The sequence below is a fragment of the Macaca mulatta genome, chromosome 18 (genome assembly GCF_049350105.2).
Source record: "Macaca mulatta isolate MMU2019108-1 chromosome 18, T2T-MMU8v2.0, whole genome shotgun sequence".
In the NCBI taxonomy this organism is placed as follows: Eukaryota; Metazoa; Chordata; class Mammalia; order Primates; family Cercopithecidae; genus Macaca; species Macaca mulatta.
This window is the reverse complement of record NC_133423.1, coordinates 20,563,067-20,635,155: the sequence shown is the minus strand read 5'-3', so window position 1 is coordinate 20,635,155 and position 72,089 is coordinate 20,563,067. Positions and strand designations below refer to the sequence as shown.

General features: G+C 37.4%; 1 protein-coding gene across 1 annotated transcript; it reads right to left on the bottom strand.

Annotated features, from left to right (window-relative positions):
- Positions 1-34,250: 34,250 nt before the first annotated feature.
- On the bottom strand, positions 34,251-35,961 carry MC4R (melanocortin 4 receptor). The gene has a single exon (XM_001088600.5). It carries the CDS (start codon positions 35,536-35,538, stop codon positions 34,540-34,542), a length of 999 nt encoding a protein of 332 aa, XP_001088600.1. The 5' UTR covers positions 35,539-35,961; the 3' UTR covers positions 34,251-34,539.
- Between the last annotated feature and the right edge of the window lie 36,128 nt (positions 35,962-72,089).

The window sequence follows — 72,089 nt, the reverse complement described above, 5'->3', positions numbered from 1 at the left end:
AAAAGCTTATCCACCATGATCAAGTGGGCTTCATCCCTGGGATGCAAGGCTGGTTCAACATTCGCAAATCAATAAACATAATCCAGCATATAAACAGAACCAAAGACAAGAACCACATGATTATCTCAATTGATGCAGAAAAGGCTTTTGACAAAATTCAACAGCCCTTCATGCTAAAAACGCTCAATAAATTCGGTATTGATGGAACGTACCTCAAAATAATAAGAGCTATTTATGACAAACCCACAGCCAATATCATACTGAATGGGCAAAAACTGGAAAAATTCCCTTTGAAAACTGGCACAAGACAGGGATGCCCTCTCTCACCACTCCTATTCAACATAGTGTTGGAAGTTCTGGCTAGGGCAATCAGGCAAGAGAAAGAAATCAAGGGTATTCAGTTAGGAAAAGAAGAAGTCAAATTGTCCCTGTTTGCAGATGACATGATTGTATATTTAGAAAACCCCATTGTCTCAGCCCAAAATCTCCTTAAGCTGATAAGCAACTTCAGCAAAGTCTCAGGATACAAAATTAATGTGCAAAAATCACAAGCATTCTTATACACCAGTAACAGACAAACAGAGAGCCAAATCAGGAATGAACTTCCATTCACAATTGCTTCAAAGACAATAAAATACCTAGGAATCCAACTTACAAGGGATGTAAAGGACCTCTTCAAGGAGAACTACAAACCACTGCTCAGTGAAATAAAAGAGGACACAAACAAATGGAAGAGCATACCATGCTCATGGATAGGAAGAATCAATATCGTGAAAATGGCCATACTGCCCAAGGTTATTTATAGATTCAATGCCATCCCCATCAAGCTACCAATGAGTTTCTTCACAGAATTGGAAAAAACTGCTTTAAAGTTCATATGGAACCAAAAAAGAGCCCGCATCTCCAAGACAATCCTAAGTCAAAAGAACAAAGCTGGAGGCATCACGCTACCTGACTTCAAACTATACTACAAGGCTACAGTAACCAAAACAGCATGGTACTGGTACCAAAACAGAGATATAGACCAATGGAACAGAACAGAGTCCTCAGAAATAATACCACACATCTACAGCCATTTGATCTTTGACAAACCTGAGAGAAACAAGAAATGGGGAAAGGATTCCCTATTTAATAAATGGTGCTGGGAAAATTGGCTAGCCATAAGTAGAAAGCTGAAACTGGATCCTTTCCTTACTCCTTATACGAAAATTAATTCAAGATGGATTAGAGACTTAAATGTTAGACCTAATACCATAAAAATCCTAGAGGAAAACCTAGGTAGTACCATTCAGGACATAGGCATGGGGAAAGACTTCATGTCTAAAACACCAAAAGCAACAGCAGCAAAAGCCAAAATTGACAAATGGGATCTCATTAAATTAAAGAGCTTCTGCACAGCAAAAGAAACTACCATCAGAGTGAACAGGCAACCTACAGAATGGGAGAAAATTTTTGCAATCTACTCATCTGACAAAGGGCTAATATCCAGAACCTACAAAGAACTCAAACAAATTTACAAGAAAAAAACAAACAACCCCATCAAAAAGTGGGCAAAGGATATGAACAGACATTTCTCAAAAGAAGACATTCATACAGCCAACAGACACATGAAAAAATGCTCATCATCACTGGCCATCAGAGAAATGCAAATCAAAACCACAATGAGATACCATCTCACACCAGTTAGAATGGCAATCATTAAAAAGTCAGGAAACAACAGGTGCTGGAGAGGATGTGGAGAAATAGGAACACTTTTACACTGTTGGTGGGATTGTAAACTAGTTCAAACATTATGGAAAACAGTATGGCGATTCCTCAAGGATCTAGAACTAGATGTACCATATGACCCAGCCATCCCATTACTGGGTATATACCCAAAGGATTATAAATTATGCTGCTATAAAGACACATGCACACGTATGTTTATTGCAGCACTATTCACAATAGCAAAGACTTGGAATCAACCCAAATGTCCATCAGTGACAGATTGGATTAAGAAAATGTGGCACATATACACCATGGAATACTATGCAGCCATCAAAAAGGATGAGTTTGAGTCCTTTGTAGGGACTTGGATGCAGCTGGAATCCATCATTCTTAGCAAACTATCACAAGAACAGAAAACCAAACACCGCATGTTCTCACTCATAGGTGGGAACTGAACAATGAGATCACTCGGACTCAGGAAGGGGAACATCACACACCGGGGCCTATCATGGGGAGGGGGGAGGGGGGAGGGATTGCATTGGGAGTTATACCTGATGTAAATGACGAGTTGATGGGTGCAGCACAGCAACATGGCACAAGTATACATATGTAACAAACCTGCACGTTATGCACATGTACCCTACAACTTAAAGTATAATAATAATAAATTAAAAAAAAAAAAAAAAAAAAAAAGAATGATGCTAAATAAACTCTGCCTGTGCTCTGTAAATGGAAGAACAAAGCCTGGATGACAGCACATATATCTGTTACATGATTTACTAAATATTTTAAACCCAATCTTGAGACCCACTACTCAGAAAAAAAATATTGCTTTCAAAATATTACTGTTCATTGACTAGGCATCTAGTCACCCAAGAACTTTGATGGAGATGTACAAATATATTAGTGTTGTTTTCATGCTTTCTAATTCAGCATCCGTAGATGAAGGAGTAATTCTGACTTTTAATTTTTATTATTTAAGAAATACGTTTTTTAAGGCTAAAGCTGCCAAATACAGTGATTCCTCTGATAGATCTGGGCAAAGAAAGTTGAAAACCTTCTGGAAAGGATTCACCATTCTAGATGCCATTAAGAACATTTGTTATTCATGGGAAGAAATCAAAATACTAAAAATTAACAAAAGTTTGAAAGAAGTTTATTCCATCTCTGATGGATGACTGTGAGGAGTTCAGGAATTTAGAAGAGAATATAACTGCAAATGTGGTAGAAATAGCAAGAGAACTAGAATTAGAAGTGGAGCTCAAACATGATGCATTATTGTGAGATTGCTGCAATCTCACCATAGAACTTGATTGGATGAGGAGCTACTTTTTATGGGTGAGCAAAGATATTGGTTTCTTGAGAAGGACACTACTCCTGGTGAAGATGCTGTGAACATTGTTGAAATGACAAAATAATTTGAATATTACATAAACTTAGTTGATGAAACAGTGGTAGGGTTTGAGAGGACTGACTTCAATTTGAAAGAAGTTCTACTGTGGGTAAAATGGTACAAATGGCGTGGAATGCTACAGAAAAATTTTTGTGAAAGGAAAAGTCAGTCAATGCAGTGAACTTCTCTAATGTCTTATTTTAAAGAAATTGCCAAAGATCAGATGGCTGTAGATGTGTGGTATTATTTCTGAGGACTCTGTTCTGTTCCATTGGTCTATATCTCTGTTTTGGTACCAGTACCATGCTGTTTTGGTTACTGTAGCCTTGTAGTATAGTTTGAAGTCAGGTAGCGTGATGCCTCCAGCTTTGTTCTTTTGACTTAGGATTGTCTTGGAGATGCGGGCTCTTTTTTGGTTCCATATGAACTTTAAAGCAGTTTTTTCCAATTCTGTGAAGAAACTCATTGGTAGCTTGATGGGGATGGCATTGAATCTATAAATAACCTTGGGCAGTATGGCCATTTTCACGATATTGATTCTTCCTATCCATGAGCATGGTATGCTCTTCCATTTGTTTGTGTCCTCTTTTATTTCACTGAGCAGTGGTTTGTAGTTCTCCTTGAAGAGGTCCTTTACATCCCTTGTAAGTTGGATTCCTAGGTATTTTATTGTCTTTGAAGCAATTGTGAATGGAAGTTCATTCCTGATTTGGCTCTCTGTTTGTCTGTTACTGGTGTATAAGAAGGCTGGAGTGCAGTGGCCGGATCTCAGCTCACTGCAAGCTCCGCCTCCCGGGTTCACGCCATTCTCCTGCCTCAGCCTCCCGAGTAGCTGGGACTACAGGCGCCCACCACCGCGCCCGGCTAATTTTTTGTATTTTTTAGTAGAGACGGGGTTTCACCATGTTAACCAGGATGGTCTCGATCTCCTGACCTCGTGATCCACCCGTCTCGGCCTCCCAAAGTGCTGGGATTACAGGCTTGAGCCACCGCGCCCGGCCACACATTAATTTTGTATCCTGAGACTTTGCTGAAGTTTCTTATCAGCTTAAGGAGATTTTGGGCTGAGACAGTGGGATTTTCTAAATATACAATCATGTCATCTGCAAAGAGGGACAATTTGACTTCTTCTTTTCCTAACTGAATACCTTGATTTCTTTCTCTTGCCTGATTGCCCTAGCCAGAACTTCCAACACTATGTTGAATAGGAGTGGTGAGAGAGGGCATCCCTGTCTTGTGCCAGTTTTCAAAGGGAATTTTTCCAGTTTTTGCCCATTCAGTATGATATTGGCTGTGGGTTTGTCATAAATAGCTCTTACTATTTTGAGGTACGTTCCATAAAAACCCTAGAGGAAAACCTAGGTAGTACCATTCAGGACATAGGCATGGGCAAAGACTTCATGTCTAAAACACCAAAAGCAACGACAACAAAAGCCAAAATTGACAAATGGGATCTCATTAAATTGAAGAGCTTCTGCACAGCAAAAGAAACTACCATCAGAGTGAACAGGCAACCTACAGAATGGGAGAACATTTTTGCAATCTACTCATCTGACAAAGGGCTAATATCCAGAACCTACAAAGAACTTAAACAAATTTACAAGTAAAAAACAAACAGCCCCATCAAAAAGTGGGCCAAGGATATGAACAGACATTTCTCAAAAGAAGACATTCATACAGCCAACAGACACATGAAAAAATGCTCATCATCACTGGCCATCAGAGAAATGCAAATCAAAACCACAATGAGATACCATCTCACACCAGTTAGAATGGCGATCATTAAAAAGTCAGGAAACAACAGGTGCTGGAGAGGATGTGGAGAAATAGGAACACTTTTACACTGTTGGTGGGATTGTAAACTAGTTCAACCATTATGGAAAACAGTATGGCGATTCCTCAAGCATCTAGAACTAGATGTACCATATGACCCAGCCATCCCATTACTGGGTATATACCCAAAGGATTATAAATCATGCTGCTCTAAAGACACATGCACACGTATGTTTATTGCAGCACTATTCACAATAGCAAAGACTTGGAATCAACCCAAATGTCCATCAGTGACAGATTGGATTAAGAAAATGTGGCACGTATATACCATGGAATACTATGCAGCCATCAAAAAGGATGAGTTTGTGTCCTTTGCAGGGACATGGATGCAGCTGGAAACCATCATTCTTAGCAAACTATCACAAGAGCAGAAAACCAAACACCGCATGTTCTCACTCATAGGTGGGAACTGAACAATGAGATCACTTGGACTCGGGAAGGGGAACATCACACACAGGGGCCTATCACGGGGAGGGGGGACGGGGGAGGGATTGCATTGGGAGTTATACCTGATGTAAATGACAAGTTGGTGGGTGCTGACGAGTTGATGGGTGCAGCACAGCAACATGGCACAAGTATACATATGTAACAAACCTGCACGTTATGCACATGTACCCTAGAACTTAAAGTATAATAATAAAAAAAAAAAAAAAAGAAATTGCCACTGCCACCTCAACCTTCAGCAACAACTGCCCTGATCAGTCAGCAGCCATCAACATCGAGGCACGACCCTCCACCAGTAAAAAGATTACAACCCTCTGAAGGCTTGGATCATTGTTAACATTTTTTAGCAATACAGTATTTTTAATTAGGTATGAACAATTTTTTAAACAATGCTATTGCACACTTAACAGACTACAGAGTTCAAACAAGACTTTTATATACACCGAGAAACCAGATATGTATGTGACTGGCTTTATTGCAATATTTGCTTTATTTCCATGCTCTGGAACCAAACCTGCAATATCTCTGAGGTCTGCCTGTATACATTTTGGGGTCTAATAGCTTATTTGGGTCTTCCTTTTCCTTCTGAAGACTCTTGTGTATACAGAAGAAAATTAAATTTGTATGCTTTTCTCCTGTTAATTTGCCTTATATTAGTTTCATTCTTAGGAGCAGCCATAGAACCTGAGAGGGTGGGGAAAAGTTTTCCCTCCTATACATGGTTCTGGTTTGAGAGCACTGGTTTCATGGAGTTGATGCCACTACTAAATACCTGAAAAATGTTTGTTGCTACAATTTAGAGAAAACTCCAAACAAACGTAAATTAAATATCAGTAGTAAGTGTTTGTGAAATGATCTCTTCTTTAACATATTAAAGGCAAAAGAGATATTTTTGAAGGCATAAATGAATCTCTGATAAATATAACAAGTTTCCCTATTTTCTGAAAGCTATCTTGTTGGAAAAATAAATGCAATCAGTCGCAAATTTCCTAAAGCAGATTCTTCCTTCAAATCAAGATTCTTCTTTAGTAGGACTTCGTTTTTATTACTCAATGCATCTTTTTGTTAGAGGATGTTATTGAAACGATATTGTCAATGCCAATATTTGCTTTTACTTAAATTTACAACTCATAAAAGAAACTGACATTTTCTTTAGGTAGGGAGCACTTTTCATGTCTGTTGTCACTATTTTATGTGTCTAGTAATGCCAAGCTTGTTTTTAAAAAATAACATTGCATTATTTACCCATCTATTTCATTTTTCTCTATCTTTAGTTCTCTAACTCTATTCATACAATTTACTATGGCTTTAATTTACATAGCTTTCAAACTCCCTATATAAAAGAAAATGTCTTCCTACTGTTTTCACTTCTATGGGGCCTAAAGAGCACAACTCTGATTTTCAGATAAGATCCTCTGGCTACTATTTTTTTCCCATAGGATCTCATTGTTAGAGAACGCATTGAACCTCAGGACTGCCTTTTGCAAACTCATCCAGTAGAAAATTTGCATATTAATACTTCTTATAAAAGCAAATATGCTAAAAATGAAAAATGTATATAAATTTGAAAGATCTGCTCTGATCATTTGTTCATGGTAGCTGGCAGAATTCTTTGTTTTGTTTTTGTTTTTGTTTTGAGACAAAGTCTCATTCTGTTGCCCAAGCTGGAGTACAGCGGCGCGATCTTAGCTCCCTGCAACCTCTACCTCCCAGGTTCAAATGATTCTCCTGCCTTAGCCTCATGAGTAGCTGGGACTACCGGCACGCACCACCTTGCCTGGCTAATTTTTTTATTTTTAGTAGAGATCGGGTTTCACTATGTTGCCCAGGCTGGTCTTGAACTCCTGACCTCACGATCTGCCTGCTTGGCCTCCCAAAGTGCTAGGATTACAGGCATGAGTCACCATGCCCAGCCAGAATTCTTTATGTTTAAACTGAAGAACATTTAGTTCTTTTCCTTTATAGCTATGGTAAATAAGAATGTGTGGGACTGTCTCATTTACAGTTAAAAACCTAGAAAACATCTTCCCTATTCATCTGGTAATATGGCTATTATTACTTTTTCTGCGTTCTGAGGAAAAAGAAAGAGAAACGTTGAAACGGTCCAAAGGGTTTAGGAGACAAAAAACTAAGGGTATAAAATAGAGGAGAACTTGCCAAGAGGAGGAGGAGGATAGGTAATCTTCTAAGGGGAATGCCAGTTTATCAATTATACATCCTGAAATTAGGTATAATATTCACATTGTAGTGCTTCAGCATTATGCAGATAACATTTTCGTGACTTAAAATTCAGAGACAAAAATAATAGATGCAAGTATGTGAGAGGGGTATGCGTAGAGGGGTATGCGTTTGGCATTTAATATTCTTGTTGGCTTGATTTAAATTGGTATTTGAGCCTTATAGTCAGTTCCTAAGTGTTTATGCCAGTAGAGGGAATCAGTGATAGGGGTAATTTAAAAATCGTTCGTTTTTATTTTTTAATGAGCAGTTTTGTTTAAAGTAAAATGGGTAAGTTACCTTCTTCTGGAATTTGCGATTCTTCAAGCAAAATACTCTATTTACCTCTACTGGCAAAACTCATTTTTGAAAAATTTATCCTCTCAACTTTAATCCTGTTTTTCAGCTCAAATGTGGAAAATGCCAGGGTTGGACAGCATCACATTTCACTTATTTTGATTCTAAGCCATCACTAAGTAATGTTTATCTCCCTTTAAGCTCACTGTCTCTTTAATCCACATTTGTCTGAGTGAGGGTGAGGAAAACTCGCTGCTTTTTGCTGACAGGGTTGTCCTTGTAGTAGTGGCTGTATATAATCTATGCCATGCCTGCCTCTCATGAATTTTTTTTACCTATCTGCTGCTTCTATAATATGATAGCTAAAAACATCATTTTTTCTTATGAAGAACTTAACATATATAATTCTAAGCACAAATAGCCTCAAATAATACTCTTCTCTATGAAGAGTATTTAATGTCTGCAGTTACTATTTCTTTAGCAAATGTGAGTTGAATACCTGTGCCAGGTGCCATTTGACTTATGGGGATGCAGCAGTGGCTAGAACCCAGCCCCAGCTCACCCTGACCCAGCACCTGGTGGGAAAGACAAGCAACACACACTCAAAACGAATAAATGGAACCTAATTAAACTAAAAAGCTTCTGTACAGCAATAAATTAGTAAATATATAAATCATCAGAGTAAACAGACAACCCACAGATTGGGAGAAAAATATTTGCAAACTACGCATTCAACAAAGGACTCATATCCAGGATCTACAAGGAAGTCAAACAAATCTGCAAGAAAAACACAAATCTCATCAATGGGTGGGCAGAAAACATAAAAAGACATTTCTCAAGTTATACATATGGCCAAAAACTATGAAAAAATGATGCTCAACATTACTAATTATCAGGGAAATGCAAATTAAAACCTCAATGAGATACCACTTTACCCCTGCAAAAATTGGCCATTATTGAAAAGTCAAAAAACAATAGACATTGGTATGGATGTAGTGAAAATAAAGTGCTTATACACTCCTGGTAGGAATATAAATTAGTACAAACTCTATGGAAAGCAGTATGGGGATTTCTAAAATAACTAAAAGTAGATCTACCATTTGATCCAGCAATCCCACGACTGGGTATCTACCCAAAGGAAAAGAGTTCATTGTATCCAAAGGGCACCTGCGCATGTTATTTATTGCAGCACAATTCACAATTGCAAAGGTATGGAACCAATCTAGGTGCCCATGGACCAATAAGTGGATAAAGAAAATGTGGCATATACACACTATGGCATACTACTCAGCCATAAAAAAGAATGAAATAATGTTTTTTTGCAGTAACTTGGATAGAGCTGAAGACCATTATTCTAAGTGAAGAAACTCATGAATAGAAAACCAAATACCATATGTTCTCACTTATAAGTGGGAGCTAAGCTATGGGCATGCAAAGGCATGCAGAGTGGTATAATCAAGCTTGGAGAGGCAGAAGGGGGATTGAGGGATAAAAAAGTACATACTACTCAGGTGATGGGAGCACTAAATCTGACTTCACCAATATACAATTCATCCATGTAACCAAGGACCACTTGTACCTCAAAAGCTATTAAAATAAAAACATTAAACATTTTTGACATTTTACTCATCAAAAAATGAATCTTTGATATCGGGGTGAGAAATGATAGAGACAATTAAGCATAGGAAGGCAATGAGTGACTGGATGGGACAATCTTTTAGAAAACATGATGCTTTGGATACTTTGAATGCAATGAGCAATGAAATTCATGGATGTCTGGGCAAGATTATCACCGTAAGAGGAAACAGGGTGTGAAAAGCCTGAGGGGAGAGGAAGATCTTGTATTAGGGAAATGGCACAAAGAAGGTGGGGATGGAGCTCTTCGATTCCAGGAAATGAGACACAGCATGAGCTGGGCCTAATCGTGGAGAATCTGGTAGGCGAGTGGGAGGATCAGGATTTTATTCTAAGAGGGATGAACCATCATTTAGAGTTTTAACGCATTACAGTTTACATTTTAAACTCTACTGGGAGAGTTTAGAAGACTTGTTCAATATCACACAGAAAATACACGACTCAGCTAGGGTTAACTGCTGAATTCATTCAATGAAATGTGGAAGTGAAGTAAGTTTAAAGATAAACATATTCATTGAATTTCAGAACCTCAAGTTTGACTTCAGATTAGTCGTCTGTTACTTGAGGTCATTCTTTTTTTTGTTTGTTTTGTTTTTTTAAGACCAGGTCTTGTTCTGTCATCCAGGTTGCTGGAGTGCAGTGATGCAATAATATCTTACTGTGGCCTCAAACTCCTGAGCTCAAGTGATCCTCCCACGTCAACCTCCCACGTAGCTGGGATGTGAGCCACCATGCGTGGCTTACTTGAGGCCATTCTCTATTATTTCTGCCAACTGCTTTTGTACTCTTTTCCTAAACACAAGATGGGGAGTTTCACATCACCTTAGAGGGAATTCAAAACACTTTTGTCCTGTCCTGAGTGTGAGACGATTCTTTTTCAGGTTGACCTGTATATTGGTTTTCTAGGGTTGCCATGACAAGTGCTGTAACACACTATTAACAGAGATTTATCTTCTCACAGTGTTAGAGCCTAGGAGTGTAAGAAGAATGTGCCATCAACGTTGTTTCTTCTGAGGCCTCCCTCCTTTGCTGGTAGATGGTCATCTTCCCTACTTATGTCTACGGTCTTCCCTGTGTGTGTGTCCATGTCATAATTTCCTTTTATGAGGACATCGGACATATTGGATTAGGACCAACCTTAATTACCTCATTTTATTTTGATTACTTCTTTTAAAGACCCTATCTCCAAACAAAGTTATATTTGGAAGTACTGAGGGATAGGGCTTCAACATATGAATTTTGATGACACATGATTTAGCCCATAACAACCTGTAATTAGTATTTTACTTACCCCATATTTGCTAATCAGGGAGCCACATGGAAAAACATGAATGAGCCACAGCTTCCTCATTTTTCAAAGTAACTTTCTGGCAGTATATGTAGGGAGACGGGGGGTGTCTCATGTCTATTCCCAAGTTCTCCACTTGGATATTTTTTTCTTTGGGGCTCTTTCTCCTGCCAATTCCCCACCCCTCTTTACTTCACTGCTCATTCCTACATAGAACTCCAAGGAGGTGCAACAGAGGTACTAATCTGGGTTCAACCCCACTTTGGTCTGTTCCCCGTGAAACTACCATACAAGGCCATACACAGGTATTACCTTTTGCGGGAGAGGTGAGCATAACCCCAAAGCATCACCATTTAGGAGGTGAGAATGTGAAAGTGGTCACTCTGGATGATATTCCAAGAATTCAGAAGAATGAAAACAGAGGACAGGACAAATTATGCCAGATAGTTGTAATTCTGTAATTGCAATTAGATAGTGCAAAACGGTAGAAGCCAGAGCCTAGAATTCTGTCATCCAGAAGGCTGCAGCTGCTGCTGGGGTCAACAGCCTGAGGGGCAGAAAGAAGTGTGATTCAGCAGGTAAAAAAAACATCTGAATAACAGGGCAAAAATACTTCATTGAGGCTCAGTGCATGGACAGTTGCATAGCAGGTGAAAATAGAAAGCACCTAAGGTAAAGACCTTTCTAATCTTCATCCCTGGCAAGTATGAGAACAGAGATTCTCATGTTGTCAGGCAGTTTTTCAGAGACAGGCAGGAAATGTCTGTCTGGACAGACATTTGTTGGATGGCTAACAATGGATTGTTAGCAGGCAGCAGGCAGTAATGTCAGACATCTGATAGCTGGCTTACAGTCACCCTAAATCCTGGAAGGCTGGGGCATACAGCAGATTAAAAGGTCAGGGAGCAAGGAAACTGGTTTCCGGAAACCCAGTCGCCAGTGCTTAGAGCTGTGATGCAAAGAGAGTGGATAATTAACAAGGGTAATTTGATGGCCTCTTTCAGAACCACTGCATGAGGTCCTGTTGCCTAAGCCTAGACTTGTCTTTAGTCCTGGAATAAAGCTGGCCCTGTGTATGGGCTTCCTAAGTGAATGAAGGAGAACTACAGAAGTCGGGAGCCAGACACAACAGGATAATAGACCCTAAAATAGTAGTAAAGAGAAGCTCAAGGAAATGACAATTTCATATCAATATCTTGATACCCAGTAAGTTATCTGTTCAGATGATGTGAAATGGCCAATATTGAAATAAGTTAAGGTTTCATTACATTACGGGAAAATCGAGCATCAACTCAGGTGCCTGGGTTTGAGTTTTGGAGTCCAGGAAAAAAGTAGGAGTAAGATTGTCATCTCCTTTTCTAAGGGCATTGTGACAGTGTGCCTCATTTGCTTTGTGCATATTTTGGAATTGAAATCTAACCATGTACAAGCTTAATGGTGTGTTTCTTAAGCATTACAGAAGGAAGTAGATAGAAAAAAATCATTTGATGATTAAATTTGTGCAAAAAAGAACAACCACAAAAGCACTGCAGGCTGCCGCTCTCTGCACCTGTTAGCAATTCAAAAAGAGCATCGAGGGGGCAGAGAAGGAAATATCACACTAGAATCACAGCTCAGTAAAACTTAGACAGCTTGAACACTGCAAAAATCATTTAAACCCACCAGCCATGGGGGTTAAAACATACCCTATAAATGCCAAAGCATTGTTACACCATCCACTTACACCAAACTGAATCATCACTTCCTTTTTTCCTGCTGACAATGTATCCTCTGCCTTATGAGTCATTTCTGGCATCACTTTGTTCAGTTGAACTAAAGCAAGCATTCTGAATTATTAATATTTCTATGTATTTCTTTTCTAAACTGCGTACTCACATACACTTGTAGAACAATTTTACTTCAATGCCAGAAATGGCCATTGAATGTTTCATACTTAATTATAATTTAAACATCACACAGATGGGATGGTGGGTTACTTACGATGAATGTTTAACTGCAGACCAGAGAGAATTAATTAATGTATTTATGATGGCTAAAAGAAAGAGATGCCTTGGTGCTCTATGAAAAGATGTAATTATCTCTGTTCTTTCATAAAGGGCGGCAGTGTTGGTGTGAGATTATTTTATGTTGCCCTTCAGAAGGAAATGTAGCACCAATTCTGCTATTTATTTTATTTCTTTGTTCTTTGAAGGCCACACTAAAAAATCACAAATGTTAAATTTGATAGTGGAAATAATTTTGGATTTCTAGAATCATGTTTTGTTGAGGTGAGGTATTTTAGGAAGTTCCATATTGATGGGCTTTAACTACTGTATTAGTCAGCATGGAAGCTAAGTCCCTTGACAGGCCATCTGCAAGCTGGAGACCCTGAAATGCCAGTGTAGCTCAGTCCGGGTCCAAATGCCTCGGAACCAGGGAAGTCAATGATGTAATTTTCAGTCTGAGGTTGAAGGCTTTGGAACTCAGGAAGGTCACTGGTGTGTAAGTCCTGGCGTTCCAAAGCCAGGGAGCCTGGGGTCCTAATGTGCAAGGTCAGGAGAAGAGTGTGTCCCATCTCCAGGAGGAGAGGAAAACTTTTCCTCTGCCTTTCTGCTCTGTGCAGATCCCCAGCCAGTTGTTTGGCGCCCACCCACATGGAGAGCAAATCTTTAGCTCAGTCCATGTGGACTCGAATGCCAGCCTGCTCTGGAAACACCCTCTCAGGCACACCCAAAATAATGCTTTACCATTTCTCTAGCTAGTCCTTAATGCAGTTAAATTGACACCTAAAATTAACCATCACGTGTACCTATTTCTAGCTATGTGTGTCTGGCCGAGTTACTCATTCTCGATATCCCAACATTAACTCTCTGTAAAATTTTAGGAGACGATAATACTTACCTAAAGGATGTTGCCAGCATATACCAACTAACTCACTAAAAGTGCTTAACACTCTTAAAAGAAGTGCTCAGTAGATGTTTGACACTTTGAAAAGCATTAACACAATTTTATTGTTATTGTATATATTTGGAAAATGATAAGAAAATTGTACAGTAGAGAAGCAAGAGTCACTGAAGATCAAGATCCTCTGCAGTTTAGATCTTACCTCTTCAAACTATTACTCTACCTCAGTTAGATTCTGCGTTTAGGCAAAGCCGGTTCATTATTCTCTGAATCTGATGTGCAGATTGTCATATCCACTGTTCTTCTACCCTGTTCTCTCTGCCGGTCTAGGTTACCCTTTCCTTCAACTCCTCAGGCATCCTAGTCCACTCTTGTCTATCATTTTCTGGGGTGTAAAAGTTCTGACTTCATCACTCCTTTGGAACTTTTAGATATAAACAGAAAAACAAATTATTAAAAACGTTTAAAAGGCAACAAACTATCTACAAGTTAGACTGAAAGCTTCATGCAGGCAATTTCCTTGTATCTCTTGGTACATGTGACACCAAACATGATAAACCACATTCTCAATGGATGTTGCCAATGATGATGATGACTCTGCTCCTCTCGGTCTTTTCCTGTAATGACTTTACTTCATTTCCTTCATTTTTGCCAGTTTTCTTGATTTGGAAGTACCAATATCTCACGTTTGAAAACTGTTACTTGACTAGCAATGGAATCAAATATTACACTAATTCAATGCCTGAGGATTATAAATCATAACGTTTAGCATGGAAACATTGAAAACAAATATTAATGCTGTCTTGTCTTACTTCTAAGATATATTTTTATTGACTAGCAAATTTTACATTTCAAAAAGTTAATCTCAAAATATATTGCAAAAACAGATTTTGAGCTTGAAGTACCTATTTAATATAAAATGACTCACTTTTTTTTTTTTTTCTAGCAGATAAATTTTTCCTGGTGTTACCATACCAAAATCTTTCAGGCAGTAAGCAAGTTTAAACCATTGCTTCTATCAGTTGATTGAGTAGTTAATAACCAGAGTGCCTACATGAATAGATGAACACAAAATGGCCCTGGAGCAGTAACAAACATCCTTGAATTCTAGATGTTCCTGGAAAGGTCAAAAGTATAAGATTCAGCATACGGACTCACTCTCAGCTTACTTCATATATCTGGTAGTTGCTGGGGGTGGAGAGTCAATTCTGAAAAGTCTCCAGAAGCTTTTATTGGTAGGATCAGCCCTCCACATACACGACATCATAGTATCTTGGTGAATCTTCATAGCTCTAGATTAGCTCAAGTCTGTAACATCGAGGCCTATCCCCGAGTCTACAGAAGGATTCTAGATTTCTAAATACAATGGTGTCCCTGGTTGCTTCTGGGTTGTTCAGTATAACCAAAGCTGGAGTGAACAACTGTGGACCTTTTTCTAGCTGGGATTTCAGGATAGTTGGTATTATGATACCTTCCTCAAGGGAGCTAAGGGCATCATGTTCTTTTACAAAGCAACACGTTTGAAAAACTAATAAAGCCCCACAATTCTTGTACATGCAAACTAAGGTAAATTTAGCAAGTAATATAAAAACCAGGAATGGTCAAAATCAAATAGAAAAACAATTTAAAGATGGTGAAGTGAATTTTAAATCCTGATCCATAAGGTGATTTGGGCCAGGGCACTCTTAAAAGTGCCCTGTTGATATTAAACATTAAGCTAAGTGTTGCTTTATAGGAATCAGGGATTTCAAGCACTTTTATAAAGTTTTAGCTCATTAATTTTTATTCCCCTTGGGAACTAGCTTTTGGCTGATTTATCTAAGTCAGAACTTTCTGAATATGAAATTCTTTTCACATTCATCTCGTTATGTTTTTTCAAGTTCATCTTAAGCCATTTTTGTTTTTTTGCCATTTTATGTAAATGTTTGGCCCTTGGAGGTGCTTACCAGGAAACAGCAAATTTGAGAGGTTAAGGAGCTTAAAATTTAGTATCCAGAATTTTCACAGAAAAAGTTATCATCACAGATTGTATTCATTTGATGACCACACATAATAGATTTTCCAGTTCCAATTTAAAGACCATATCTTCCGTCTTAAAATCTTCCTCCTTTATTTGCCTCCTTCTCTTTTATTGCTATGCTTCTAAGGCATGATAAAGACACTATTAAAAGAATGTTATTGGTTAACACTGATAATGTTTTCTCCCTTTCAGAAGAATTTTGCTAAATCATAGAATACAATGGATTTTTGGTAAATGCTCATTCAAATGGCAGAGCATTTTGGTTGCCATATTTAGGGTTGATGGAAAGTGAAATTGGTCATGGTTACAAAATTAATCTTTTCTTTGACTTCCTAAAGCCTACATTTCCTGATCGGCCACTACTTGCTTTGAGGCGAAAATCTAATATTATACCCTTGATAAAAAGAAAGTAAATAATCTGTCATTAAGCATCAGTAATTAAAGCTGATAAGTCCTTAAAAATTCTAGCTCAATTGCATCATGTGAATTTGTTTTCTCATTTATAAATGGCTTATCAATAAGTACAATAAAACTAAAAATGAATGAATTACTCCTTAGGAATAAGTATTACTCTTCCTTTGTCTTAATCAAAATAGAATGTGTAGTTTAAAAATGTGATTTCAAATGTGTTGACACCAAATGTTGAAAAAATATAAGAATAGCATTTTATAGCTCATTTATTATTTGTGATAGCTACATCAGAAAAAACAGTATGCAAAAATTGGATATGATTTCCACCAGAGTACATAATTTTGGTGTTTTTAAAAATTATTACTAAGAATTTTTTAAAGAAACGGTAATATGGTTAAACTGTTAAGAAGGATTATAAAAATTAGTATAAAATATAAACTCTGTTCTTGTTTGACTTAGAATCTCATTGAATAAAAAGGGACCTACACAGCTGTAGTGAGTCAGTACTCTCAAAACTCACATCAAGCATATTTGTCTGTGTAGTGTTAATGTCAGTGTTTCTGTATAGAATCTCAATTCCCTTATTTGTCACTTTCGAGTATCCTTTTTTTTTCCCCCCCAGAGATCAGGTCTTTCTCTTTTGCCCAGGCTTGGAGTGCAGTGGTGTGATCACAGCTCACTGCAGTCTTGAACTCTTGAACTCAAGTGATCCTCCCATTTCAGCCTCCTGAGCAGTTAGGACTATAGACATGTGCCACCACACCTAGCTAATCTTTTAAAAACATGTTTAAAGATGGGGCTTCACTATGTTGCCCAAGTTGGTCTCAAACTCCTGGCCTCAAGTGATTCTGCTACTTCAGTCTCCCAAGTACTTGGAATTATAGGTGTGAGCCACTATGCGTGGTTCCAGCATCTTTTATTAGTACCTCTTCTCATTATTTTATCTGTACGTCTCTTTTAACTTTTTTCTTTCTACTCCCTGAGATTTATCAGCCTGAAATTCCCTTGGTAAATTAGGTCTTCTCTTATAATATTCTTATTGGAAACTGCATATTACTTTCTCTCAAAGCACTTTCTTCCTTCCTTTTTCTTCCTTTCCATTCCCTTTCACTTTCCCTTCATTCCCCCTTTTATTTCTTCCCTTCCTTCCTCCCTTCATTTTTCTCCCCATTTCTCCCTGCTTATATTATATCCCAGGCATTATTCTAAGCACTTCATATATATTGACTCTTGTATTCTTGTTAATAACCATTAAGGTAAGTGTATAATTTTTTTCCATTTTATAAATGAGAAAATGGAGACATTTCGTTGTCCAGGCCCCAGGCCTTGTTAGTTCTGTGATGCGGTGATGTCATCAAGGCCCAGGTCCTCTCCACCTCGGGGCTCTGCCTTTCTCCTTGATGAAGGCCTATTTGACATTCAGTCTTTAACCCAACTTTTGTCTTTGAATCTGATCATCTTCGTTTTATCCAAAATAATCACGTGAAAGCAAGGCCCTGCTTTCAAAAGTTTCTAATACATCATGAACAAAATATTTAAATAAAAATGTAATAATATAATGCAGGACAAATTACCTAAGTATTACAATGAATAAATCAAGCAAAAATAAGCATTCTCTATGACTTCAGTGGAAGTGGTCAGTAAGTTGATAAAGGAAGAAAAGCTAAGTTCAGTCAGTGCATATCAGGAATACATGTGGATAGTTGACACCTCTGCTCCCATCCTGGAGAAGAATTTAAATACAAGATCAGTTCAGCCAGAATCTTATCCAAGTACAGCCCTCTATCACACTTGGCCATAACTCTGTGTGTGCGTGTGGTGTCATACTCTTTGCTTGGTCTATTTCATTTTCTGCAATCACACTGGCTATCACTGATGCCTGAGAAGACCCTCCTTACCTTTTTGCTGTGGACAGTAACAGCTGTAGGTGGTCTCAGCATGCCTCTGTGGGGTTCTGAAGTCTAACCCTGGCAGCTGGGGCTCCAGCTTTCTTGTTTGATATGGAGGAAGACCATTTATAAGTGGATGTCTCCCGCTTACTTAGAGAGAAGTATGGCTCACTCCATGCATGCATCCATGAATAATAGAAACTGCTCCAGGTGGGGCGCGGTGGCTCAAGCCTGTAATCCTAGCACTTTGGGAGGCCAAGACAGATGAATCATCTGAGGTCAGGAGTTTAAGATCAGCCTGGCCAACATGGTGAAACCTCATCTCTACTAAAAATACAAAAATTAGCCAAGCACGGTGGTGGGCACCTGTAATCCCAGCTACTCTGGGGGCTGGAGCAGGGGGCAGGAGAATTGCTGGAACCTGAGAGGCAGAGGCTGCAGTGAGCCGAGATCACCCCACTGCACTCCAGCCTGGGTGACAGAGCAAGGCTGTCTCAAAAAAAAAAAAAAAAAAAAAGAAAGAAAGAAACAAAAACCAAAAACCACTGCTCTGGACAGAAAAGGGTGAGTGTGCCTAGGCTTTACTGTCATCTGTTATCTGGGGTGAGGGAGATGTTTGCATTTCAATTTCATCTCCTTTGTTTTGCAAGGTACCGTTCCTAAGAAGAGCTCTTCACAGAACTGCTTGTTGACATAATTAGGACAATATTAACTCAGTTGGAAAGGTAACATTTATGGAAAATCATGGGAAAATGATTCAGCTGTACTATTGAGAATTTTCAGTAAATATTCAGTATTTTCAACCTCTTAGTCTGTATTGGTTCTTTGTCTCTGCATATAATCTTCCTTAAAACTTACCCATTTTGAGGAAATTATCTCTTATTACTGTGTGCTTCATTCTATTCAGTGCAGCTTGTTAGCAGAAGACTCTGTATTCTGTTTCTCGATTCCATCTCCCATTCTACTTCTATGTCCCCAGATGAGGCTCAAACAATCTCATGTTGGCTTCAATATTTTACTGAAAATTGGCTCTTCCTCTCATGTTTCATATTTCTAAAAAGTCATTTCATCAAAATCTCAGTCTTCTTTGCAATTCTATTCTCCAGTAAATACATTAAATTTCTAGTTGTAAAATTTTCTGAACGTCTGTTTTTTCTTTGCTGAAATGATTGACAACTAATTCCTTTAAAACTCACTCCTCCCTGGGCTTGAATCATATTGTCACTCTTTCTAGTTTTACCATTATTTCTATAGTCATTACTTCTTGGCCTGTTCTTTGCTTAGTAGCCCCTTAAACACTGCTATTAACAAACCATCTAACTTTAACTTTTTTCCTTCTATTTTTACATTTTCCTTTCTTTATTCATTCATCCAATATCTGTCCAGCTTTTATGATAGATAAGTTCTAATCTAGGTATTTAGAATTCATCAATGAACAAATTAGAAGTTTCCTGCCTTCACAGAGTTTTGGGTCTAAGTGGAAACAAAGAGACAAAAATATTATAATTTGGTAAACTATGTGATTTGCTTGAAGGCATTGTGAAAAAAAAAATTGATAAGGGGAATGTGGAATGTTGGGCTGGTGTACTGAGTTTGCCTTTTTGAAAAGAATTCTCAAGGCAGGTTTCAAAGAGGCGACATCTGAGCAAAAACTTGAAGGAGATGAGAGAGTTAGCTGTGTGCATATCCAGGGTGTAGCTTTCCAAATGGATGTGAGAGACAATGCAAAGTCCCTAAGGTAGGGCTGCTTGGCCTGTTTGATACAGCCAGATAGACCTCCTTGCTCTTTCTTGGAGTAAGAGAGAAGTTTTGGATAGAAAATCTAGGCATTCAAAATAGACTTGTAAGTCTGAGATTTCTTTGAGAAAGTCAAATAGAGATGTTCAAAAAACCGTTGAGTAAGTAGGTCTGCTATTGAAGAAAGCTATATAAATTGAAGATATAAATTTAGACGTCTTTAGCATAGCCATAGTATGGGTTATATAATGCAATGCATTCCACACTATTTGTGGTAATGCTGGTTTAAGCAAACCCACTGCGTTACCAGTCATATAAAAATATAGCACATGCAATTATGTACAGTACATAGTAATTGATAATGGTAATCAACAATTATGTTACTTATGTATTTACTCTATTTTTAATCCTTACTTTAGAGTGTACTCCTTCTACTTATTAAAAGAAAGTTAACTGTAAAACAGCCTCAGGCAGGTGCTTCAGAAGATATCTAGAAGAAGGCATTGTTACCATAGGAGATGCTGCTCCATGTGAGTTATTGTCTCAAAGAGTTGAATAAGATGTGAAGATGGAAGACAGTCATATTGATGATGCTGACCCTCTGCAGCTCTAGGTCAATATCTTAGTTTTGGTTAAAAACCTAAGAGCCTATGTTTGTGTCTTAGTTTTTAAACAAAATGTTTGAAAAGTAAAAAAAAAAAAAAGATAGTAAAATGATTATAAAATAAGAATATAAAGAAAATATTTTTGTATAGTTGGACAACGTATTTGTGTTTTAAGCTGTGTCATTACAAAAGATTCACAACGATAAATAAAAGGCTTATAAAGTAAAAAGTTATAGCAAGTTAAGGTTAATTTTATTTAAAATGAAAACGTTTTAAATAAATTTAGTGTATCCTAATTGCACAAGTTTTATAAAGTCTATAGTAGTATACAGTAAGTCCTAGGCCTTGACATTCACTTACCACTCATTAACTCACCCAGAGCAACTTCCAGTCCTGCAAGCTCCGCTCATGGTAAGTGCCCTGACAGCTGTACCATTTTTAATCTTTTATGACGTACTTTTATTGTACCTGTTCTATGTTCATCTATGTTTAGATACACTAATACTTAGCATTGTGTTATAATTGCCTATGATATTCAATACAGTAACATGCTGTGCAGGTTTGTAACCTAGGAGCAGCAGGATATACCATATATCCTTGGTGTGTAGTAGGCTACAGCATCTAGGTTTCTGTGAGTACACTCTGTGATGTTCCCACAGTGATGAAACAGCCTAACGGGGCATTTGTCAGAATGCGCGCTCACTGAGAAGCAACACATGACAGTATTTAATGCTTTGAGAGCATTTGAATCATCAAAGGAGAATAGATAGAGAAGAGAATGTCCTGAGCTACGGAGGACCCTGCTGTTAAGTGTTTAGGAAGAAGAGGAGGAATCTAAAAAGGAGATCAAGAAGAAACTTTTGAGGAAAAAAAAAAATCAAGGATTTTGACATTTTGGGAGCCAAATAAGAGAAGACATGAATAACATGTTAAAACACATTGTTGGTCCAAATAAGAACAAAACTGATAACTGTTCTCAGTAATTGGAAGAATATCAGGACATTAACAAGAATGGTTTTAGTACAGTGGAGGAGTTGAAAGTCTCAGTGAAATGAGATTAGGAGACAGTGGGAGAAAGAAATTGTGGGCTGAAAGATCATGCTGAGGATCACTCATCTACAGGTTAGGAATCTCTTTTCCAAAATGCTTGGGACCAGAAGTGTTTTGGAATTTGGATTTTCTTTCTGGACTTTGGAATACTTTCAAATGCATAGTAGGAGATATCTCGGGGATGGGACCCATGTGTAAATATGGAATTCATTTATGTTTCATATATACCTTATAATGTAGTCTGAAGGAAGTTTTATAAAATATTTTAAATTATTTTTTCCATACAGGGTCTAGTCTGTTGCCCAGGCTGGAGTGCAGTGGTGCTATCTCAGCTCACTGTATGCTCCACCTACCAGGCTCAAGCCATCCTCCCACCTCAGCCTCCCAAGTAGCTGAGATTACAAGTGCATGTCACCAGGCCCAACCAATTTTTATATTTTTTGTAGAGATGAGGTTTCACCGTGTTGCCCAGGCTGGTCTCGAACTCCTGAGCTCAATCAGGACCTGTTCTTATTGAACAATAAAACCCATCTCGGCCTCCCAAAGTGCTGGGATTACAAGTATGAGCCATTGTGCCTGGCCTTATTTTAAGTCTTTGTGCATTAAACAAAGTTTGTTCACATATTGGCCTATCAGCAAGCAAAGGTAGCACTACCTCAGCCACACATGTGAACAATCTGTGGTTTGCCAATACTACCATTCTTTACTCTGAATTTACATGCTACTGATAAACAATTGTTTTCTTAGACTTATTCATACATAAGTACTTAACAGTTTAAAAAAAAAAGGCATATTAATGTGGTTTGGCTGTGTCCTCCCCTCAAAATCTCATCTTGAATTGTAATCCCTATAACCCCCACATGTCAAGGGTAGAATCAGGTGGAGGTAATTGAATCATAGGGGCAGTTTCCCCCAGGCTGGTCTCATGATAACGAGTGAGTCTCACGAGATCTGATGGTTTTGTAAGTCTGGCATTTCCCCTGCTAGCACTCACTCCATTCTGCCACCCTGTGAAGATGGTGTCTGCTTCTCCCTTGCCTTCCACTATGATTGTAAGTTTCCTGAGGCTTCCCCAGCAATGTGGAACTGCGAGTCAATTAAACTTCTTTCCTTGATAAATTACCCCATCTCAAGTATTTCCTTATAGCGATGTGAGGATGGACTAATACACATATCATTAGTATTGTGAAAGAGTTACGTGCTCAGGTTAACTAAGCAGCACAGTGGCATCACCAGAATATGGGTATCAGCTGTGAAACAACATCAAAAATAATGGCAGGCTTTCAGTCTCTGCTTACAAAACTGTGTTTGGATTAAAATGTTAATGTACACTGTATTTTATGTGCTTTTTTTTTAACATGAGATTTAAAAAAAACATTAGAATTGAGGAACCAGGAAACGGGCCTTTTAGGGATGAGGAGACTCTCTGCTGGATGACATTTTTTTTTTTTTTTTTTTTTAAGAGAGTCTCGCTCTGTCACCTAGACTGGAGTGCAGTGGTGCCATCTTGGCTCACTGCAACCTCCGCCTCCCAGGTTTATGCGATTCTCCTGCCTCAGCCTCCCTAGTAACTGGGACTGCAGGCATTACGCCACCAAGCTCAGCTAATTTTTGTATTTTTAGTAGAGACAGGGTTTCACCATGTTGGCCAGGATGGTCTCAATCTCCTGACATTGTGATCCACCCACCTTGGCCTCACAAAGTGCTGGGATTACAGGTGTGAGCCACCATGCCCGGCCCTGGATAACTTTTAAAAGTGTTTCTTCCAGACTCATCTGGCTCATTAACCATTTTTTTTCTTTATGTCTTACAAGTCTCTCTTTGATTTTATAAAGTGACATCATTTTTTGTTCTGTTATGAATGCATGCTGTTTTAGCCCTTCAATAAGCCCATCATTTATTTTCACCGTGTTGTCTATAGACACTCTTTCTGCATTGTAAACATCCTCGTCATCACTATTGTCACAATCACCTTGCTTCAGAGCTAGGCTACTTAACCCTAGCTGACCATCAGTCAATGAATGAACAAGAGAAACCCCATTATTGATGTTATAAACTTCTTTAATGTCCACTTCCAGATTTCTGACAAACTCTGAAGGTATATTTTTTGCACATGTAAGGAGGATAGACATCATTTTTCTTACTTGACATACTCAATTCTTCAAAGTCATCTTCGTGTTCATCATCATCACTGAACTGAGCATAGTCACAAGCCAAAGTTTGTGCCAGGCAAGCACACTGTGTCTTTAATCACTGTGTTCCAAGCATTGATATTGGCATATATAGCATCTTTCATGCTAAACTTTTTAATAAAAGGCCTTCCACATTCACAACTCACCTCTTCACTGCAGCTAGCATGCTGCAGTGATGCTGAGGTTTGGGGTATGAATGATCCTGTCACCAAGGTGATAAGCTGAGTGCCAATAGGTAGTTTTTCAGCCCTTGCCTTCCTCCCCCTCTACCTTCCTCTGGTAGTCCCCAGTGCCTATTGTTCTCATCATTTTGTCCATATGTACCCAATGTTTAGCTCCCACTTATAAGTGAGAACACATGTATTTGGTTTTCTATTCCTGCATTAATTAACTTAGGATTATGGCCTCTGCTGCAGCCATGTTGCTGCAAAGGACATGATTGAATTCTTTTTTAACAGCTGCATAGTATTCCATGGTGTATATATACCATGTTTTCTGTATATGATCCACTTCATGGGCATCTAGGTTGATTCCATGTCTTTGCTGTTGTGAGTAACACCATGAGTCTGCATTTTGGCTGCAGCATGTCACATAAGATCAGGTGTAGAATTTTCCACTTGTGCCATCATATTGGTGTTCAAAAGATTTTTGGAGCATTTTGGATGTAGGATTTTTACAATAAGGTTTGTCTACCTGTACTTATCTCCTACTGTCTCTGTATAACTCAACTACCAAATTTATATGTATATTCCAGACTTCTCTGTACCTGATTTTTAAGCAGGATTCTTTAAAAAAAAAAAAAAAAAGGCTACCAAACCATATCAATAGTGTCCTGTCCATGTCCTTGTCTGTTTTTTCCCAAGAAGATTTATGAATTTGTAGGAACCAGTTTTCTTCCTTTGCTTCTCCATTGTAAACCCAAAGTCACAGATATTGTATCAGACTCCATGCACTTGACCTTCATTCAAAATCTCTCTAATTTAATGTTGGAGTGAAAGTACAGTGACTGGAGTTTAAGTTTCTGTTTCAAGGAGAATTATGGAATGATGAAAACATAAAGTAAAAAGCAGGGGTCAAATTTTGTGTCAAGGAACACTTCAGTTTTAGACACGTTGAGTTTAAGGTGAAAGTAAGACCTTGATGCAGAAAACGTAGACATGTGACATGGTATCTTAAGAAAGTTAGAGGTAAGCCAAAGGTGAAAACGTACAGATTTTTCTTCTAATATTGATAGTAAATAGCTTTATAACTAATAGATAAAAATGATATCCAGAGCACAATATTTAACATGATATCAATGATCCCATGTACACAAAATTACAAAAAAGAAATACCCAAAGCTTTCTAGCTTTCTTCGTAAATAAAAGAATTCAATAAAAATATGAATACTATGTGTGATTTTAATGAAATTTCCAGAATGTTGTGAAACGTATATAGGATATGAATGTGTTATTTTCAATGGGGCCATTTTAAAACCTCAGTAATACAAATGAAACAGACTTAAATTGGGGAATTAAACTTACTGCAAAAAAAGTTTAGCATAGTTATTTTTCCCCCTTGAGGAGGAATAGTGATCAAAGTTATTGTTATATTTTTACTTTTAAATTTTATTTAGTGATGATTCACATTTAACAGCGAATTTCTCACACTGTTTAAAATCTTAGAAGTTAAACCCTGATTATTCATTTGCAGATGAGTCCTATACAAAAACTTATTGAATTGTTTACTGATTGAGATGCTAAGAATTTTCCATTTGGCTTTATATTTATGGGGTCACCAGGTGTCTCTTGTCAGGGAAAGCACTGTTAATAATTGTAAACTGTGATTACTAATTTTATTAACCCAAGGACAAATCAACATTCTGTCATAGATCAAAGCTCTTTTTTTTTTTTTTTCTCCAAGTGTCAGGTGTGCTGGGGATCCTTTATTTCTTAAGAGCAAATGTAGCTTTGTAGGTTCCTGCTCAACACAGATATTACAAAATAAACATATCCATTTAAGTTTCATGTAATACTAAATACATACAAAAGAATATGTCATGTGTCTCCAAGCTGTGAAGCACAATATTGTACATTGAACCCATCATTTAACGTAAGAATTCCAACATTAGTGAAGCCATTGAAATAAACTATGTCTTTCTACACACCTCCACCCACCACTTTGCCTGAATATTTTTGGAATGTTCAAATTATCTTTATATTTAAAAGAAGAAAAACAGGAGTTTGTTTTTATTTGCTCCACTTGTCGGAAATAAAATATCAAAAACAGATTTGAATGAATTGCTGTGTCTCCATATTAGAGAAATGAGGATATCCAAGTCCCTATCACCATTTAACCTCTTCTAGGATCTAAGCTCTGATAATCTTCTGTGTGTAATTTGATAGATAACAAATATTATCTTCCTTTCATGGATTAGACTTTATGTGCTTAGGAAATTCAAGTAACTTGGCCAACGTTCAACAGTTGGTAAATAGTAGATCTGGGATTTGAATTCAATACTCATTTAGTTCAAATCTTATGTTCTTTCTACTCTCATGCACACAGCTTTAGTGTGTATGTGGTGGACTAATACAATAGCCGAACATAAAGATGTGATCATAAATTTATTATTTATGGTTCCTTTTCAAGGGTTTACGTCTAATATCGGCAATCTCAACTTAGATAATGATTTTTTTATGTTAACATTTAAATTCATGGGATAAAATATAGTAAGTATCAATCCATTTCTGAATAAAGGAGCTAATTGGTTATTTCGTATTTGGCATATTATCTTCAAATTAGCCTTTTCCAATATTAAATGTGACACTGCAAATTTAGAACAATTAACATTTTTGGTGATAAATTATCCTTTGGAGTACAGATATGCCTATGTATTTATTATGTTCAAATATATTTATTTATATAAAAATGTAGTCAAACCCAAGGAAATTTCAAAGTATAACTTAAGAAAAGATAAAAATTAAGCTTAAGGCCTAGCTGTGTTTATTGATAACTCTGAATGGCTGAAAAAGATAGAAAACTAGTAAGTCTGCATTTATTCATTTATTTTATATTTTTTAAAACAATAATTACCATTTTTGAGTGCTTGTATGTATTGGGAACACTTTTGTGGAGCATAACACCCTTGATCTTATTTAATTGCCTTTATCCTTTAAAGATTCCCGTTAGGCAAGTATTTTATTATGATGATTTAATTATGAGAGAATTAACTTCCACAAAATCTCACAGCTTCAAGGGAGTATAACCAGAATTCAATCCTAGGTCTCTGTGACTGGGAAAGCCACATTTACCAACAGAACAAGGTTCTTGAAATTTGGTACAAGGGAAACCTAGATAGGGAGTCAGAAACAGGGTCTCAGGCTTTACTGCTGCCACTGACTGCACATGTGCCATCAGACATGCCCTCTGAGTCTACTTAAAAGGGTGGAAAGGTGATATAGTCACCCAGATCTGATCTCATTCAAACATAACTTCTCCACAAATCAGCAATTTGGCAATTGCATTTCCAGCAACCGTCTTTCCGTTGTAATGTTTATTCTTTTAAAAAATATTAAAACATTAAAATGTGCTTATTGTAGTAAATGTACATAATAGAAACACTCTCAATAAAGAAACATGCCCCTCAATATTATCACTCAGGAATAATGACTACCAATAGCTCGTGACTTATGAAAGGTAATATGCAGGAGGTATATAAGTAAGATAGTGGTACTTTTCTCTAGATAATTGGTATCATGCTAAGTATTTTGTTCTGTATGTTCCTTGTAACATAAAACCAATATCACTACTGCTTCAAAAACTGTTTTTAGTAATATAAAAACATTTAAGATGGGCAACAGAGACCTTCTTGAGGTGGGTGGGGACTCATGGAACTATATACGGAGCTTTGGACATAGAGTCTAAGTGCTAAGCAAGCTGCTAAGTGGGTGGAAATCTTGTACCTTCTTCATGCAAGTTGTGGCAATAGCTATGCAGTTTTTAAGTCGACAAATTTCAAAAAACAGCCATTTCACAAGTGAAAAAATTATTTCTATTATACCCTACACATATTAATTGAACCTCTGTGGAATTTTTTTTTTTTTTTTTTTTTTTTTTTTTTTTTTTTTTTTAGATGGAGTCTCATTCTGTCAGCTGGCCTGGAGGGCAGTGGCCTGCTCTTGGCTCACTTCAGCCTCCACCTCCCGGGTTCAAGCAATTCTGCCTCAGCCTCCCGAGTAGCTGGGATTACAGGCACCCACCACCACGCCCAACTAATTTGTGTATTTTTAGTAGAGACAGGGTTTTACCATGTTGGCCAGGCTGGTCACAAACTCTTGACATCAGGTGATCTGCCTGCCTCAGTCTCCCAAAGTGCTGGAATTACAAGCATGAGCCACCACTCCTGGGCATCTGTGAAAATTTTAGTAGAAGTATGTGATGATGCTTACCAACTATGTCTGAAGTGTATGCTTCTGACCAGCATCATTCAAATATTAACTAACCATCCTTTAGAGAGTAAAGGATAGACACAAACATCATCATATTCATACTGGAGTTTTTTTGTTTTGTTGTGTTTTTTAATATTATTTTTTAAACGTTTAACTTCAGGAATACATGTGCAGGTTTGTTAGATTGGTAAACTTGTGTCATGGGGGTGTGTTGTACAGATTATTTCATTACCCAGGTATTAAGCCTAGTACCCGTTATTTTTCCTGGTCCTCTCCCTTCTGCCACCATCCGCCCTTGGAAAGGCCCCAGTGTATGTTGTTTCCCACTATGTGTTCATGCGTTCTCATCATTTAACTCACGCTTATGAGAACACACGCCTTTGAGTTTTTCTGTTCCTGAGTTAGTTTGCTAAGGATAATGGCCTGCAGCTCCATCCGTGTCCCTGCAGAGGGCGTGATCTCTTTCCTTTTTATGGCTGCGTCGTATTCTATGGTGTATATGTACCATGTTTTCTTAATCCAGTCTACTACTGTTGATGGGCATTTCATGTCTTTGCTATTGTGAAAAGTTCTGCAATGAACATATGCATGCATGTATGTATCTTTATAACAGAATGATTTATATTCCTTTGGGTATATACCCAGTAATGGGATTGCTGGGTCAAATAGTATTTCTATCTTTAGGTCTTAGAGAAATCACCACACAGTATTCCACAAGGGCTGAACTAATTTACACTCCCACCAACAGTGTATATATTCCCTTTTCTCCATAACCTCACCAACATCTGTTACTTTATGACTTTTTAATGATAGCCATTCTGACTGGTGTGAGATGATATCTCATTGTGGTTTTGATTTGCATTTCTCTGATGATCAGTGATGTTGAGCTTTTTTTCATGTGATTGCCATACTGGAGTTTTTAAAAGTTTATTACTGTTCTTTGGTATTTAACCAAAGGAGTTGAAAACTTATGTCCACACAGCGTTATTTAATTGCCAAAATATGGAAGCAACCAAGATGTTCTTCAGCTGGGGAGTGGATGAACTGTGGTATATACCTATAGTGGAATTTTATCCAATACTAAAAGGAAATGAGCTATTATGCCATAAAAATACATGCAGAAAACTTAGAAGCATATTTAAATTTAAAAAGCCAGAGAAGCCAATCTGAAGAGGCTGCCTACTGTATGATCCCAAGTGTATGACAGTCTGGGAAAGACAAAGCTAGAGATAGTAAAAAGACCAATGGTTATCAGTGGTTGGGGAGAGGAAGAGATAAATAGGTAGAGAATAGAATATTTTTATGATTGTTAGAAACTACTCTGTATGATACTATCATGTTGGATACAGATAATTATATATTAGTCCAAACCTATAGAAAGTACAACACCAAGAGTGAACCGTAATGTAAACTATGGACTTGGGTAATTATGATATGTCAAGGTAGGTTCATCTATTGTAACAATTGTACCATTCTGGTGGTGAATGTTTATAATAAGAGAGGCTTTTCATGTGTGAGAAAGGGGTACATGAGAAATCTCTGTACTTTCTGGTTAATCTTGCTGTGAACTGCAAATAAACACTCTTTCTTCAACAGGTTAAATATAAAACACAATAGAAGGTGTCTGATATTAAAAAGTTTTATCAGAAAGTTCATTGTCATCTACCAATATTTTCACAACAGAATAATGCTGTAACATTTTATCACTAATAAACTATGGAATTTTTGAGGGTAGGTACACCAGATGTCACATCAAAGATCCTCAGACAGTTACACTTACGAGGTGATGTGAACCTTCCATTAGGGGTGGCTTCCTAACCTAACAATCATACTTCTAAAATTAATCATAATGAAATAATAAGGAATGGGTGTTTTTAAGATTTGGGATACACATTGCATAATGTCCTCTAATGCATTGTATCAATTTGTATTTCAACATAAAAGGATATAAAAGCACCTACTTTACTACCTTCTCTACAATTATGAAAATTAATTTGCTTTTAAAAATGTAAATTTGATACCATAAAATTTATAGCCATTTGTCAAAGGCTGCTCCAATGCTATAATTATATTCTTTTTTGCAGGCAACATTTATTTCCATTCTTTAAGAATATTCCAAGAGAACATCTGTTTGTACTTCAAGTTGACTAATGTAGGCTATCTAGTTTCCTTTATGCCTTTGGTTAAGCCATAATATGGATATGTGATACAAATGCATTTCTGGAGCCTTGATCACTATGCTGCAGTGTCCTTGCAGTAACTGTAGAGTTCTACTCTCTATTTATTTCCACTAAAAGTGCTTTCTTTGCAGTAGGATTTTGTGAAGCAAAGCAGCTTAGGCCAAATGCAAATGCAATGTGTTCACATTTTTATTCATTTAAAGCATTGGTCCATTGAACCAAATTAATATGAACATTTGGATTTTTCCCCCTTTTTCTTTCTCCTTGCGTTAGTGTATCACAACAGTACAAAGCAATTTAAGAAAAATTGAGTGAAAAAAACACAAAAGAAATATAAAACAAGAAGTCAGGTAAGAAGCATTCATTGAAAACGTATCATGTATAACACTATTGGCTTCTAGATAAGCAATAGAAATAGTAAAGGACAAAATAGCCTACACTTAAAAAAAAAACTGTAGGAATAACATCTGATTAATGGAATGATTTTTTTTTAAAGATGGAAGACAATACTCTTTGCCATGTTCCATTCTCCTTCCACTCCCTTTTCCTAACCATAAAGAAGCACTTGTCTGATGAAGTCAGATTCTAGAACACCCATGGTGCCCAAATTTATTAATCTCACCAAAGTATAATCTTCAAATATCCCTCCTAACACATTTCAAGAATCTATGCAGCTGGAATCAAAGAAGGCAAATGCTGTGCAAAAACCTTCAAGACAGTCCAATGTAACTCCTCTGAACCACACTGCCCCCTAAGCCGCATCATGTAGAAATTCCTGAGCCACCAACAGGGTTGGGCTAATATATGTTTAAAGCCCCTGCTCATGGGTGCGTGTTTTATGGCATTATTTATTTGTTCGTTTATTTTTTTCATCAGGCTGAAGTGGAAAGCTGATCCATAACCTGGTTAAGCATTCTTTCTCTCTCTCTGTCTTGCATTTCATTCTGTTTTCTTTTTAACCATGATGTTCAGGTAGTCTTTTGTTGGCTGAAAGGTGACATGATGTCAATTTGTGGATTTAGTAGGAGGGAAGGAGGGGCACTTTGGGGCCTGTAGGCTAAGCCGTGTGCTACAGCTCAGTTTCCTTGGAGGTACTTCACTGGGGTGGGGATGGGATGTCCCAGACATAGGATAGTACCATGCTTTCCATTTAGCATAAGTCATATGTATTTCTCCCTAGTGGACACTGCATGTGGAAGAATAATTCTCATTTGTGCTAAGTTTTAGATATGCCAGTGTCCTTAGCTACAGATAACTCTAATTCTTAAGATCATAACTGGACAAATCAGTCTTGATATGGCTTAAACAATGACTAATTACTTCTACTGTCTGTAGTAAAACCAAGATAATCTGATGAGACAGACATTCCTATTACTTCATTCATGCTATGATTCCACATCTCTCTATTTATGGATCATGGATTTTCAGAAATGTGGCTAGAAGTTATCTTTATCACATTTCTGTGTGCAACCAATGCCTGACCCACTTGCTTCCCTGGTGACCACCGTGGCTTCTATTGTCCTTCCCTGAAGACAATCAAGGTAGGGCGAGACAATGATGGCTAGGCAGCTGCTCCAGAAGAAAGTTCTGCCCCAATCTGTCATCATTGCTGCCACTGAAATAGATGCAGCATCAAGAATGCTCAAGGTGAGACTAAATGGGAAACCACTTTCAGAAGTCAAGAATATTTTATCTCTCTAGATTTTTTTAGTCTTTCTAATATGTTAAATATGTTATTCCCTGTGGCAATAAAAATTTGAGCATAAGGCTTATCTTTAAGGGGCTTACATGCTAACAGAAGAGGCAGAATACACAAAAATAAAACAGCAAGGAAAGTGAGACTGCAATATGGAACTGGGGAGCCAAACAGGAATCTGAATATTGTGGTTGAATCAGGTCTGAAGTCGTGATGACATGCTGTTATTAGATGTTAAGGTGAATGGGGCAGACATAGAATCCCCTTTCCTTGTGGGGAATGTTCTCATGCAATTCTGTGAATTTCAGTTCTTTGCTCCTAATATATTTAAAGTTACCTACTTGGAATAACCACTTTCTCTGCATCTGCTCTAGCAGCCGTGGTCACTACAGTATCTTCATTTAGTGTACTTCAAGCTTGTTTCCTCCAGATCTCCAGCCCCACTCTCACTCTCTACTCCCTCCTGTATTCACACTAAATACACTTGCTTAAGCCTGCAATTTTAAACCATAACACTTCCCCAGTTGATCCAATAACAATCCAACTAGAGCTGGCATGGCTCCAAATCTCACCGGATGTGGAATGGAGCTTAGAGGTGGCTTGGGTAAGGCCTGGCCTCTGAGGGAATCTTGATTTTACCTGAACAAAAGGAAGTAACTGGAATAGAGGAAGATTTGGAGAATAGAAAAAATGAGTAAGAGACAGTCTCTGCACTTAAAGGAGCTAAAGTTCAATATGGTACCATGGGCACATAGGGGAGGGTGGTGTTATATGGCTCATTCGTGACTTATACACACCCTAACACTGTAAACTGCTCCAGGAGAAGGTATGAACCTGAAGAAGGAGGAACCAGGATTTCCTTCTGGGCATCTGAGATGACACTTGGAGGAGAAATAGGATAAACTGGGAAGGACAGCCACCACAGAAGATGGGGCTTGCTCATAGCTCTCTCTCTCATATCTGTAGTCCCTGGAATTTTTCAGATTCATTAAATGAAAGAATGGACAGGAAACGTACAATGACAAAAACATAACTGTGTCCCTCTACTGCTGTAGACTATGATTGTTAGTGTATATTTAAATTCTCACATTCACTTTTGCTTCAAAATAGAGGAATTGCAGTGGAATTAAAATTTCAGCTTTAGTACCTCTTCTTAAGTATAAACTTTAACTTCACTATTATCCTTTAAGGTAGTGTTTTCAGATGAATGTTGAAAGTGTTTCTTGGGTCTTATAATCAGCAAAAAACATTTAGATTTGAGTTAAGGAGTGCCTTTGCATATGACCTCTGCCCATGAGTGTTTGAAGACCCTGTAAATTGCAAGATAGTTTACTGGTAATCCTCAACCTAATATATTCTTTTTCTTTATTTTAAATTACCCACAGATTAGAAAGTACAGTACACTTTTTTTTGCTCAGTGGCCAAATCTGTAGGATGATTTTGGAGCAAAACATATTTACTCTTTAAGAAGTGGCTGTGGAAGGCGAGTTTATTGTACGACATCCTCTGGGGTTTGGTAGGTGCCTCCCTTTCTGATTAAAATGTACCAGCATCCCAGGTACTCTTATTTTAGATATTTACAAATATTGCCGGGAAACACTTGTGCTATGAATTTGGTTTTAAAGTTTAAAATCCTTGATAATCAACATTTGTACTCCAGCTCAAAAAATAAGCAATAAGTAAACAGTAAGTCATTTTCATGTGAAATGAGAAAGAATTCGATGTCAGTCCTGTACTTCTCTAGAAACAGGAAGCTAAATCTCTCAGTACAATACTACCTTTTCTGGACACTTCAGCAGACCCTGAATCCTTCGTTAAAGGGGGCATAAATACCCCATTCTCTGTTTTATTAATGTTGTTTAGGAATAATTTGGTAACAGAAAATTGATCTTGACTTGGCAACTTAGGTTTTCCAGGACACTTTCATCTCCATAGCTGCCTTTTCCCACCCACCCCAAACTGAATTGCCCGTGTGAAATATCAGGCTGTTTGCTAAGGGAGATGAATCTTTCTGTGTCTGAGAAGCACACATAGTTCTCTGATTCAGCATCTCTCTCTTCTCAGCACCTGTTTTTCTCTCTAGAGGAGCTTCATTTCTACTTCTGCACGGGGAGGATGAACAAACCTTTAATTAAATTACTTGAAATTTCAGTGATGATATTTTTTGAAATGATTCTGCATCTGTTCTTTAAATATTTTCACTTAACTGCTAGAATGAACTCTCTACATTTCAGTGGTGGATAGTGTAATATAATAACGAATTTATTAGAATATATTTAATGAGGCTCTGATTTCTATGTTACTAAAGCACACAAAGTGTCCAATGCTTATGAATAACACGAAACAGACATTGGTAAGCTTTTAATAAGGACTTTTCTTTTTGTATATCCATAATGTCTACAACCTATAACATAGATTCATATTTTATGGCCAAAAAAGTAGCATGACATTGGAAATAATACAGAGACTGGGCATTTTTTCTCATTAAAAATCATAAGCTTAAATTTACACAATGGATATTCTCAACCAGTACCCTACACAGAAGAGAAAGCTGTTGCAGAAGTACAATATTCAGGTAGGGTAAGAGTGAAAAAGTCTCTTATGCATGTTCCTATATTGTGTGCTCTGTCCCCATTTAATATCTGCTAGACAAGTCACATAGGCCTCCCAGGGGATAGCAACAGATGATCTCTTTGAAGGTTTTCCTTAGTTCTTGACTCCGGAGTGCATAAATCAGAGGATCGATGACTGAATTACACATGATCAGTATGAGATACAAGTTAAAGTGAGACATGAAGCACACACAATATGGATTCTGAGGACAAGAGATGTAGAATATTAAGTGGAGGAAGAATGGGGCCCAGCAGACAACAAAGACGCCAATCAGGATGGTCAAAGTAATCGCTCCCTTCATATTGGCGCCTTGGCGGATGGCACCAGTGCCGGGGAGGACAGCAATCCTCTTAATGTGAAGCCTGGCCATCAGGAACATGTGGACATAGAGAGAAGCCATGAGAGCCAACATGGTGAAGAACATGGTGATGAGGCAGATGATGACAGCACTACTATCTGAGTAAATGATGAACAAAATGCCTGAAACCGTGCAAGCTGCCCAGATACAACTTATGATGATCCCAACCCGCTTAACTGTCATAATGTTATGGTACTGAAGAGCATAGAAGATAGTAAAGTACCTGTCCACTGCAATTGAAAGCAGGCTGCAAATGGATGCAAGCAAGGAGCTACAGATCACTGAGTCAATAACATTATCAATGTTCACTGTGAAACTCTGTGTGTCCGTATCTGTACTGTTTAATAGGGTGATGACAATGGTTTCTGATCCATTTGAAACGCTCACCAGCATATCAGCCACAGCCAGGCTGCAGATGAAAAAGTACATGGGTGAATGCAGATTCTTGTTCTTGGCTATTGCCACAATCACTAAGATATTCTCCAACAAGCTGATGACACCCAGTGTCACAAACACCTCAGGAGAGACAAAAAGTTGCTCGTAGCACCCTCCATCAGAGTAGCCTTTTCCAAGGGACTCACTGGCATTGCTGTGCAGTCTGTGGCTGCTGCGGTTCCAGAGGTGCAGAGAAGCGTGCATCCCACGGTGGGTGGAGTTCACCATGCTGGCAGGAGAATTCGTGTCCCCCTGAATTGATTTAGCCTCCTGGGTCAGGGAGTCGTCTCAGTTATTTCCTCCAAGTCTTTATCTGTCTGAAAGTTGTGAGGCTAAAATTGCCATGCCTGCTGTGAGTAAATGTCACAAGTCCAGAGCGTGACATGGAGTTTTTAGTCTCTTTTAGGTACGACTCTGATCATTATCACTTTAAAATCTTGGGCTTCAAAGTATTCATTCTCAGTTGAAAGAGTCTGCTCTTTGCTTTTTTGTTCTCACTTCTGCTTTAACTTTAATCTTATGCATTCAAGTCTGTTCAAAACAATTTTCCTAGAGCTGCCATGCCATTGGGAGACGAATCTGTGCGCACATGCTCACATCGGCTGCCTCTCGGAAGCTTCTGTTTCCAGCCTGAGCATTGCTTTGAGTGTTAGGGGCTGTAGGTGCCAGCTGCTGATTTTTATGATGTGTGGAGAGAAAAAAAAAACATGTTCACAGTGGCTCCTCCTCTGCTTCCTTCTGACCAATCCTAATGCAGTGGGAGTCTGTGAGACAGCATTGTTTCAGAGACACAAATTGCAGGGCGACACAGATTCAGAGGCACAAGCTCCTGAAGTCTGAAGTCTGAAGCAAGCCGGATAAGAGAGCCTGAATTTCCCTTTTCAAGTTTTTAAGGGAAACAACTTGATCCCTAGAGGCCATTCCGTGATACCAAAACAACCTATCTTGAGGCAGCCAGGTTCATTCTTATGTAAAAGAGAGACATCCTCTGTGTGTGTGTGTGTGTGTGTGTAAAATGAAATGGAAAGTATACTGTCCTATGTTCCTGAAACAGATACTCTGGTTTTTGGCTAGGATACTGAATTTATTTACCCTCTTAATTTTTTTGTTTTTATTAAGAACCCTGCAAGTAGTGCTTCAATTTAAAATACCTGAAACACAGAGAGGATATTTAATGATATAGATAGACATGGTATGGTTGGAAGAACTATGTAGGTAGCTATAAATTATGAATGGGTTCAAAAAGGGGTTGATTTTAATGTACTAATATCCCATATTTCTCTATTGAAGAGTTTCGCTTATACCTGGAAACAGGTGCTTTTTATTTACAAGATTTTAAACTACATTATGGCATTAATGTAACTATGCTTACTCTGAACTCAGGAAAATAATAATTAAGCTGCATTCTGTTTTTTTTTTAAGCAACTTTTTTTCAACCTCCATAGTTTAATGCTTTGTAAGTTGAACCGACAAATACCTTAGTAAGTTTAGTTGTCAAGCCAAGACTGGTGATGCTATTTACTGAAGTTTCTGAATACTTTGCATAAGGTGGTTTGAAAGATCACAGCAAAGTTACTTTCCAAATTAATTAAACACCAGATTATATGAAATTTTGTATATTGTTCTTTTCTTCTATGGTTATTTTTGATTTTAGTGCTCTATAGTTTGTAGCTGCTTATTTCAGGGTTAATTCTGAATCTCAGTTACTTAGGTTGGGAATGTATCCTCTTTCCTTTTGTGACAGAGATAATACTAAGTATTGTTCCTGAGTATTGAGCTAAATGAACATCTTCCACCCTGCCTTGGAATTGGGTGGGACCTTATGACTAAATTCTAGCTAATGGCATGTTGGCAGTGAGGCTCATCGCATTAGCTCTTTCATAATTTTACCCAAGGTTCCTCTCCTGTTTATCAGTAGATAACTATATGGCATCTTTGAAATCTCATGTTGCAGGTGGCTGGACCATATCATGAAAGGAGCCTGTCTCTTAACTATTGCACAGAGCAGAACTCACACCTCCAACTCCCTTCTTTTGTATTGCTGAATGCCTAATCATCTGTATATTGTAAAATGTTGTTGGGATGGGGTGTTCTGAACATCATGAGCTGGAAATAATCTTACCTTCCTCTTGCCTTATTTTTTCTCTTTTTAAAAATGGTCATATAATTCACATACCAAAAAATTCACCTCTTTAGTAATTAAGTGGATTTTTGGGGGAGTATATTCACAGAGCTGGGCTATCATCATCACTTTCTATTTCTAAAACATTTTCATTATCCCATTAGCAGGTCCCCAAATTGCCCTTTCCTCATCCTCTAGAAACTGCTAATCTACTTTCTGTCTCTATAAATTTGCCTATTTTGGACATTTTATATGATTAAAATAATGCAATATGTGGTCTTTTATGGCTCACTGCTTTCATGTAGCATAATATTTTCAAGGTTTGCCTCCACTATAATGTGAACCAGAATTTGATTATTAAAAAATTAAAAGAGGATCTTGCTCTATCACCCAGGCTGGAGTGCAGTGGCATGATCATGACTCACTGCAGCCTTAACCTCCTAGGTTCAAGTGATCCTCCTGCTTCAGCCTCCTGAGTAGCTGGGACTATGTGTACCACCACACCCAGCTAGCTTTTAAAAATGAATTTGTAGAGATTGAATCTCATTATGTTGTCCAGGCTGGTCTCAAACTTTTGGGCTCAAACAATATTCCCATCGCAGTTTCTCCGAGTGCTGAGATTACAGGCATGAGCCACTGCACCCAGTTTTGATTTGTTTTTATGGCTGAACAATATTGCATTGTATGTATACATTACATATATATATTTTGTATATATATGTGTATATATATGTATATATGTATGTATGTGTATATATGTGTATGTATATAGTATATATACTTTTTATATATGTACATGTGTATATATATGTATATAGTATATATGTGTGTGTATATGTACTTTTTTTTTTTTTTTTTTTGAGACGGACTCTCACTCTGTCACCCAGGCTGGAGTGCAGTGGTGCAATCTCAGCTCACTGCAAGCTCTGCCTCCTGGGTTTACACCATTCTCCTGCCTCAGCCTCCCAAGTAGCTGGGACTACAGGTGCCTGCCACTGCACCTGGCTAATTTTTTGTATTTTTAGTAGAGACGGGGTTTCACCATGTTAGCCAGGATGATCTCGATCTCCTGACCTCATGATCTGCCCGCCTCGGCCTCCCAAAGTGCTGGGATTACAGGAGTGAGCCACCACGCCCGGATGAATACATTATATTTTTAAATTTATTCATCAGTTGAGGAACATTTGGGTTGTTTCCAGTTTTGACTATCATGAATTATGCTGCTAGGAATATTTACGGACAAATTCTTATGTGACATATGATTTCAATTCTTTTGGGTACACAACTAGGAATGGAATTGCTGAATCATATGATAACTCTGTTTATTGTTCTGAGGAACTGCCAAACTGTTTTCTGAAGTGGCTGCACCATTTTACATTTCCAATTAGCAATGTATGAGGGTTCAAATCTCTTCACATTCTTGCTAGCACTTGCTGTTGTCCATCTTTTAAATTTAGCCATCATAAGGATATGAAGTGAACTCTCATTGTACTTTTGATTTTCATTTCCCTAATGCCTAATGATACTGAAGATGATTTTACGTCCTTACTAGTTACTTGTGTAATAATCTTTGGAGAAATGCCTATTCAAATCCTTTGCCCATTTTTAATTGGATTTTTTTTTTTTATTATTGGGTTGTAATGGCTCTTTACATATTCTAGGTACTTTTGCCATTTCAGGTATTGATAGTGTTCTTGAAACCACAAACCTTTTAATTATGATGATGTTAAATTTATCAATGTGTTTTGGTTACCTGAGTTTTTGGGATCATATCTAAAAAAGGATTGCCTAACCCATGTTTATTAAAGTTTACACTTACATTTTGATATCTTCTGTTTGATGAGAAATTGCTCTCATAATTTCCTTTAATTTTTAGATATAGTTTTCAGTAATCCTTTGAACATATTTGCACTGATTTAAAGACTATTTATTAAGTGCAACGTCTAGACTTCCCCAGGAATAATTTCTGCTGTCTTCCTTTTCCTAATGTGTATGTGCTATATTTTCTTATTTGCATGCATTTATTTATTCATTTTTGTTAGAAACTGGAAATTTTGAATAATACAATCCAGCAACCCTGAAAATCAGATTTTCTCTCTTACCCGGGGTTTGTTGTTGTTGTTTGTTATTGTTGTTCAGTAATTTTTCTGAAATAATTCTAAAAAGTATGTATTCTTTGTCTTGTATAATCAATGAGGTCTTTGCTCTGATAGCTGATTGGTCAGCTGATGAGTGGACAGAGATTTCCTTAGATGTCGGGAACCAACATCTCCCTTAGTCATTGCTGAGAGACTCCGTGTTCATGGTGGGCATGCCTTTGACACTTAGCCAGGCACCAGGCAACTCTGCCTTGCCCTTGCTTTCTGCTTACACACAGCCACCAAGGTCAGCCAGAGGTGAGAGCTCAAGGCCTTCTTAGGGTTTTTTGTTTGTTTGTTTGTTTTGTGTTTTTTCTGATCATAAGTACAGTCCTGTATGTGTGTATGGCTTTCTAGATCCTCAGGGATATGTTAGAGTTTTTATAAATTCCTATGGGCATCTCATTTTCTTGAACTTTTTCTTTGTAAGCTTTTTGAATAGCTGATTATTTTCGCCAACTTCTATCCATTGCCTCAGGCGGCCGTGATGTTAAGCAGTTGTTCTGATTGTTTCTAACAAATGTCCCTGAGGAAGAGACTGTTCTCCGTGGGTGAGTTCTGAGTTAGGTCAAATAAGGAAGCCCTGCAAGTAGAGTTTGTTGGGAAACCAACAGATAGGTCAAAATAATGATGGCATCTCTGGTAAAGGGAATGGGGCTTTGAAGAAGATCCAACCCTATTTTGCACCCTCCATTTCCTGCTAGGCTGCTGCTTTTAAACATTTTTACAGAATGTTAGCTGTCAAAGCTACTGCAGAGTCGGTGAGTTGGGAATGGGAAAATATGTCTAGTTAAAATGCTGCAAGGTTCACTCTTCTTACTGCAATTTAGCCATTTTCCTGAATAAATTTACCTTGGCTTATTTGAAGTATTGGTCAATTTTCAGAGTTCTGAAAGTGTTAATTCTGACAAGTTTTGCAAGTGCTCTAGTTGCTTTAACTGATGAGAGACTTTTCAATCATCCTGATGCTATCATTTTCACTCTCATCTTCCATCCATTGCCTTTTATCTGAAAAAAGATTAAATTATATTAGATTCATCTATGACAATTTTCTTCCTTAACAGACTATCTGATAAATGATCAAATAGTTATTTCACACTTATTCTAAATCCTGTGTAAACTTTGCATATAAAAACAGAATAAAAGAACTGGTTAAAAATTTGAATAAAATAGAAATATTAATTCAGAAATAATAGGTAAAATTAATAATAAAGAACAAAATTACTCCCTTAAAATTTTTTTCCCATGAAAATGTTTTATGAACAAAAGGATCACACTGAAGTCCCAGAAAATCACATATCCTTAACAGCAACAATTTAATCATTGGGTGTAGATTTATAAGATCTTTATTGTAAAGTTAATTGTGCTAAAAAGATGATCTTCAATATGGTATTTTATTTGTGTGCCATGGTTCATAGTTCTCTACGAGCCAGAAGAAATAAAACCAGTAATATTAGATATATTGATAGTATTTTTGAAAATTTATTGCAGATTTCTTTTGTAATCCTCACAGAATTGAATTAGATCATAATTTATTTCTGTTCTGAGAGAAAAATCTTGTTTTACATTTTATAACAATAAATGTGAAACAATATAGAAAAATGTTTACCAAACTATGCTACATGGAACACTATTTTTACTTGTTTTTCCAGCACAAAATATTAATGAATGGGAATGCTCTAACATTAAATAATTTTTAAAATATTGCAAACTCATTGCCCTCTTGAAGTTTCAGAGTTTACATCAGCATGGTTTCAGAAATTGCCTAATACAAAAATAAACATTGCTTAACCCCCAAATTTCCTGAATTTATTGGAACATAGAACCCTACTTCTTCCACTTTTATTTTCAAGTACCTATTACACTCATTTCTGTTATAATGCTTGTTTTGAAATGTAAATTTGTTCCAAACATAATTCATATATCAGGGAACATTTTGAGCATAAGATAAATTGTGTATTTTTGCACAGTTTTGTCTAGGAGAGACAGTAGGTGAATGGGGAAAAGTGCATCTGGTTGAACCAAGACATGGGAGCACGCACAACACACAAACCTCAAACAATACAGCTCACTGAGTGTCAGGAGGCACAGCCATCCACATGTGGTGATAGAATATCTTGTGAGAATTTACATAATCATCCTTCTATCACTTTATAACTCATAAGCTACAACCCTTCTGAAACTGACTTCCACAAGCAAACTGCAGATTTTTTTAAAGTGCTGTATGTATTGCAAGTTTATGTATTTTTAACTATTTGGCATGCCCCTGTTTTAACTCTAAGGCAGTGGGCCTGGTTTTATTGGGTTCTTTTTGTTAATGTATCACTGACAAAGTTTTTGAGTTTTATGTGTCTGGTGCCACTTTTTCCATAAGCTCTGTTGTTTTTATTTTTACTTTTTGCATGATTTTTCATAGCACACTGATTTTCAAGGAACGTATATATTATATTACAGCAGAATTAAATGTAATTATAATTTGGACTATATATTCACTGAATCACAATTTGGGAAACATTGACAAAATTATTCTGACTATAAAAATTCTCACTTAAAAATGGGTAATAATTACCTTATGAAATATAGTACTAATTTATTAAAATGTAGCTCCTATGTCTGTAGGCTGATGCTTATATGTCTCCTAATTTGCTTAATTGCTGTCCATATACAGAATGTCCCAGTAAAATGTACATCATTAGGTATTGATACTTAACATATGAACATTTTATACCTCATTATAAGATAAACACAATTTTTCTCATTATGATGTTTAACATATATTTTACAGTAAATTATATAAAATATGATAAAATACTTGTGTTGAAGCCCATATTTTTTATTTTTTATTTTTTATTTTTATTTTTTAATTATACTTTAAGTTCTAGGGTACATGTGCATAACATGCAGGTTTGTTACATATGTATACTTGTGCCATGTTGGTGTGCTGCACCCATCAACTCGTCAGCACCCATCAACTCGTCATTTACATCAGGTATAACTCCCAATGCAATCCCTCCCCCCTCCCCCCTCCCCGTGATAGGCCCTGGTGTGTGATGTTCCCCTTCCCGAGTCCAAGTGATCTCATTGTTCAGTTCCCACCTATGAGTGAGAACATGCGGTGTTTGGTTTTCTGTTCTTGTGATAGTTTGCTAAGAATGATGGTTTCCAGCTGCATCCATGTCCCTACAAAGGACACAAACTCATCCTTTTTGATGGCTGCATAGTATTCCATGGTGTATATGTGCCACATTTTCTTAATCCAGTCTGTCACTGATGGACATTTGGGTTGATTCCAAGTCTTTGCTATTGTGAATAGTGCCGCAATAAACATACGTGTGCATGTGTCTTTAGAGCAGCATGAATTATAATCCTTTGGGTATATACCCAGTAATGGGATGGCTGGGTCATATGGTACTTCTAGTTCTAGATCCTTGAGGAATCGCCATACTGTTTTCCATAATGGTTGAACTAGTTTACAATCCCACCAACAGTGTAAAAATGTTCCTATTTCTCCACATCCTCTCCAGCACCTGTTGTTTCCTGACTTTTGAATGGTCGCCATTCTAACTGGTGTAAGATGGTATCTCATTGCGGTTTTGATTTTCATTTCTCTGATGGCCAGTGATGATGAGCATTTTTTCATGTGTCTGTTGGCTGTATGAATGTCCTCTTTTGAGAAATGTCTATTCATATCCTTTGCCCACTTTTTGATGGGGTTGTTTTTTTCTTGTAAATTTGTTTGAGTTCTTTGTAGGTTCTGGATATTAGCCCTTTGTCAGATGAGTAGATTGCCAAAATGTTCTCCCATTCTGTAGGTTGCCTGTTCACTCTGATGGTAGTTTCTTTTGCTGTGCAGAAGCTCTTTAGTTTAATTAGATCCCATTTGTCAATTTTGGCTTTTGTTGCCATTGCTTTTGGTGTTTTAGATATGAAGTCCTTGCCCATGCCTATGTCCTGAATGGTATTACCTAGGTTTTCTTCTAGGGTTTTTATGGTATTAGATCTAACATTTAAGTCTCTAATCCATCTTGAATTAATTTTCGTATAAGGAGTAAGGAAAGGATCCAGTTTCAGCTTTCTACTTATGGCTAGCCAATTTTCCCAGCACCATTTATTAAATAGGGAATCCTTTCCCCATTTCTTGTTTCTCTCAGGTTTATCAAAGATCAGATGGCTGTAGATGTGTGGTATTATTTCTGAGGACTCTGTTCTGTTCCATTGGTCTATATCTCTGTTTTGGTACCAGTACCATGCTGTTTTGGTTACTGTAGCCTTGTAGTATAGTTTGAAGTCAGGTAGCATGATGCCTCGAGCTTTGTTCTTTTGACTTAGGATTGCCTTGGAGATGCAGGCTCTCTTTTGGTTCCATATGAACTTTAAAGCAGTTTTTTCCAATTCTGTGAAGAAACTCATTGGTAGCTTGATGGGGATGGCATTGAATCTATAAATTACCTTGGGCAGTATGGCCATTTTCACGATATTGATTCTTCCTATCCATGAGCACGGTATGTTCTTCCATTTGTTTATGTCCTCTTTTATTTCACTGAGCAGTGGTTTGTAGTTCTCCTTGAAGAGGTCCTTTACATCCCTTGTAAGTTGGATTCCTAGGTATTTTATTCTCTTTGAAGCAATTGTGAATGGAAGTTCATTCCTGATTTGGCTCTCTGTTTGTCTGTTATTGGTGTATAAGAATGCTTGTGATTTTTGCACATTTATTTTGTATCCTGAGACTTTGCTGAAGTTTCTTATCAGCTTAAGGAGATTTTGGGCTCAGACAGTGGGGTTTTCTAAATATACAATCATGTCATCTGCAAAGAGGGACAATTTGACTTCTTCTTTTCCTAACTGAATACCTTGATTTCTTTCTCTTGCCTGATTGCCCTAGCCAGAACTTGCAACACTATGTTGAATAGGAGTGGTGAGAGAGGGCATCCCTGTCTTGTGCCAGTTTTCAAAGGGAATTTTTCCAGTTTTTGCCCATTCAGTATGATATTGGCTGTGGGTTCGTCATAAATAGCTCTTATGATTTTGAGATACGTTCCATCAATACCGAATTTATTGAGCGTTTTTAGCATGAAGGCTGTTGAATTTTGTCAAAGGCCTTTTCTGCATCTATTGAGATAATCATGTGGTTTTTGTCTTTGGTTCTGTTTATATGCTCGTTTACGTTTATTGATTTGCATATGTTGAACCAGCCTTGCATCCCAGGGATGAAGCCAACTTGATCATGGTGGATAAGCTTTTTGATGTGCTGCTGAATCCGGTTTGCCAGTATTTTACTGAGGATTTTTGCATCGATGTTCATCAGGGATATTGGTCTAAAATTCTCTTTTTTGTTGTGTCTCTGCCAGGCTTTGGTATCAGGATGATGTTGGCTTCATAAAATGAGTTAGGGAGGATTCCCTCTTTTTCTATTGATTGGAATAGTTTCAGAAGGAATGGTACCAGCTCCTCTTTGTACCTCTCGTAGAATTCAGCTGTGAATCCATCTGGTCCTGGACTTTTTTTGGTTGGTAGGCTATTAATTATTGCCTCAATTTCAGAGCCTGCTATTGGTCTATTCAGGGATTCAGCTTCTTCCTGGTTTAGTCTTGGGGAGTGTAAGTGTCCAGGAAATTATCCATTTCTTCTAGATTTTCTAGTTTATTTGCATAGAGGTGTTTATAGTATTCTCTGATGGTAGTTTGTATTTCTGTGGGGTCGGTGGTGATATCCTCTTTATCATTTTTTATTGCGTCTATTTGATTCTTCTCTCTTTTCTTCTTTATTAGTCTTGCTAGTGGTCTATCAATTTTGTTGATCTTTTAAAAAAACCAACTCCTGATCCAGGAGCACCCAGATTCATAAAGCAAGTCCTTAGAGACTTACAAAGAGACTTAGACTCCCATACAATAATAATGGGAGACTTCAACACCCCACTGTCAACATTAGACAGATCAACGAGACAGAAAGTTAACAAGGATATCCAGGAATTGAACTCATCTCTGCAGCAAGCAGACCTAATAGACATCTACAGAACTCTCCACCCTAAATCAACAGAATATACATTCTTCTCAACACCACGTCACAAGTATTCCAAAATTGACCACATAATTGGAAGTAAAGCGCTCATCAGCAAATGTACAAGGACAGAAATTATAACAAACTGTCTCTCAGACCACAGTGCAATCAAGCTAGAACTCAGGACTAAGAAACTCAATCAAAACCGCTCAACTACATGGAAACCGAATAACCTGCTCCTGAATGACTACTGGGTACACAACGAAATGAAGGCAGAAATAAAGATGTTCTTTGAAACCAATGAGAACAAAGATACAACATACCAGAATCTCTGGGACACATTTAAAGCAGTGTGTAGAGGGAAATTTATAGCACTAAATGCCCACAAGAGAAAGCTGGAAAGATCTAAAATTGACACCGTAACATCACAATTAAAAGAACTAGAGAAGCAAGAGCAAACACATTCAAAAGCTAGCAGAAGGCAAGAAATAACTAAAATCAGAGTAGAACTGGAGGAGATAGAGACACAAAAAACCCTCCAGCCCATATTTATTATTTTTAATATAAAACAACTATGATTCTCTAAGGAATTAATTTAATTATATAACTCCTTTGTTTCTAAATATTTTAAATTAACACTACGATCATATAATTTTATTAAAATATCTTTAATCCTAATGAAATATTGCTAATACGTTATTTATAAACTTGACACTATGAAATATGATTTTATCTTAAAGTATCAGAAAATTTCGCATTTCAGCATTTCCTTCCTAATCTTGCTTATAGCAAGATTCATTGTGCAGTTTTGCTATGGCTGTCTTAAAATTCTCTCCAGTCTGTTTAATTTTCCTTTTTTCTTTCACTCTATCAACCAGTATTTTACTGAGCACCTACTATGTTCCTGATATGGAGGCAAATAAGATATGTGCTCTGCCATAGAGGAACTGCAGTGTAGATGCCATCAAAATGGGGAGTCTCAGTGCAGAACTCAGGCTGCAGGGGAGTCTAGGCCTAATTAGTGGTAAGCTCATAATTCCTACATTTGTGATCAGTGATATAATAATAGCCATCAGTTCAAGAAAGCTCTGCTCAGCTGAGTCTTAACTTATTAATGGGTGGGGGTATTTTATTTAGATAAATATTGGAGCATTTAACGCGGTAAAAGAGATAAAGAGGACTGGAATTCAAGGCAGACAGAATCATTTCCACAAATTGATATTTGATATTTATATGATATTTCATATATTATATGATATATGAAATTTCATATTCACAATATATGAATATGATATATATGATATTTCAATAATATATAATATATTTCAAATTAGGGGCATAGCAAATATTTTGGCATGGCTGGAGTACACCAAGAAGAGACATAGGAAATGAGAGGCGATGTTAGCAAGCAACGGCTTATCTAGGGCTTTGCACATCGTGCCAGGGTGCCAGGGGCCCAGGACATTCCTTCCAAACCTTGAATGAGTCCTACATTGCCTTTCGGATAAACAGCCTTGAGACTGAAGGAGGAGTATAACATTTACACTTTAGGAAAAGCACTGCAGAGAATTATGAAGGGTAAAAGTGAGGAGTTAATATACTCTTTGACCCTACCAAGGTACTATTTCAGAAGCCCGAATAAGAGTTTGTGAAGGCTTGAGGGAAGCCAGTAGCAGCTTAGGTATGAATAAGACTGTTCATCCATCAACTGAATGAGGAAGAGAAAGGACTCTTCAACACCCTCTACTTTTTGGCTTGGGCGAATTGGTTATGTTGGTGCCATTCAGTTAGCAGGTACACAGGCTGGCTCTCTTAATCTCCATTTGGATCTCTTTCAGTTTGGAGTTTGAAAGCTAAAGTCTGTATTATCTAGGGTCCTTTGGAGCCTGGGTTTTGTATGTGAATTAATTTTCCCAATTAGATATAGTCTTCATAGATTTGTTTATAAGTGAGGCAGAAGTCGTCTTCTTGCAACCATGGTAGCTGGCTAACAGGTTCTGGTGGACGTAGGCTTTGGCATTAGGCAACTCCACTTTCATGTATCTGGTTACCTTCTTTGTGTGTCAGGGATAGCAGTACCAATGGCAGCTTTCTGACCTGCAGATCACAGCCTAGGTGCTGTAAAACTGGAATGAAATAAAATCTTTGAAGGTCTGCAACCATCCCCAAATTTGTAACCACCTTTATTTCCTGTATAAAGTCCCCTTCTAGTTGATATGCTAAGAATATATCTGTTTTCTGTACTGAATCCCGATCGTTATATGCAGTCAAAGAATATTGAAAGAGAAACATATTAACAGAGAAAACACATTTAGTTTTTGAAATTTTGAATTTGCAGTGTTTTTGCTACATCTAAATGAACACATCTATTTAGCAAAATTATATGTAGAGACCAAAAGAATGATCTAGTATGGGGCTGAACATGGTAGCTCACCCTCGTAATTCCACCACTTTGGGAGGGTGAGGTTGGAGGATCACTTGATGCCAGGAGTTTGAGACCAGCCTGAGCAACATAGTGAAACCCCATCTCTGAAAAAAAACCTTTAAATTAGCTCAGCATGGTGGCATGTGCCTGTAGTCCCAGCTACTCAGGAGACTAGGGTGGGAGGATTGCTTGAGCACAGGAGTTTAAAGCTGCAGTGAGCTATGATCACACCACTGTACTTCAGCCCGGGTAACAGAGACAGACCTTATCTCTAAAGAAAAAAAAAATGAATGATCTAGTAGGAAGACATATTTTCGTTGTAGTAGATAAACGCTCTAGGGGAAACTGTCAGCTGCTACTAGATGGGAGGAAACAGGGCACTATAAACAGAATAATGAGGAACACATGTATTTTTGTGGCAAATGTGAGAAACAAAATAGGCAAAGGAGTGTGTGTCCTTTCAGTTTGTGGTTGTATGATATGGAGTTGTATAATCAGATTAAGTTTGTGATTGCAATTTCATGCATCTTTCGTCAGTCTTTCATAGTTTACATCATACAGATTCACCCCACATTTTGTTAGACTTGCACTTACATATTTACTTTTTTGATGTTATTGCATTTAGAACTGGTCCTTGGGCAGGGTGCGGTGGCTGACTGTATTAGTGTGTGTCTTTTCAGAAGAGGATACCAAAATGAGGTTAAGCATGCAAGATTTAACTAATAAAATAACTGTGAAGAAGAAAATGAGCCAGGACAAGCTAAAAGAAAAAAAAAAAACCTGTCAAATCATGACATGAACCTGCCCCTGAGTGGAGAGAGGGAAGAAAGGGTGGAGGGAAGTGTCCTAGACCTCCTATGAAGTCTAAGGAAGGTTGGCACGACTGCTGGGGAGCACTCAAGCTAAAGCTGGCTTTGAGATGGGTCCTATGTCTCCCTGTGACAGACCTGATTTGGTGTCCCTGCTGTGCAGTTGTTGGCTGGAAGCAGCTGGAGGGAGAGTAAGTATGCTACTGTTGAACATTTCTCCCAGGATCTGGACTACAAGAGTAGTGGAAATAAGGAACAAAGAGTGTTTATGTAACTCCCTCCTGCCTTTCTTACTCTGGAATAATGTCATCTCAAATGGCAACTCCTTTCTTGCCTTCAGCATTTAGTGCTCTCTCCGCACAACTACCCTAGCCCAGCAGAGGACAATTAACGTTGCCTCAAGTCTTCTCCTCAGCACTGTATTATATGACTGTGCCATAATGATTACTCAATTGTTGCTTATATATCTGGCCTCCTGAAAGGCATATGACTTTTTCCAAGTCAAGGACCGGTTACTCTTCTTAGGATGTTTTCAGTAACCCACCGTGTTTTACAAAATTAAGAAAAGACAGGAGAAAAATAGAGTTTTCCAGCCTTGATCGATTATTGGATGGATGAATTATAATTTCTAATTTCTGTATTTCTTTATCATATTTAAAAAAGTTATTTTGAAGTTGACCTACAGTAAGATTCAGTTTGTGATTGTGATTTTATGCATCTTTCATCAGTCTTTTATAGTTTACATCATACAGTTTCTACCCACATTCTGATAGACTTGCACTTATATATTTACATTTTTGGTTTTACTGCGTTTAGAACTGGTCCTTGGGCAGGGCGCGGTGGCTCACACCCGTAATTCCAGCACTTTGAGAGGCCAAGGCAGGTGGATCACTTGAGGTCAGGAGTTCCATACTAGTCTGAGCAACGTGGTAAAACTTCATCTCTGCTAAAAAAAAAAAAAAAAAAAATACAGATTTAGCCAGGTGTGGTGGTGCATGCCTATAATTCCAGCAACTTGGGAGGATGAGGCAGGAGAATCGCTTGAACGCGGGAGGCGGTTGTTGCAGTGAGCCGAGATCGCGCCATTGCACTCTAGCTGGGCAACAAGAGCGAAACTCTGTCTCAAAAAAAAATAAAAATAAAAAAAAGAACTGGTCCGTGTGTTGTAGGTTTGACATTATTTCTTCATAAATATTGGCAGAATTCACCAGCGAAGACTTCTGGGTCTGGAGTTTCTGTTGTTGTTGTTGGAAAGCAGTTAAATATAAATTTAATGTGTTTAATATGTATGCGTCATACTATTCAGTTTATTTTTTTTTCTTGAGTGAGTTTTGGTAGTTTCTGTCTTTTAGATAATTGATCTATATTATCTAAGATTTTGCTAAGATCATTCTTACTTTGTTAAATGAAAACTACGTTATTGATGTTGACTTATTTATACTCACACAATTTTAATTTAGATAAGAGTTGAAAGATTTTCTAGACTAATTTTATTATTTTAAAAATAATTTGTTAAGTGCCAAAGAAATTATGTTAGTTGTCCCAGTTCACACTCCAAATGAATGTGAGAGTTAGAATTACAATACTCTTTCTGTGATTCCAGCTATATTTCACTCCCTTTAGTTATACTGCACTCATATTAGTTCAGAGATCTGACTTACTAGTATATGAAATCAATCTGCAACAGTAGTCTAATCCTCCAAATTGTCAAGCCAGGTCCAAGTATCTCTGAATATCACAAATGAAAACCTCTTAAACAATGGAGCAAGGTGGAAAAAACTTTGAGGGAAAGAAACTTTCAATCCGGAGTACCCTGGAGACATCAGCCTTTCTGCATAAACTCTTGGTTCTTTTCTGAAATCAGTGTGGTCTCTGATTTTTGTGTGTGTCTGTTTTACTCACAGTACCATTACTGATCAAAATTGGACATACAAATATAGACATATAATTTCCACTAGATTAGCACATTCTCAGTAATCCTGATCACACTTTAAAATAACGTAGTGCTAGTTAGGTCTGTCAAAATAACTGTGTGTATGTATAAAAAGTTTTAAGTGATTGTCTCAGTTTCATCTCCACAATGTTAGGATAATCATCATCATCATCACATCAAAGGGTTACTGTAAGAATTAAATGAGCCAATATGTATGAGGCAGTTTGACTTGTGCCTTGCACAGAGTAAATGTTATACAAGAAGTAGCTATATTTATTTATATTTTTCTAAAATATATATATGTGTGTATATATACATATATATTATATATATTTATATATATATTTTATATATATATATATTTTTTGAGATGGAGTCTTGCTCTGTTGCCCACGCTGGAGTGCAGTGGTGTGATCTCGGCTCACTACAAGCTCTGCCTCCCGGGTTCACGCCATTCTCTTGCCTCAGCCTCTCGAGCAGCTGGGACTACAGGTGCCCGCCACTAAGCCCGGCTAATTTTTTGTATTTTCTAAAAATATTTTTATGCTACCAAATAGTTATATGGAGTTTATCTGGGAATTGCATATTCTTTTCAGGATTCACCTTTTTTGGCACACTGAGATTATGGGAGCAGTTTTTAAAAATATTTTTGGTTATGAAATCCAATTTTTCATCCATGTAAGCACTGAAACAATTCTTCTTTATGTGCGAACACTCACTGATACTTCACATACCATTAAACTTCTATTCTCAGCACAGCTAGCTTGGGGTGGCACTGTTTAATCACTTTATGCTTAATAACATGTAGGTTACAATTAGCCACCCAGTGGGCTTATTTGCTTATATATAAATGGAGTCTTGTAATCCAAATCTGGAGATGATTCCTCCTTTGTAAGGAACCTGATGTGGTCTTTGTACCAATTAGTCACTTTTGAGAAAACCTAGTTCTTGCTCTTTGATGGATTTTCCTTAAATATGGGGTGTGGGAAAAGAAGAGTAGGATATTTAAAATCTTTTCTTGCCTTGGTAGGGAAATACATTATGGTAGGGTGTCTTGTTTCATTAAGCTTTCTTCAGTAAATATTCAGAGAAACTAATATATACTTAAGGCCATAGGTTTCTATATGCAGTGAATACATTCTCAAAAGCTTTATCATAAATCTAAACTTCAAAATTTTCATTCAGTTTTAATTGAGTCTTCTGCCGTTTACTACTACAACATTTATGTTAATAATCTGTGCTTAGACGTTATAGGTAAATCTCTACGTAGATAAAACTATAACAGATTTATAATAAAACCTGGTATTTCTTCATTCCTGATTTTATAAATTTGGATTTCTTATATAGCCTGCCTCTGATCATGCCTGTGCTGTTTCACTGTTTTTGAGTACATCTGGGGAAAAAGAGTTGATAGTTTTGTATGATAGCATACACCAGGCTCTTGGATTTTCCTATGACTTGAAAAATAAGAGATTACACAAGTTTTTTGCACTTTAATTGATCTTTTGTAATAGGAAAGAAGAAATAATGTTATCTCAGTGATTTTACAAAGTAAAATGTCCACAAATGCCTGCAGAATCTTTTGTGACGTCATATCCTGTAAATAGTGAGTTTTGCCATTTCATGGATTTGAGACTCCATCAGATGTCCTACAACATCTAACAAACACATCTTGAACTTTCTTTTATAAATTATTTGTATTCATGTTGCATTTGCATTTGGCAAGAAACTGTTCAATTTGTTTTTTTAAAATATCAAAAGGGAAGTTAAGGATGTGTGATGTTTCTTCTCTTGTTTGAGCTCAGGACGTGTCTGACTGTGTATCCCTCACTGGAGAGAGAAGGTGGTATTGCTCCCATAATCCCTTAAACCAGGTGTTTGCCTGGATGAAAAGAAAAAAAAAGGTGAATGTTCGGGTTTGTCTCAAGGTATGAGATGTCAGAGATGACCACATCTGAGTTCGTGTGTGTGAGGCACCTGGAGACTGCAGAACATTGGGTCCTTACTGCCTCCCACATATTTTTTTTCAAGCAAGCTATTTGGTAACAAGGAAGAATGAAGTCTACTCAAATTACTCAAGTGCGAGGGGTTAATTGTGAGGCTCTATTAAGGGTTGAACTTCTCTTCTAGGGACCAAGCACCACCTCTTCGATCTGTTCCACTTGATGCCATAGTTTTTTTCCTCTCCATTCTCCATTTTCATCTTTGATTTTTTCTGTCTAGGCTCCTTATCCTGCACTTCTACCTTCCATAGAAACTAACTTCCGCCTGCCCTGGACCCCTCATGACCTCATCACTACCTTACAGAAACTGCATGTTCAGCGCCCGCTGCTAACCTTTAAATTTATTCTGTGTTTCAGTTCAAATATCCGAGAGGGTATTGAAGGCCACAGCACATCACAGGCCACAAGCCAGCACACGGAGTAGCCCTTCTCGTGTTAGGTATCATCTCCACATCCAGTCAGCTGTGATGGCCACAAGGGCAAAGTGATTCAACATGGGCAGGAATGGTGGTGGCCAGTATAGCCTCACGTAAAGGGGATGGTTGTTGGGGGCAGGTTCCATGGTTGGAGTTTAGTACACAGTCTCTGCTAGGCCCTCTTTTGGTCATTATGCAACTTGTTCAAAAGGCAAGAAAGGGAGTTTTGTCTCTCTTTGGGCTATGATTTTAAATGAGAAATGGCTTCAGCGTGGAAGTCCACTTAGCTTGTCACAATGATAACCTGAGTGCATGAACCACAGGGAAAGTTAAATCTCAGCAAGTTGTAGTGCAGGTGGCTAGGTCGCGCCCATCTTCCGACCTGCAGTTTCTTTTTCTTAGGGTCCTTGGTTCCATATTATTTTTAAAAAACGTCTGTATACCTTCAGAGTGGATTACTACTACAATTCCTTTCGACCTTTTACATTCTTGGATTCTGTTCGTAAGAGCAAGCCAAAGTGTGGCCCCAGATAATGTGAATGTTTTAATTGCCAACTCAGAGATGAAATAAGGCCTAAAATAGTGGTCTATTCCAGAATAGCTGTTAAATCATATACTAATCCTAATCAAAATGGGGATCTTTAAAAATCAAAAATTTGATAATGAAATGTTCTATGTCTTCTTTCACCCCTAGAAGCAATATACTTTTGTGACAATTTTAAATTAGTACATTTTATAACTCATTCCAAATATCTGTTAAATTGTTAGGACAGTATGTCCTTTAGCTTAAAATGTACACTGCAAACATTTTATCATAGATACAATGTTTTCCATGCAAATTCAATTAAAGTGTTTTTTTATTGGTATATCATTTGTTTGCAAAGATGGAAAATGTGGCCAATAATCTGGAAATATAAACTAAGTCCTAAGATGTGGGCAGATTGGATTCTGAGAAAATATGCCATAAACCTGCTTGAAATCTTTTAGATGCAGAGTAGATATTCCCTCTACCCACACTTAGGATAGTCATCTTACAAGCAGTTTTAATAGATTCTTCTCTCCATCTGCAGGCATCTTTCTACTTAGTGCATGTATGTCCTTGAAACAGATCTGCCTGGAAAAGTAATAATAATTGCACTTCTGAAGAGAATTTCCAGTTACGCAGTGTCTCAGCATTTTAGCAGAGTTTCAAACTATAGCATCAGAAGTACAAACGCTACAAACACACAAAAAATCATTTGAGAGGTTTAGATTTCTTTTATTCGTATTTCTTTAGTGAATTTTAAATCATTTTTTTCAATGTTTACCATCTTCAGAATTAATTAGAATGATTATTTTGTCCTGTTTACTAGAACATATTTGGATTATTCTAATAATTTTCATCTATTTTAAATTTAAAACATAACACTCTATTTTCTGATACTTTTAGTTAGGTATAGGAAAGCCCAAATGATCTCAGGCAAAGATCTTTAAAATTTAGAGAAAAAAATTACATCTTTTATGGAGAATCAAAGGGAGAAAATAATAGCATATGCACTGCAATTATCTGTCTCTCCTTAAGCCATCTACTCATTCATTCATTTATTCATTTACTCACTATTTACTAAGTGTCTATGCTAGACTAGGCATTATGCTAATACCCTTAAGAGAAACAAATAAATAAGTTATAGTTTTTCTTTCAAGCTGTTTGTATAGTAGTATAAACAAGTAGGCCCCAATAAAAATCATGTGGAAATTCAGAGAAAGATACTTAGAGAGATATTAAGAGAGTACTGTGTGTGAATATGTAACCCAGCTCAGGAGGGATCACAGAGGGCTTCCCTAGGAGATAACACCTGCACCAAATCTTAAACCTTAAGTAAGAATAAATAATACGGAACAAAAGAAAGATGGGATTTCAGACCCAGGGAACAACTTTAGCAATGGTCAGTGGTATGGAAATAAGAAAAAGCATGGGATGTAGTGGACATGAATCACATAAGGAGTATTAGAATATAAAATAAGAGTCAGAAAGTGGGAGGAGAGGGGAGTTAGGTTGGCATAAATGTTATAGAAGACTCTTCTGAAGATGTTTGGCTTTATTCTAAAAGGATAGATATAATTTAAAATGTTAGATGCTAGATAAGTAACAAGAACTTGATATTGATTATTGGTAATAGGACTGTAGATGGAAAGATATTTTTTCATATAGGTAGTAATATAATGAAATTTGCAACATGATGATTTATTGGATTTTAAGAGTAAATAGAGGGAAGGAGTCAGGAATAAGTTCATTTTCTATCTTGGCCTGCTATATGATTAGATATGTCATCACTCTACAGGGCTAACAATGTAAAAAAAGATTACTAATTCAGTTTCGGACATTATAAGTGTTATGCACAGACAGAGAAGGCCAAAAGCCAGTTAATTATATGTCTGTCAAGAGGTGACGTCTGAACCATAGATTTGAGAGTCAATAGATTGGTGATTTTGCCTAAAGATTACATAAATTGAGAGAGCGAGCACACAGATAATGAAGCCGATAATGACATACTCATTTGTCTGCCATAATGTCTGCATCAAGGATATCCTGATACATGAACACATAGTTGCAGCTTATTTTGGAGACTTTAATTAGGCAATGCAGAAGTTTCCCAGGTTAGTGTACAGAAGGCCAATCATGGTGATCTATGCTCCAAAGTTCCTGAGATTCAAAACACAGTATTGCTAGAGTATGTGGCATCATATATGCTTTGATTTTAAAAATACTTCAAAGTTGCATCCCAGCTTAAAAACTTAAAGGTGATCTCAAATAACCAAAATGTTCTACCAGATTTTCATTTTTCCTTCCTCCCCTCCCCTCCCTTCCCCTGCCTTCCCCTGCCTTCCCCTGCCCTCCCCTCCCTTCCCCTGCCCTCCCCTCCCTTCCCCTGCCCTCCCCTCCCTTCCCCTGCCTTCTCCTCCCTTCCCCTGCCTTCCCCTACCTTCCTCTCCCTTCCCTTCCCTTCCCTTCTTTGTCTCTGTTGCTCATGCTGGACTATAGTGGCATAATCAGAACTCACTGCAATCTCCAACTCCTAGGCTCAGGTGATCCTCTCTACTCAGCCTCCTCAGTAAGTAGACTTACAGGCACATGCCATCATTCCCAGATAATTAATTTTTTTTTCTGTAGTAATGGGATCTCATGCTGTTGCTCCGGCTGGTCTTGAACTCTGGGTCTCAAGTGGTCCTCCCAAAGTGCTGGGATTATAGGCATAAGCCACTGAGCCTGGCCCCATTCTTATATATTGACTAGTCTAGCATGTCCATTGAATATTGTACACATATTGCACCCACTGCCTTGGTGCATTGACATTTCATATTTATATGCACCATCATTTTGCCTGTTGATATGATTATTAACTAATGAAATGAGAATAAACTAAGTATTTTTGAAAATTTAATGACAGTTGACTGTGTGGAATTATGGATACAAAAAATTTATTGCATCGTTTTAGCTTTCAACGTCATATACAATTATATTTAATAGGTGTTGGGCATTTGGATTCTTCAGTTAATAGAGAAAGACTTTTCTTATTTTAAAAATTATGTGAGAGGAAAAGAGCCTGTTTTTATTATTTAACTTTCCTTTGGTTTACTAACAGCCCCTTTTGGTATTAAAAGGCATACTAATTTTTGGATTAGTGCCTCAATTTAATTGTTCTTTGCAAATGTGACAAGCCACAATCTAACAAAGCAAGTATGTAGTTCTATTTATGGATTTTCTGTCTAGTGCAATTAGTGGGATATAGTTTTAGCAAGATGACTCTAACACTAGACTCAAGTCTATTTAACAAGATTAATAACAGATATTAGTTCTCTGGCAATTAAATCATATCCTTTGGCTTCAGTTGCTCCTCACACTTCCCCAGTAAACAATGTCATTCAGTGTGAATTCTGTTACTCTAGGATGTGACTCTCATTTGGCTTTAAAGTTTTAGAACTTTGAAAACATATTTATCTGTGGCTGGTTTTGTACCTAGCCATAGCTTTTATCTTGGGGAAGTTTCCTTACACAATATTTATTAACATTAAACGAGTTTGGCCTCTTTAAATGAACAGTATATTGAGTGATTGTGTAAACATTAATATTTAATCTCTACATACTCATTGGATATAAAATCACCAAAAGTTTTTTTAACTCCAAAAGCATAAATATTCCCAAGTCATATTTTTATTGCAGCTCAATAGTCTTAGCCTTCCATTCCTCCAAAATTCCATAAACTTATTTATTTATGCATAATTGGGGAGACCAAATTTTCTACAAAAATTAAATTTAGTCACAGTACATTTGACTGCTGCTTAAAAGTCCAAGTAGTCAAGTACGGTTACAGTTCTGATCTGATGTTTTCCATATCATAGCCTTTGCTTCTGTTTGGGTTCTAGTCATTTTAAATATAATGCCTCCTCCTGGATTAGGCAATAACATTTAATATAGGTAATATTCTGCTTTTATGATCATTGATGGATTGTGTCAGGATTACAATGTTTGGCATAGTTTCACAAATGTCATTTTAATAAGAGGGGTAAAAGCTTTTAATTCAACATTAGAGAGACCACATAATATTTCATAATCATAGCTTGATTATTGCTGCATAATGAAATCGAACATTTGTTAAAAAATTACAATTTTTTCCTGAAATTCTTTGTGTGTGTGTTTTTTTAAATTCTGTCAATCAGAAAGTTCATTAAGTTTGTATATTAATTTGCTAGGGCTGTTATAACAAAGTATTGCAGACTGGGTCACTTAAACAATATAAATTTATTTTCTCTCAGTTCTAGACGCTAGAAGTCCAAGATCAAGGTGTCAGCAGGGTTAGTTTCTTGTCAGGATGCCCTCCTGGACTTGTGGATGGCTTGTCTTCTCGCTGTGTCTTCACATGATCTTCCCTCTGTGTGTGTCTGTGTCCTTATTTTCTTTTCTTATAAGGACATCAGTCATATTGCATTAGGGATCACTTTAATAATATCATTTTGACTTAGTTACCTATTTGACAGCTCCGTCTTCAAACGCAATCACTTTTTTTTTAGGACTTTGACATATGAATTCTGGGAGTTTACAATTGAGCCCATAACAGTATCTCTTCTGCCTTTGTCACTGGACTATAGATTAATAGTCAAATAGTCACTCTTTCATTCGACATATGTTTAGTAAGCCCAGGAGTATTTTAGGTGCTGAGAATGTAATAGAGACCAAAATAGACAAGTAATATTCTAATGGAGAGTGTAGAGAGGCTAAATGATTCAGTGATGCTGATAAGTTGCTGCTGCATTTTATATTAAACTTCAAAGGTTTGGAAGTCAATATGAAAAGATTATGTCAGAACTTATAAGCAAATTAATATTTGATCCCAGTAAAGCATAGCCATCCCTGGCCAACTAGAAACTTCTAAATTTATTACTGTTTACTGGCAGTATAAACTATAGTAAAATAAGTTTGGAGTCAATGTAAAATAATTTATTAGAGTACCCTGATTTTTATTTGTATATTTGTAAGGTGTTAGGTATTTGACAGAACTTGAAAATGTAAACTGCAGCTTTATTAATGTTATATTTCATTTAAATGTGTTTTGTTACTAATGACAGGTTATAGTATCTGCTGCAAATCTGCTATAGTCACAGAGCCAACATTTCTAGTTTTCGATTTTTTTTTGTTGTTCAATGAATAAGGATTTACATATTCAATATAAAAGTGCTAATGAAACAAGTGAATTTTAAGCTAAAGTTCTGATGTTCATATTTTTATCTATATTTCTGTAACCCAATTATAGTTTTTTGTCATGAACTCACATATCTATTTATCATTGATAACATTGATAAGTTTTGCATAAATGAAAACAACATTTAAACAGTCGGCCCTACTCAAGGGTTTCCTTTATTTCTCAGGGTTATACGTAGTCATCTGTCTAGTCCTGACTCTACATCCTCTGCACTTAATCAGTTGTCATGCTGTATTACTGCAGCACAAATAGCCCTCTGTGGATCCTCATCTGGCCTGAGGCCTGTGTTGACACCTGCTGCTGATACCGTGGTCCCGCCAATTTCTCATCAGGAATGATGCTGGGTGCTCAGGCCAGCAGTTGACTGGGTAGCCTGTGGGCACTCATTATACTCCAAAGCAGCCCTCTTACATTGCATTGCTTGGTTGGCAAATCAAGCCATCTTTTGATGTCGCCCCATCTCCCTGTTTTTGGACAACCTTCTGATAAACAAGTCTGTTCTTATTTACAGCTAACTTCTTTGCCTAACTAGATACACAATTTAATTCTTTTCTCATTCCAGTGATTCAATTTCTCTTCCTCTCTTGTGGTCTGATGTGCATATAGCTTGGCGATGGCAAATGATAGCCAGACGGAGGGAAATAGGTGGTCTATTAGCAAGCTGTGGAAGGGTTGTGTGGCTCCCAGTGTTTGAAGCTTCCTGTAGAAAGTGCAGTAATTGACCATTTTTCTTTTTATTTTTTTTGGTCACCAGCATTTGGTCAAAGTTCTAGAGAAACAAGAAACTTTCAACTTAGTTTTGGTTACTTGGATACATTTCTGTGCTATTGGATTTTCTTTAAGATGTATAATTTGATGTACTTAAAATGTGTCAGAATTTGTGAATTTGTATCAACTCTGGAATAATTGTCAGCAGAAGAATAGTGTTCCCTTGATTAAAGTGAGAGGCTTAAGTCTTTTGATCAGTGGTTTGAGGTAAAAATCCTTGATTATGTCTCATTATGCAATATGACTTTAGTGAATAACTCAGTGACCTGATCCATGATTTTGTAATTCTTCAGGTGTTTGTTGACAGAGGGTAAATTGAAATGGAAACCGGAAATGACTAGCTGTGAAATCACTTAAAAAGGAGTATCTCTGTTAAAATTAAAAGACATATTTTTCTGTTACCAAGTGAGTTTTAAAGAAAAGTTTCAGTTACTGATGAGTAGGCACTTATCTTATTTTGGTCAGTATACTGGACTGCCCTTTGGTCAGAAAAAAATGAAATAAAGGAAGTTCTCCAGGGCTTATTTTTCAGATGTTGGTTTTAAGTAAGCAGAATTATGGCCTAATAATGTTTGTCTTAGGAGTCTCATAGATATTTATTGCTCAGAGGAATTCGTATCCTCAGTGTGCTATGAGGATGGCAAAAATAATTTAGCTGCAAAAGCAGAGTCTAAGAATTTACTGCAAATTGAAAATAAATCTACTTTTAAACCACCACAGCAACAGCTAGAAAAGTTATTTGCTTAACTGTCCGATATAAACACTGCTTCACAAGAGAAATGAAAATATATAGCTGGAAAAAAAAAACCTGAATTATTCATTTTCTGCCCTTTGATATTATTTTTTTTGGAGAGGGACTAAAATTAAGGTTTATCCTATCCCCAATATACACTATAAGTATGAATAAATAAACCAATTAAAATGTTTCCTCATAAAATACACTTGAATTATTAACTACTTAATAGAATGACATACTTAAATACATATAAGCTAGCTTTTTATCTTTTTTGGTGGGGAGGAAAACATCTAATTATAGTAACAGGACTTGAATCATCAGTATTATCTGTTCTGTTAGATTTCCTCACCAGTTCATATATCTGTTTGGATATAATTAGTTAAGATCATTTTTTTTTATTTGTTTTTTTTTTTTTTAATTTATTTATTATTATACTTTAAGTTGTAGGGTACATGTGCATAACGTGCAGGTTTGTTACATATGTATACTTGTGCCATGTTGCTGTGCTGCACCCATCAACTCATCATTTACATCAGGTATAACTCCCAATGCAATCCCTCCCCCCTCCCCCCTCCCCATGATAGGCCCCGGTGTGTGATGTTCCCCTTCCCGAGTCCAAGTGATCTCATTGTTCAGTTCCCACCTATGAGTGAGAACATGCGGTGTTTGGTTTTCTGTTCTTGTGATAGTTTGCTAAGAATGATGGTTTCCAGCTGCATCCATGTCCCTACAAAGGACACAAACTCATCCTTTTTGATGGCTGCATAGTATTCCATGGTGTATATGTGCCACATTTTCTTAATCCAGTCTGTCACTGATGGACATTTGGGTTGGTTCCAAGTCTTTGCTATTGTGAATAGTGCCACAATAAACATACGTGTGCATGTGTCTTTATAGCAGCATGATTTATAATCCTTTGGGTATATACCCAGTAATGGGATGGCTGGGTCATATGGTACATCTAGTTCTAGATCCTTGAGGAATCGCCATACTGTTTTCCATAATGGTTGAACTAGTTTACAATCCCACCAACAGTGTAAAAGTGTTCCTAGAAAAAAACAAACAGCCCCATCAAAAAGTGGGCAAAGGATATGAACAGACATTTCTCTCTCTTTTTTTTTTTTTTTTTTTTTTTTTTTTTTTTTTTGAGACAGAGTCTCGCTCTGTCGCCCAGGCTGGAATGCAGTGGCCGGATCTCAGCTCACTGCAAGCTCCGCCTCCCGGGTTCACGCCATTCTCCTGCCTCAGCCTCCCGAGTAGCTGGGACTACAGGCACCCGCCACCTCTCCCGGTTAGTTTTTTGTATTTTTAGTAGAGACGGGGTTTCACCGGGTTAGCCAGGATGGTCTTGATCTCCTGACCTCGTGATCTGCCAGTCTCGGCCTCCCAAAGTGCTGGGATTACAGGCGTGAGCCACCTCGCCCAGCCATAACAGACATTTCTCAAAAGAAGGCATTCATACAGCCAACAGACACATGAAAAAATGCTCATCATCACTGGCCATCAGAGAAATGCAAATCAAAACCACAATGAGATACCATCTCACACTAGTTAGAATGGCGATCATTAAAAAGTCAGGAAACAGGTGCTGGAGAGGATGTGGAGAAATAGGACATTTTCAAGACAACTTGGGCTATTAGAAAGTAGTTTTCTTTATCAAGCCAAAATCTTGATGCAATTTCTAACTATTGATTCTAGTTCTATTTCTTATGGCTTCACAGACCAAATATAATCACCATTACCACATCACGGTACTTCAAAATAGTTACATTTACTATTAGGTTTTATCCTCCTCCCAGGATAAATCTCCTATGTTCTTTACCCATTCCTCATTTGAGATGGATTAAAATTCCACAATTATCTTAAATACTCTAATTTGACCCTACTTCATGTGTACACCCCATACTAATTCTATAAATATTCATTGAAGATTGCATTACCAAATTTGGCAAGAACCTCACTATGGTTATTCATGTAGAGAGAAAACCATAGGATACACTGCTGCACATCCATGTCTACTGCACACTGCACTTCAACATATTTTTGCAGGTTTACATTATTACTCAAGTTCACCCTATTAAATCTAGCCCATTATTTTAGTCTCTTAACATTTTAAGTCATCATTCTTTTGTTTTTTCATTTTTCCAATATTTTATGCCTATTTTGTGTCTGACACGGCCTTAACCCATGGGAATAACAAAGATAAGAATGTAAGAGGTCTCTTTTTTTCTTTCTTTTTCTTTTTTTTTTTTTTTGAAGTCTAGTGAGGGAGGGAGACTGATTGATTAGAACCCAGACTCTTAAATGCTAAACACATTAGTGTCACCATGTGAAAATAGAAATGATCTGATTCTTCTCTTTGGGAGACAAAGATGGCCATTTGATTTCCTGCCCAGCTTTGTGAAGATTAGTATATTTTATGTACAAGTTTAAGTGTAAATATATTTTTTTGAGGTACCCGCTGTGGTGTGTTTAGAGATCTTAAAGTACAGACATGAATAAAGCCAAGATAAATTAATTGCTTCTTTCTCCATTAAATTTCATGATAGTAGTGATATTTTAAGAACTAATGAAGTAAAACAAGGCAGATAACTAGTTCAATAAGATACAGCTTAATTAGGTATTTTTATCAATTTATTTGAACAAACGAGCTCAGAATATGCTTATATGACTTTGTATTTAAATACTGGGATTCTTCTAGTTCCATTTACAGTTGACCCTTGAACAACATGGATTTGAACTGTGTGGATCCACTTACAAGCACATTTTTGTCAATATATATATTGGAGGTTTCTTTTTTTTTTGGAGATTTGTGATCATTTGAAAAAACTCACAAGCCATATAACCTGGAAATATTTTTAAAATTAAGATAATGTGTGTAGATACTAGTTTATTTTTATTCCCTACCATAAAATATACAGTTGTTATAAAAAGTCAAAATTTATCAAATTATGCACACACTTATAGATTGTACATGGCACCATTTGGAGTTGAGAGAAGTCGAACATGAAGATGCAGCATTAAGTCATAACTGCATAAAATTAACTGTTTTGCCGTAGTCATCTCCTGTTGCTATTATGTATGTGAGCTCAAGTGTTGGGAGTATTCACTTAAAATGCCCTGTAAGGCCAATCATCTCTGGTGAGCAGTTCATCTTTCCAATAAATTGCATTTCACAGTAACAAGTGATCTCTTGAGGTTCTTGCATATTTTTCTCTGTGTTTTGTGCGATACTACAAACCTTGAATTATACCATGTACCTCTATGAAGTGCCACTAGTGATGCAGAAGTGTTCCCAAGAAGCAGAGAAAGGTCATGATATTACAAGAAAAAGGCAAACTGCTTCATATCTATCACAGATTGAAACCCGCAGCTGCAGCTGCCCACTATTTCAGAAAATTCGTCTTACAAACAAATGACACAAACTATACCAAAAACTATATCAAATACAGTACAGTACTGCAAATGTATTTTTCTTCCTTATTTTCATAATACCATTTTCTTTTTTCTTTATTGTAAGAATACTGTGTATAATACATATACAAAATATGGGTTAGTCGACTGTATGTTATCAGTAAGGCCTTCAGTCAATAATAGGCTATTTGTAATTAGTTAAGTTTGGGGGAAGTTAAAAGTTATATGCAAATTTTTGACCGCACAAGGGTTGGTGCCCCTGACTCTCACGTTGTTCAAGAGTCAGCTGTACTTAATCTTCCTCTTTGTAGGCTGCCAAAAGACTAACTTGAGTTAAATAGAGAAGTTGATTTGAATAAGATCTCGCTTTATATGGCTTCAACTCTATGTGGATTAACAACTTAGAGCATGTTTCTCTAGAGAAAGTTGTGTGGTGCTAACCTTGAGTAGGTGATTTTTACACACTTTCCCTAATATAAACCAAAAGTTAACTTGAAAAACAAAATGTGGCATTTTGTTGTAATATAGTCCAAATTTATTCATGCTACTTGGCTTTGAACACATTTATTTTTATCATTTCCCATTTTCTTCTACCAGAAAAAGCAATTAGCACCATATTTCTAAATGTTTTAATATTTAGATTTTCTATCTTAGTGTTTGTATCATCTTACAATGATTTGTATTTTCCCCTTGACCCCAATTAAAGGAATTGGAGATGTGTTAAATATTTTCATAACTCATGTGTCAGATTAGGCTGCCATAACATGTTACTATGGACTAGGTGGCTTAAAAAACAAAAATTTAGGCCGGGCACGGTGGCTCAAGCCTGTAATCCCAGCACTCTGGGAGGCCGAGACGGGCGGATCATGAGGTCAGGAGATCGAGACCATCCTGGCTAACACGGTGAAACCCCGTCTCTACTAAAAAGTACAAAAAACTAGCCGGGCGAGGTGGCGGGCGCCTGTAGTCCCAGCTACGCGGGAGGCTGAGGCAGGAGAATGGCGTAAACCCAGGAGGCAGAGCTTGCAGTGAGCTGAGATCCGGCCACTGCACTCCAGCCTGGGCGACAGAGCGAGACTCTGTCTCAAAAAAAACAAAACAAAACAAAACAAAAAAACACAAAAATTTAATGTGACCTTTCCTTGATGCTTATTTGTGGGGGGGGGGGGGAGAGAGAGAGAGAAAGGGCTATTTTTCTCTCTGCCTTTTCTTCTCAAGCCACCAACCCTATGAGATTGGGAACCCACCCCTATGACCGCATTTAGCCTTAATTACCTCTTAACAATGATATCTTCAAATATAGTCCCATGGTGGATTAGGGAGTCAACATATGAATTTGTGGGGATGGGGGAACACAGGCCCATCCATGGCACACACCACAGAATGAGAGTATGCACACATTGGATCATATGTCCCCAGCTCATTATCTCAACAACAACTTAACATTTTAATGTCAGGATGTGATTTTAAATGACTTCTAATCATTTTCCATGAAACAGAAAACAGTTATTATATCTGCTGCTGGTCTATTGCAACCTAGTATAGGGAAATGGAATAGTGTGGGACTAAGAGAACTCTCTAAATATATACATCTACTATGCACCCACAGAAATTAAAAACGTTTTAAAAGAGAACTCTGCCAGAATCTTTACTCTGCCACTTGCAAATTACATGACCTCTGCAAAGGTAGAACATTAAATCGGTTAATGTAAGTTAATATATGTTAATATAAGTCAAGAGCATTAAACAATATGTGAGATGTAGTAAATATTCTATAGGTGTTAGCTTCGATATCATTAATATTAGTCTTATTATCAATTTTTGTAGGCAACCTTTCCTATTTCTCCACCATTTCCCATTTGAGAAGAATGAGAACCTTTTTCGCATTCTAGTCACTAACTTCTGGAAGCTTTGTAGTTTGTCTTTGATGCTTTCAGAAAACAGTGTCCCATAACTGAACTGGCAATAGTATATTTCATAATACAGTTAAAAATTCAGAATTGGCCAACCATGTACTAGATCAAAGTAATAGCTCATAGAAAAAGAAAAGTACTTACACAATCTTTTCCTGATTTCATTCAGTTTTTCTAAACGATAACATTTCAGTAAAGTAAAATGGTAGTTTAAAAGTATTTCAAATATTAAAATATTGGTATTTAAAATATATATTAAATATTTATATTTTTATACAAAATATTTTTTATAGTAAACATTTTAATGAGAAACAAGATATCACTTAGCTGAAAATGTTAGGAAAATCCAATCAATTGATAGATATTCACTAAATAACTACATTCTGGATTTCCTAATAACTCACTATATGACTATTAAAGTATGTTATTTCTGAGGATTCATTAGAATATTAGCTCCATCAGAGCTAATATTTGTCTAATTTTTAACTTGTTTATTTTCACCACTTGTAAGAGTGCCTGGAACATATGAGGTCGTTAAGTAGTTGCTGAATGAGTGAATGGTCAGTAGTTCACTGTAACTACTATTCATGTGCCAGAGCTTATGACTTGTTCTGGGGATATAAAGAGTACATGTGCCCATGGAGGGGCAGTGCAATGGGAAGAAGTAAGCACAATTCAAAGTAACTTGTGACAGAGACATACTAAGTGCAGGAAGACCACAAAAAAAGGCATCTCTGCTTCTACTTGAAGTTGACAGAGAAGGTCAGGAAGTGATTCAATGAAGGGGTGATGGTTTAGAAGGGTATTGAAAGATGTATGAAACTTTACCGGTGTGCAGGGGCACAGAAATGTGGTAATAATAATTCTGTATTAAAAAGAATAAATAATAAGTCTTGGAAGTAGAAAGTCAGTAGTCTCTGAAGAGCTTCATGTACCATACTAGAGTCTGAACTTTATCTCATTGATAAGACATTGAAGAATTTAAGCAAGATGTTTTTAGAAAGGTCACTCTAGCTGTGACGCAGACAACACATTGAATAATGTAAGTCCCTGAGCTTTGCAACTGCTCAGAAGTATAATGGAATACTCGAGTCCCCAAATCCTATAGGTTTCAACTAGAGTGGCCAGAGGTAGGGGTGGAAGTGAAAGGTATTTTGTCATTCCAGAGACATTCAGAAGCTAGAATGGATAGGCTTGAATGAGGCAAGTGGAACATAAGAAAGACTGTTGAATAATTCTGAGATTTCTGTTTTAAACAACGGAGTGAGTGGAGGTGTCAACAACTACCAATGAAGAAAGGGCAAATATGGCGTAGAAATCGGACAGTAATAAGCTTGGTTTTGATGAATTAAAGTTCAGGTGAAAAGCTAGACTATAATATTGGGGCACAGAAGAGAGATCAAGTTTGAATTTAAAATATGTATGTATCTGGTGAAGGCGTGTGTTTAGACAAGATTGTCCATGGAAAGTGGGAAGGGCTTTGGGTCAAAGGTGAAACCCTGTGAAAAATCAACACTTAGTTTTTCTAGATGTGGCACATGGGTAGAAGAATGTGTGAAGAGTCTAGGGAGGCAGGAAGAGAATCAGGGACAAAGGCATCGTGAAGTATCAGATGTGAGAGCTGATGATGAGGTCAAACGTGCTGGAGAAAGCCCGCGATGAATCCTGCAAGGTGTCAATTGTGCTGCACTTGCAGAATGCCACTGGGGACTTCGGCAAGAAGAATGTGATGGGCGTGGAAACCAACTGCAGTGTCCTGAGTGATGAGAATGATGAAGTGCAGGCAGAAAGACCGCACCTTAAAGAAGTGATGGGAAAGACAAGGGGAAATATACGCCTTGACAATAGTCTCGAAATCATTGGGATCTACCCCTTCAGAAAGATTAATGCTAGTTTTAGATGATTTAGTTTTATAAACAAATACATTTTTCTCTTTTGATTTTAGTCTGAGTTGAGCATAAGGAGTATTCACTGAGAAGAGCGGGAGTTGTTGAGATAAAAAGGAAAAAATAGGAGAGGGCAGAGTAAGGATGGCATGTACTGAGGCAAGGAATAGAAATTATGGAGATCCATGTGGAATCTGTGTGGACACCCAGGATGGGTTCAGGTTATAGAGGATCTTGAAAAAAGGGCAAAGCATTATAGGGGCAGGATATTTGTCTGTTTTGTTCACTGAACGATACTCAACAAATACTGGTGAGATGAATGTGGGATCTGGTGTGTTACAGTGTGGTGGGGGCGGGGGAAATAATTTTACTTTGTTAGAAGTAGAGTGATGAAAGTTTTAGCTTCAGAGACGCTGAACTTGAGATCACTCTCTAACAACCGAGTGAAAAATCTAATAGGCAGGTGGAAAACGACGGCTGGGTCTTAGGTGGGAAGATGTGACTTGAGAGAGACTGACCGTCATCAGCGTGCAGAAGAAAGACGAATCCACAGGTAGAGAAGAACCTCCTTGTATAGAAATAGGGTTGCCAGGCCAGGTGCAGTGGCTCACGCCTGTAATCCCAGCACTTTTGGAGGCTGAGGTGGGCAGATCATGAGGTCAGGAGATCGAGACCATCCTGGCTAACACAGTGGAACCCCATCTCTACTAAAAATACAAAAAATTAGCTGGACGTGGTGACAGGCACCTGCAGTCCTAGCTACTCGGGAGGCTGAGACAGGAGAATCACTTGAACCCGGGAGGCAGAGGGTGCAGTGAGCCGAGATCATGCTGCTGCACTGCAGCCTGGGCAACAGAGCGAGACTCTGTCACAAAAAAAAAAAAAAAAAAAAAAGGGAAATAGGGTTGCCAGATTTACAAAACAAAAGTGTGTTGGATGCCCAGTTAATTTCAGACAAACAATGATAATTTTTTATCGTAAGTATGTTTCATGCAATATTTGGCAGCACCAGATAGAAAATATAAACAGAGCAGAAAGACCACATAATCTACTTTTATAAACTTTATCTTGGAGTTTGCGCGGTACCGGATCTGAGGGCTTTTCTTTCTAAATTTCCAAAAGTTTTTTACACAAAGATAAGGTATGGAAGTCCCAGGAATATCCAGACAATCCTTCTCTACTTTAGCAGGAGAAATTCTACTTTAGGGAAGATTTGGGGAAAGACAGGTTGGTAATTTAATTTTGAGAAACGTTGCCTTTTGCTGAAACCGCTTGTCCTCTCTCTTGATCAAATATTGCAATCTTGCTTGAGCCATAAATTACAGGCCATGTGTGAATAAAACAAGTAATATAAGATCTTTCAGTTATCTAAAATATCTATGCCAACTGCATAGCTAATAAAGGAAGGAATATAACTGTACAACTTCAAAACTAGCAGTTAGGACTGAACACACACATAAAAGTTGTCATAATTTCCAATGGCCTGGGATAAGCATGTGAGAGACATACCCAGTTTATTTTGTAAGGTTCTTGAGATTTACCCATAACTGAACAGGGCATCTTTTGGATATAGAATAGAGAGGCTGTATTTTATACAAAAGAATACAAGTTTTTCTCCTTTTGCTCTAATACTTTTTTTATTTTTTAAGTTTTTAAACATAATTTCATAAGACAAACTGTAACGTAAATGTATAATGGTAATAAAGAGACTCCATTTTGGATGTTTGATCTCTGACAACTTTCATGTCCCCACTCGCCCTTTTACCCTTTACTTGATATCTGGGCAACCTGATTAGAAAGCCCAGCACCTCCATCCCTTGGCACTGGTGGAAATTTCAAATCAGGAAATCTCCACCTGGGTGGGTACCTCTATCTAGGCTCAACTCTCAGCCACAACAAAAATCCAAGCCACCACTCCCCTCCTCTCTTGTTTTACTCTGGATGAAACATGAGTTTTTCTTGAGGAGTCATTTTGCCGTTTGCTATATGAATAATAAGCTTTATAGCCTAAGCATTGGTGCCCGTGTGCCATTTGTCCTGACATCTATATGTGCCTGGGGAGGAGGAATGCTGACCAGCTTACGACAGGGGATGCTAGGCACCAAAATAAAACAGTGAACATGTACATCCTTGTTCTTACTATAGTCATTCTGTGAAGTTTGTCCCTTCCTCTGTTCCTGCTTTCCTATATTAGTGATCTCACATAAGGTACCTACCACCTTGGACTTCTAACACCATAGATTAGCTTTGGCAACTTTTAACTTATATATGTAGAATAACATAGTATACATTCTTGCTGATTTTGCTCAACATTGTTTATGAGATTTGTTAATATTGTTGTGTATTTAGTTCACTTTCACTGCTCCGTAGTATTCCAGTGAATATACCACGATTTGTTTGTCTGGGTTTTAGCTATTATGAATAGTGCTTCTACCAACATTTTTGTCTTTACCTTTTGGTGCACATTTGTGTTGCATATTACCTAGAAGTGGACTTACTGGATCATTGGTCATGTGTATGGGCTTTGATAGTGACAAAGAGTTCTCCCAGCAGGTTATGCCAATTTATATGTAGGATGAGGTTTAAAAGTTGTCATTTATACTTCTAAACAGAAGAAACTTTTTTTTTTTTTTTTTTTTTTTTTTGAGACGGAGCCTCGCTCTGTCGCCCAGGCTGGAGTGCGGTGGCGTGATCTCGTCTCACTGCAAGCTCCGCCTCCCAGGTTCATGCCATTCTCCTGCCTCAGCCTCCCGAGTAGCTGGGACTACAGGCGCCCACAACCGCTCCCGGCTAGTTTTTTGTATTTTTAGTAGAGACGGGGTTTCACCGTGGTCTCCATCTCCTGACCTTGTGATCCGCCCGCCTCGGCCTCCCAAAGTGCTGGGATTACAGGCGTGAGCCACCACGCCCGGCTCAGAAGAAACTTTTATATTTAAAGCCACTAATGAGTATTTTCTATATATTCCTGTATGGTTTTAGTATTGGTTAGACTCAAAGTTTAGGTTTTTTCCTTGAGTAGTGAATTCTAATAATTTTATGTTGTCTCAGCATCCATTTTGAATTCAGGGTTGGCTTTCTCATACCAGAAGCAGGGCTCGGTCAGCCTTTACACAGTTTCCAATTCTACACCACACTCAAATGGCTCAAGCTGGTGACTGAGACTGGGACTTAGAGGCATTTCCTCCACCCAGCAGATTGGACTCCCCATAGTACTGCTGTCTCCTTTAAAAGGACCACGAAGGAATTAGTCTGCAGCCTTAAGGTGACCCACATCCTGTTCCCTCTATGTCCTGCTAACTGCTAAATCCTCTTCCCTCTCTCTGCCTGATTCTTCATTCCTGCGTTCTGTGGCTCAGGGCAGGAGAACTGCCCTCCAAGCTCATGGCATCCTCCTTGCCTAGCATCTATAAATAAAAGTCTCTGAATTTGTTTTCCATTGTGGTGGTGTATTGAATTTGCACCTTCCTTCTGAAGAACCAGGGGCTTCCCCATGTTGGGTTTTCCCCAGAGCTCCTGGGAGAACACAACGTTGGCCTCCTTGCACCAGAGTGATGTTCAGGCAGGTGAAAAATGAATATGGGTCAGAAAAGAGCCACAAAGGTGTCTGCCAGTATAAACAAGTTTCCTGTGTGAGAGACCCTGGTAATGGGTAGGGCAAATAGGTAAAAGAAGGATCCTGTGAGAGATACTCTGTAAACACCCATGTCCAGCTCCCCTTCGTCTCCCATTAGAGTTGATTGCTGGCAGCTCTGGTAATGGAATCCCAGTTTAGCTGGGGGTTCCCAAAACACCTTGATAGACATAAAAAGTATACAGTAATAAGCAGTGCTTTGACATGCTGACAGTGCCTCAATTACATTCTGATTATTTCTGTATAGCACAATTTTTATAGAAGAGTTTTAACTTTGCCTTAAGTCTACAGAATGGATTAGTTTCCAGTGAAGTGTTAAGAAGGGTTTGAAAATTCAACTAATCCTCATATATATCAGAAAATGTATTTCTTGTATTACATTGGCTCTTTAGTTAAAATATATGCAAACTCTATTTGCATATATTAAACATCACTTAGAATTAAAAAAGTTCTTTTAGAAAAAGCAGGGCACATTTTCGATTTCTTTTGCTGTAATGAGTGTCTGACTTAGTCCTGCCACTTCATTTTCACCTCCTATCGGTTATGATGATTGCTTGTATATAAAGTTTTGAAACAGAGTATATGGCTCTTAAAATTAAGTGGCAATATCTGCATTAAGGTGTTTATTCTTGTGAGTTTTAAATGATGATGATAAAGTGATGATGCTGATGAAAATGTACCCTCAATTATATAAATTACTCAAATAAGCTTAATCTGTGATAAAATAAAGCATAATAAATCAATGGAGAAAGAACTAATAATTCAATAAAATGTGCTGAGGAAACTGGCTATGAGGAAAGTGTTTAATTTTGCTCTTTTGGATCTTTGTTCACACTCTATTTCAAGATCA

Excerpts from the sequence above, each read along its gene's own strand:
- MC4R (XM_001088600.5), bottom strand. The coding sequence starts at position 35,538 with ATGGTGAACTCCACCCACCGTGGGATGCACGCTTCTCTGCACCTCTGG.